At 40.9% G+C, this 72,089-nt stretch overlaps 1 protein-coding gene and 1 long non-coding RNA gene across 5 annotated transcripts in view; both read right to left on the reverse strand.

Annotated features, from left to right (window-relative positions):
• Nucleotides 1–14,648: 14,648 nt before the first annotated feature.
• LOC117530497 (microfibril-associated glycoprotein 4-like) lies at nt 14,649–38,333 on the reverse strand. The gene is made up of 7 exons (XM_034193413.1): nt 38,198–38,333; nt 38,032–38,103; nt 31,824–31,976; nt 31,700–31,738; nt 24,120–24,216; nt 19,197–19,364; nt 14,649–15,320 (listed from the first exon to the last, which is right to left on the reverse strand). Exons 2-7 carry the CDS (start codon nt 38,035–38,037, stop codon nt 15,067–15,069), a joined length of 717 nt encoding a protein of 238 aa, XP_034049304.1. The 5' UTR covers nt 38,038–38,103; nt 38,198–38,333; the 3' UTR covers nt 14,649–15,066.
• An 18,470-nt stretch (nt 38,334–56,803) lies between these two features.
• The window catches only part of LOC117530507, a 112,387-nt gene continuing 97,101 nt past the window's right edge, over nt 56,804–72,089 (reverse strand). For 3 of the 4 annotated variants that reach the window (XR_004566386.1, XR_004566387.1, XR_004566384.1), the window contains 2 exons: nt 61,116–61,350; nt 59,827–59,987 (listed from right to left, as the gene is read on the reverse strand). This is a non-coding gene — a long non-coding RNA (uncharacterized LOC117530507). Of the gene's footprint in view, nt 58,762–59,826; nt 59,988–61,115; nt 61,351–72,089 lie in introns of those variants that run through there. The other variant, XR_004566385.1, reaches the window with a different exon arrangement.

A 72,089-nucleotide genomic window follows, 5' to 3' on the forward strand; every position in this document is an offset into this window, starting at 1 on the left:
CATTTTTCTTTATACATGCATTCTGAATCCCTTACTAATCCAAGGTTTATCAATGTTTTGCTTATTTCCAACTTTTGACACAAAAGGGCAATGTTTATCGTATAACTTGGAAATAATAGAAATGAATGATTCGTAAGACTGATCTACATCCTCAGTATAAATGTCACTCAAGTTTTTATGTATTAAATCCATTATAAGATTTTCCATAGTTTTCTTTATTTTCCTTGTGAAGTTTGTAATGTTAATATGGTCAATTTTATCAACTAATAAATTGAAAGCACCAAAAACAGGCAAATGATCACTGATATCACAGAGCAGTCCACCCATTAAATTTCCCACAGTAACATTTGTCAATATATTGTCAGTAAGTGTCTATGTATTTGATGTAAATAAATTGATAAAGGGATTAAAGTTCTCTGTCACTGTGACAGATTTCATTCAGTCGGGAGGAAAAGAGGCGTTTCCAGCAGTGTCAGAACGCAGACAGAGTGCCTCGTCCACACCTGTCAGATCGCATCCAGAGCGTATGTAGATGACACAGACTGCTGTCAGATGGTCATAAAAGGCACTGCAGACTGCCTGATCTCCAAATGTCTGGATGGCAAACAGACCTGAGCGCTGTGTTCCTCCCTTTGCACAGGACCTGGACAGGACATCAAAGAACAACCAACGTATGGACCGGACTCACGCCATATGTGTCCATTAGTGTGGTCACCCACAGTCCCATTCAGTCACCGCTTTGGTCTTCCTCTTTTTCCCAGGCTCACTGATCTCATGTGCGTGTCTGTGCGTAAAAGTGCTGACATGAGCTCAGTGTGTGTGTGTATATGTGTGTTTTCATAATAAGCCACTACATGCGCGCATGTGCTCAGCTGGCACTGGACAGTTTTACTGCCAGCTAGACTACGTGTGATCAAGCAATAATTTGTTTATTACAGTGGTGAGATCTGTTCAGCTCTGAGCCTCTGACTTGAGGTGTGACAGCGTGTGCACCTGCCAGCCAGCCGCTGTGGTGTCGCAGATCTGATGGGCACAATATTTCACATTATTTATGTCGCCCATGGGGAGGAATATTATCTGTACTGTAAGGTCTATTATGGATATATCAGCCTGTCCAGATTTGCAGCGCTGTGTGCTGTGCCACACATTGACCCGCAGTGGACACAGTGCTTTTGGTCGGTTCACGCTGTGTTCATATCGCCCGTACATAGATGGCTGCATGCCGCATACATATCAAAAATCAGTGGTTCCTTTGCACTCCGGGGGGGCAGTGGTGGACATTGTAAGTGGATAAGTGGCATGTGCAGGTCATGCTGGCAGGCTTTGCCATGCCCGATCCATCTCGAGGTTCCCTCATATGTGCTCAAATCGTTTCGGATCCTGTTTATGTCGCCTTCAAAATCGGCGTCGGACATTTCAAAGTGTCACGGAATTTGCCTCGTTTCTGCTTAAAACGGCCTTGTTCTTGCTTAAAACTGACTTTAGAATGATTTAACTACACCGGTGTCGTAGACCGAACGGTCCACCCGTAAAAATCGGTCCGCCTTTTGCATCTGCGCACGCGTCATTTCAGACCGCAGCAGCACGTCTGAAACGGAGTCTCTTCACCCAAAACAATCAAATGGATTAATGGAATTATTAACCATCAGATGATAAAGGTCAAATCTCTTAAATAATTCTAAAGTCAGGTTTAAGCAGAAACGAGGCGAAATTGCACGATGCATTGAAATGTCTGATGCACAGTGAACGCATCAGCTAACAGCTCATTTATCCGTGGCGCTCTGGTCACTTCTGCCGCATTTTATGATGAAATAATGCTGAATTTATGTAGAAATGATTGTTGTACAAAAGCTTCAGATATCTGTTGCTGAGATAGATGATGACTGGAGTGCAGTTTGAAGCACAAATGAGGTGTTAATCCCCGTGGGACCGATTTTAGGGGGACTGTGAGGTCGGCGACACTGGCTATGTGTGATGGGGTATAAAGGTTTAACTATTGATCAAACACGCCCACACACAAATGAACACATTAAAATTACATATAAATGATATTTAAATGAAATAACGTAAATAAAATACTTTTTTTTTCCCATGAAGTAACAGACTTCTGTTTATGTACATAAAAAGGAAAATAATAATAAAGTGATGCAATTTATTATGATCACTCAAATAATGTGGTATATGCTTCAATCTGACTGGAGTATTTTTGAATGTTGACCCCTGTGTAATCCTTGGTTGACCTCTACCTGGCTCCAGCTGCCACCCTGGGACAGCTCCATGTGTTACTGAACCACATGGCAAAATGTCACATCGGCGAAAAATTAAATTAATGGTGATGATTTTGTCTGCTGTCATCTCCAGACAACACAGTCATTCAGTTTTAACAAATTTGCTGCTTTCTGTGTTTTGACAAACTCCAGATAAGCTCTTTTTTCCACCTGTGTGGAAGCTGTAACATTATTATTTTAACTCACCAATTTTCAGCTGTAGAGCAAAATGTCAGACAATCTTCACTGGTGTTTGCCCATCTTGTTTTCTTGATGTCACATTGTGCCAATATGAAGACAAACTTGATGATTATATATTGTTGGCTGTGATATGGGCTGAATTCCTTTATTAATGTGACAATACAAAATTTAACACCTCAGTGCAGAATGGATCACTAAGGTCCACATATGTGACCAAAAGGAAACCGCAGTAAAAGCAGCAGCCACTCTCCAATGTGAGAAGACAGTGCATGTGCACGTCCATTAGTCATGAACGCAGACTGTAAAAACAGTCTCTGCTGGAGACTCAGCTTTGTGCACGCTCATAACTGTAATTAGCGCAGTAACTGTGAAAATCTAAGAAATACAGTAGTGTTCAGAATAATAGTAGTGCTATGTGACTAAAAAGATTAATCCAGGCTTTGAGTATATTTCTTATTGTTACATGGGAAACAAGGTACCAGTAGATTCAGTAGATTCTCAGAAATCCAACAAGACCAAGCATTCATGATATGCACACTCTTAAGGCTATGAAATTGGGCTATTAGTAAAAAAAAAAAAAAGTAGAAAAGGGGGTGTTCACAATAATAATAGCATCTGCTGTTGAAGCTACAAACTCAAAACTATTATGTTCAAACTGCTTTTTTAGCAATCCTGTGAATCACTAAACTAGTATTTAGTTTTATAACCACAGTTTTTCATCTTCACATCTGCAAGGCATTCATTTTGTTGGTTTGGAACCAAGATTTTGCTCATTTACTAGTGTGCTTGGGGTCATTGTCTTGTTGAAACACCCATTTCAAGGGCATGTCCTCTTCAGTATTTTGACATATCCAAACTGATCCACGATACCTGGTATGCGATATATAGGCCCAACACCATAGTAGGAGAAACATGCCCATATCATGATGCTTGCACCACCATGCTTCACTGTCTTCACTGTGAACTGTGGCTTGAATTCAGAGTTTGGGGGTCGTCTCACAAACTGTCTGCGGCCCTTGGACCCAAAAAGAACAATTTTACTCTCATCAGTCCACAAAATATTCCTCCATTTCTCTTTAGGCCAGTTGATGTGTTCTTTGGCAAATTGTAACCTCTTCTGCACGTCTTTTATTTAACAGAGGGACTTTGCAGGGGATTCTTGCAAATAAATTAGCTTCACACAGGCGTCTTCTAACTGTCACAGCACTTACAGGTAACTCCAGACTGTCTTTGATCATCCTGGAGCTGATCAGTGGGTGAGCCTTTGCCATTCTGGTTATTCTTCTATCCATTTTGATGGTTGTTTTCCATTTTCTTCCACGCGTCTCTGTTTTTTTGTCCATTTTAAAGCATTGGAGATCATTGTAGATGAACAGCCTATAATTTTTTGCACCTGCGTATAGGTTTTGCCCTCTCCAATCAACTTTTTAATCAAACTACGCTGTTCTTCTGAACAATGTCTTGAATGTCCCATTTTCCTCAGGCTTTCAAAGAGAAAAGCATGTTCAACAGGTGCTGGCTTCATCCTTAAATAGGGGACACCTGATTCACACCTGTTTGTTCCACAAAATTGATGAACTCACTGACTGAATGCCACACTACTATTATTGTGAACACCCCTTTTCTACTTTTTTTTTTACTAATAGCCCAATTTCATAGCCTTAAGAGTGTGCATATCATGAATGCTTGGTCTTGTTGGATTTGTGAGAATCTATTGAATCTACTGGTACCTTGTTTCCTTTGTAACAATAAGAAATATACTCAAAACCTGGATTAATCTTTTTAGTCACATAGCACTACTATTATTCTGAACACTACTGTATAAAGAGAAATCTTGATCCAGAATACAGATTCAGATCCAGATCACCAGCTTCTCCTGTCGGTAGACACGCCCCCTGTCAGTTCAGCACACACAGCAACGTGTCACTCTCTCTACGTGCTATGTGACCTGTTTTTTTTTTTTTTTTAGTTATTTGTTATATAATTGTGTATGTAGGCAGTGTAGTACTTAGTAATGTACTTGTCCTGGCTGTGGTCTATGTGTTTTTAATGTGACACATTGTGTGCACTGAGATGTCATTTGTGTGTCTGTTCAGCAGCTGGGAGGTGCCTCCCCGTGCTGTGTGCGCTCAGACATGACTGTTCGGCTCCACATATGATCATGTCTGTACATATATATATATGCATTTTATGCAAGTGTGCTCCCCCCCCCCTCCCCAAACCACGTGTGTGTGTGGGGGGGGGGAACGACGAAACACACATACACCACATGTGTTTTTGGGTTTTTGGGGGGGTGGTACATGTGCACTTGTGTGAGACACATGCACCACATGTGTGTTGCTTTTTGCAACGCCACACTCATGGGAGCATTTAGACAAATTTCACATTAAACTCAGAACTCATCATCTGCTCATTGTTTTCATGCTGACAGTGCGAATGGCCACACATTGTCTAAGTGTCAACCGAGCGGTGTTGGATGTTCGTGTGTGTCACCTGGAATTTGGGCGACACCTGCCGCGAGAGGAATGGAATGGGCTCTCACAGGGCACTCTCTGTCTTTCAGCCACTGTTGTGCGCGAATTGTTGTAATGACATGTACAAGTCATTAGAGACAGCTCTGATTTTTCACAAATGGCATGCAATTACTCCTTTGTACGCTAGTCGGTTTAAATCGTATAATGTGTGAAGGGACCTGTTAAGGCTCGTGATGGATTGACACAGGAAACAGGTGGAGATCAATGCAGAGTCTGAGACATGGCTGGTTGTGATGAATAAAAGGCTTTATCTTGTAACTAGGCAGTAGATTCGATACACGGGTAATCACATAATGAGGCAGAGCACACAAATCCGTGCTCAGCCACTCATGCACTATATACTAGTACTCAAAATTCACTTTTCTCCACTTTGTCCTAACTAATTTTTAGTTGTTGGGGTAAATAAATAATAATGCATAGATATAAAAATAAATTAAGTAATTAAACCTGCACTGACTGAGATTTTTGGTGTACCTCACTCATTACCAAGGCAATGGATAGTGGCATCTAAAGGTGAGTGGTGAATGCTTAACTTTATGGAAGGCCAGTGTTTACCAATCTCTATAAAAAGTGCCAAAACTTGAATGTTACAGCCACATGAGCCACAAAAACATCCAATATGTCCCACCAGATGGATTCCACGATATGGACAATAGATTGTCTAGTGGAGAAACAGAGAGTTTACACCTGTGATATCAAAATACCAAATTAAAAGATACACACAACATATTTAGTACAGTTACATACAATTATGAGAGCATTTGCAAATATGTCATTTTATTTAATTTTCAACTCGTGATATTGTGGCACACATTAATACCTTTTACTTACAGTCCAGAGCTCTCAAGTCTCACTCATTCGGAGTGAGACTCACACTTTAAAATGGTCCTGTCAGGTCTCATGCACTTGGCGTGAGACCCAATATGTTGTCATGCTCTCATGCTAATGCATGACATTCCACTGCTATGATCTGCAAGACAAGATGTGGTGGAAAATAACTCCTTGAGCGTATCTCAACTAGAGAGCTCTGAGTACTTAAAAAAAAAAAAGCTATGCTAACACATAGCTAACACTACCCTTTTTTTTTTTTTTTTTTTTTTTTTTTAAACAAACTCTACAGTTAGCTATTTATGTATTAAATATATCTACAGTATTATATGGATAATACAATTAACACACACATTACCTGCATCTTGTTCTCCCCACAACACTGAAGGAGCCTCCGTTTATTTTAATCCACCGTTTACCTTCCACAATTAGATAATGTTGGCTATTCGCCCTGTTGACATTTCAAATCCCGCAAAACCTCGGAGAGGTTGCCGCGCTGCGAGATCTCAGTAACATTGAGAACTGCATTGAGACGCTCTGATCACGCTGCACTTTAACGGCACACAGACAACACCATTAACATTGCAACATAAAACTATTTTTATATTGTGCCTAAAACTCTTGTGAATATACGAGGTCTGTCAATAAAGTATAGGTCCTTTTTATTTTTTTTCAAAAACTATATGGATTTCATTCATACGTTTTTACGTCAGACATGCTTGAACCCTCGTGCGCATGCGTGAGTTTTTCCACGCCTGTCGGTGACGTCATTCGCCTGTGAGCACTCCTTGTGGGAGGAGTCGTCCAGCCCCTCGTCGGAATTCCTTTGTCTGAGAAGTTGCTGAGAGACTGGCGCTTTGTTTGATCAAAATTTTTTCTAAACCTGTGAGACACATCGAAGTGGACACGGTTCGAAAAATTAAGATGGTTTTCGGTGAAAATTTTAACAGCTGATGAGAGATTTTGAGGTGATACTGTCGCTTTAAGGACTTCCCACGGTGCGAGACGTCGTGCAGCGCTCTCAGGCGCCGTCGTCAGCCTGTTCAAGCTGAAAACCTCCACATTTCAGGCTCTATTGATCCAGGACGTCATGAGAGAACAGAGAAGTTTCAGAAGAAGTCGGTTTCAGCATTTTATCCAGATATTCCACTGTTAAAGGAGATTTTTTTTAATGAAAGACGTGCGGGCGGATTGCAGCGTCGGCTCGCAGCCGCCGCGACGCTCCGCCACAGGAAAAACACCTCCGTTGGAAGCCTTAAGGACAAGTTGGAACATGTTCAGCTGTTAAAAAATTTCTCATATACTCACTCAGCTGAAAGCCATGAAAAGCCGCCTGGATTTTACAAATGGTTATCAACACGGAGGTGTTTTTCCTGTGCCGCCGCACCGCGCCAGCTGCGTCCCGACGCGCGGACCCATCCGCACGTCTTTCATTAAAAAAATCTCCTTTAACAGTGGAATATCTGGATAAAATGCTGAAACCGACTTCTTCTGAAACGTCTCTGTTCTCTCACGATGTCCTGGATCAATAGAGCCTGAAATGTGGAGGTTTTCAGCTTGAAACAGGCTGACGACGGCGCCTGGGAGTGCTGCACGACGTCCCGCTCCGTGGGAAGTCCTTAAAGCGACAGTATCACCTCAAAATCTCTCATCAGCCGTTAAAATTTTCACCGAAAACCAGCTTAATTTTTTGAACCGTGTCCACTTCGATGTGTCTCACAGGTTTAGAAAAAATTTTGATCAAACAAAGTGCCAGTCTCTCAGCAACTTCTCAGACAAAGGAATTCCGACGAGGGGCTGGACGACTCCTCCCACAAGGAGTGCTCACAGGCGAATGACGTCACCGACAGGCGTGGAAAAACTCACGCATGCACATGAGGGTTCAAGTATGTCTGACGTAAAAACATATGAATGAAATCCATATAGTTTTTGAAAAAAATAAAAAGGACCTATACTTTATTGACAGCCCTCGTATTCTCTGGGTTTTTAGACGTTATTGCTTTTATTTTATGTAAACATGCGAGAATCACAGGCTGTCTCTCCGTTATTTTCAATGGGAGCTGCTGTGAGCTACGCTCGCTTCCTGATCACGTCGTTCTGGTGGAAAGTGAAGTTTTCTCTTTAATGTCTTGATTATTGTTCTTTACAACACTGTTTGTCCTCTTTGTTCAAGACATATATATGTCTGAAATTTGGTTTGCGTTTATTAAATTCCACGCAGATTAAACATAACAGACACGGATTATTTGTTATAATTGTTTAGCAAGTTTTCAGGGTATCATGCATGCAGTCTCTTATTAACGTGACGAAAAGCATAAAAAAATTACATTTTTGTAGTATAATATTAATTTCCAACTGTCGTGTTGATTCTCTATACGTTGGTTGTTTGACTGCAGCAACTGTCTGGCATGCAAAGGATTATGGTATACTTCAACAGGGCGAATGAACACAACTGTCCAGTAGATGGCAGTAGAGACCTTGAAAACTTGGCAAAACAAAATTCCAGATAATCCATGTCTGCTACATTTAAGATGCATGGAATTTAATAAACACAGACACAATAACAATGTCTATAAACCCAGAGAATATATTCACGAGAGTTTTAGGCACTAGAGTTTAATGCTGTTGTCTGTAGAGCCTGATCAGAGTGTTTCAAATGCATTTCTCATGTCGTGAATGTACTGAGATTACCCTATCCTACCCATAATGCACTGCTGGGCACAGCATATATCCATACTAAACCTTTAAAAATTAGCGCATTACTTTGTAAACTAAAACATATATGTGATATTTTCACTTTATAAAACTTCAGACATGACATTAATTTAAATAACTTGTCCAAAATTAGTTTGGTTAAAAGTTGAACCATAAGTTAAAAATGTATGCCTCTGGATGACTTGGGTGATTATTGCCCTCGTTTCAGTATGGGGTTAAGAAAATTTAATTTTATTTAATTTTTTGGGGGGGTAGTTCTCCATCTGCAGAGGGTAGAGCATTTTTTCTTAAAGCAGCTCTTCTCTGTTTTGCAGAGAGTAGAACTACACATCATCTATGAAACATTTAACAGGTAGGTGCTCAACTGATTTTAAGTTTTATAAATATTTGTAGCTGTTCAGCTTTATTTACCACGTTATTGGTCTAAAAAGTATTGGACAAAAATTTATTGCAAGATAATTAGACCAATAATGGTTTTTAAAGTTATCTAAAAAGATAATCTGACAATGAAAACATTATCTTTGATAATTATCGGATTATCGGAACTGTGCCCACCACTGCATTCAGTCACAGATTGTCCAAACTATACCTTTTTGGAATCTTTATGATCAGGCAAATAATGTGGTGTAGTTTTCAATATGATTGGAACATCTTTTAATTTTGACCCCTGTGTAATTCTTCAGTTGACCCCTACCTGGCTGCCTATTGAAAATTCAATTGGCAAATCAGTTTCATGTCTATAGGGATTATTTGTGCTGAATTTGATGCTTGTATCACCATTTGCAGAACTCCGCTCTAAATATTCTCTTATCTGCTGCACTGTATATGAGATATAAGATGCTGCTCCTCAGTGTTTCTCAATTGCCCTCAAAAGTATTGTTTCTTGCCCACAGCAAGACAAGCGTCACAGTGAGTGGCTTTAATCAGCACAAGTGACTCAAGATTTACATTTTTAAATTACTTTGAGAGGGGTTAATGAAGAATTTGCAGACCTGCCGCTTCTGATTAGCAACAAAGCAAAGAACCAGTGAAGCAGTGGATTGCAACACTGCTTCAAGCTTCAGCGCCTCTGCAGTCAGTGTAGAGAAATGACCATTTTCACAATAAGCACCCTCAAAAACAGCAGTCGCTCCACCGCAATGTGAACTGAAGGATCAATAAGGGAATTGTTAAGCAAAAAAAAAAAAAAAAAAAGGCTGTTGATGTTGGTGGATCAAATCATTTCTCACACATTGTTAGCTAGTTGCTAATGCAATTTGCACACGCCACTGCATTAATCCGGTTCATGAGCGGGTGTGTCTATTGGTGAATTTCACATCACAAATGGCAGAAAAAGTAAACACACACCAAAGCTCCATCGCGCCCGTTGATCCACATAATTAAATTTTGCCTTCCTCAAATGTGTATCACAATTTCTTCTTCTTCTTTCAGTTTGGTGTCAGTGACCAGACTAATGACCAATGGAGCAAAACGTGATTGGCTGAACATTGGATGATTGAGACTGGGATCCCTGCTTTTCTGTTTTTTGAGGTTGAATTTGTTTTAGGTTGAATTTTTTTTTAGGTTGAAGTTTTTGAGGCTGAATATTTTGATGCTAAATAAATTCAACCTTAAGAAATTCAACTTCAAACTAATTTTGATGCCTAAAAACATTAAACTTAAAAATTCATATTCAAACTCTGATGGCACAGATTTACTTCCATAAAGACTCCATTAAATTTGGGGGTGATCAAGATCTGAATCCGGATTCTGGATCAAGATTTCACTTTATATATGCTTTGAGGGATTACGTCAAAACTACTTCACGGATTCTCTCCAAATTTACACCACAGATAGATATTAGGGCATGGAGGATTCCACTGAATTTTGGAGGTGATCCGGATCTGGATTCAGATTATGGATCAAGATTTCACTTTATAGAGGCTTTGAACAATTACTTCAAAACTACTTCACAAATTCTCACCAAATTTGCACCACAGATAGATATTCGGACTTGGAAGACTCCAGTGAATTTTGGAGATGATCTGGATCCAGATCTGGATTCTGGATCAAGGTTTCCCTTGTCATGATTCTGCCCATTCTGTTGTAGTTTATTTATAGTCTATTATTTTGTTCTCTCCTTTTTAGGTTTGTCATTTTATTTCCTAGTTTGCCTCTTTGTTCTGTTCGTGTTAATAATTGTTGGGTTTTGGGTCTTATCTGTCTTTTGGTATTTTAGGTTTTTCACCATTGGTTTTTCTGTCACTAATTTCTCTGGCTTCAGTGTACTTTGTTTTTTTTCCTCACTGCACTCTCCTGCACCTGCCTTTGTGTCTTTCGTTCATGCCCCCTTCCAGAACTTTCCCCACACTTGTCTCACATTCACACCCTGATTACCCTACCTAGTATTTAAGCCCTCATGTTCTCTCTGTTCCTGGCCAGTTTGTTGAATTTTCATTCACATACCAGCCTTCCACAGTTTTGATCAATTGTCTGCCCGAGTTTCGACCTTGCCTTGTTTTTGACCTCATTTTTGTCCCAGCCTCTACCCTGTCTCATCGAGTTTGAGAATTGTACTTGTTTGTTGTTCCACGCCTCTGACTACTACTGCCTGTTATGTCTGCTTGGCTGATTGACCACCTGTGTACCGAACCTTTGCTCGTTTGCCAGATAAAAACCTTTTTATAACTCGTAAGCCTGCATTGTGTATTTTGCATTAGTGTCCTGTCCTATTTGTGCCACGCCTCAGCCCATGCTTGACAATGTAGGCTTTGAAGGATTTCTTCAAAGCTACTTCATGGATTGTCACCAAATTTGCATGACAGAGAGATATTAGTGCATGGGAGAGTTCATTAAATTTTGGAGGTGATCCGGTGTACCAGATTATCTTCCCCGCTGAAGTTGTCCTAGGATATCTTACCCCCCACCGTGGATATCTTACCCCCCAATATCTTTCCAAAACAGTTTTGTAAGATATGTTTGTCAGTATGTATGTTTGTTTTTTTGTTTTGTCGGTAATCATTGCATTTTTCACCTTTAATTCACTGTGCAGCACACAGTTTACATCACAGACTCTTGCAACTTCACAGATAGCAGGCCTAGCAAGGTACCTTTCATTACATTAAAGGATCAAGGTCAAAGATAAATGTCACAGGAAGGTCAAATACTAAATTCAATACAACAACTTTCTTGCTCACACATAGCAGCCCTATAGTAAGGTACTTTTCAGTACACAAAAGAATCAAGATCAAGGTCAAAGTTCAAGGTCATAGGCCAAACACTAAATTCAACTAAACAACTTTCCTGGTTGCAATTTTGCCTCCAAATTTGGCATGCACATAGTGATAGGCCTTGTTTATAAGCCATGACCTGGGATAAGTGATTGACCTTGACCTTCAGTGTTTCACTTGAGGTCAAATGTCACCTAAATTCAGTCAAACTTCAGCTTATCGCCCTAGTGGATAAAAATGATTAATATCTTTGTTAATTCTTTCTTCTGCTGAGCTCCTCGTCCAGTGAGATTCAGACTGTTTCAAATAATCATATTTGTGAATTTCATGATACATTTCTATTATTCTGTTGATTCCTATTATATTTATGACCTACTTTGTACAACCCCAATTCCAATGAAGTTGGGACATTGTGTAAAATGTAAATAAAAACAGAATACAATGATTTGCAAATCCTCTTCAAACTATATTCAGTTGAACACACCACAAAGACAAGATATTTAATGTTCAAACTGATAAACTTTATTGTTTTTTTTTTTGCAAATATTTGCTAATTTTGAAATGGATGCCTGCAACACGTTTCAAAAAAGCTGGGACAGTTGTGTTTACCACTGTGTTACATCACCTTTCCTTCTAACAACACTCAATAAGCGTTTGGGAACTGAGGACACTAATTGTTGAAGCTTTGTAGGTAGAATTCTTTCCCATTCTTGTTTGATGTATGACTTCAATTGGTCAACAGTCCAGGGTCTCCATTGTCGTATTTTGCGCCACGCATTTTCAATGGGCGACAGGTCTGGACTGCAGGCAGGCCATTCTAGTACCCGCACTCTTTTACTACGAAGCCACGCTGTTGTAACATGCGCAGAATATGCTTGGCATTGTCTTGCTGAAATAAGCAGGGACGTCCCTGAAAAAGTCGTTGTTTGGATGGCAGCATATGTTGCTACAAAACTTGGATGTACCTTTCAGCATTGATGGTGCCATCACAGATGTGTAAGTTGCCCATGTCATGGGCACTAACACACCCTCATACCATCACAGATGCTGGCTTTTGAACTTTGCCCTGGTAACAATCTCGATGGTCTTTTTCCTCTTTTGTCCAGAGGGCACGACGTCCATGATTTCCAAAAACAATTTAAAATGTGGACTCATCAGAGCACAGCACACTTTTCCACTTTGTGTCTGTCCATTTCAAATGAACTCGGGCCCAGAGAAGGCGGTGCCGTTTCTGGATGTTGTTGATGTTTAGCTTTTGCTTTGTATGGTAGAGTTTTAACTTGCACTTGTAGATGTAGAGACGAACTGTGTTAACTGACAATGGTTTTCTGAATTGTTCCTGAGCCCACGCAGTAAGATCCTTTACACAATGATATTGGTTTTTAATGCAGTGCTGCCAGAGGGATCAAAGGTCACGGGCATTTAATGTTGGGTTTTGGCCTTGCCACTTACGTGTAGAAAGTTCTCCAGATTCTCTGAATCTTCTGATTATATTATGGACTGTAGATGATGGAATCCCTAAATTGCTTGCAACTGAATGTTGAGAAACATTGTTCTTAAACTGTTGGAGTATTTTTTTTATGCAGTTGTTCACAAAGTGGTGCTCCTTGTCCCATCTTTGCTTGTGAATGGCTGAGCCTTTTGGGATGCTCCTTTTATACCCAATCATGACACTCACCTATTTCTAATTAACCTGTTCACCTGTGGAATGTTCCAAACAGGTGTTCTTTGAGCATTGTTGCCCCTGTCCCAGCTTTTTTGAAACTTGTTGCAGGCATATATTTCAAAATGAGCAAATATTTGCACAAAAACAATAAAGTTTAGCAGTTTGAACATTAAATATCTTGTCTTTGTGGTGTATTCATTTGAATATAGGTTGAAGAGGATTTGCAAATCATTGTATTTTTTTTTTTTTTTACATTTCACACAATGTCCCAACTTCATTGAATTGGGGGTGTACAAAAGAGATTTGAGAAAGGTGGCAGATATTATAGGCCCCTCATTTTCATTGTTTCTTAAACATGTTTCTTTTGGTACTATTGTGTCTGTGTGTATGTGTTTGTATGTGTGCGCGCTATATTTATTTATTAATTTATTAGTATGTATTAATGATTTAACTGTATGTTTTAGTGTACAGCGCTTTGGGTCAGCTTTGGTTATAGTAAAGTGCTTTATAAATAAAGACGGTATGGTGCTGTGTCTTCCATACATACACTGTGGATATTTTATGTAAAATTAAATTGGAGTATTTCCCATCACATCACATATTTCAGGTTGTCAGTCAGGTCCAGAAGATATACTGTTATGATCCGGATTCTGGATCAAGATTTCCCTTTATATAGGCTTTGAGGGATTACTTCAAAACTACTTCACGGATTGTCACCAAATTTGCACCACAGATAGATATTAGGGCATGGAAGATTCCACTGAATTTTGGAGGTGATCTGGATCCAGATTGACGGACATCAGAAATCTCTGATTGCTCGTTAAATCACATTTTGGGGGACTGTGCAGTGGTTCTCCTAAGGGTTTACTTCGATGTGGACTTTAGCAGTTATGAAGCGCATATTTTCTCAGTAATCGTGCATTAAGTGGACCGAACAACAAGCTGTATTATTCCAGGTGTTTGTAATAAAATACAACAAAACAGCCCTCTTTTTAGTGGACAGTTATTGAACAAAAAAAACCTGTGGGTATGTTGACGGATTTATTAAACAACTGCATTACTGAACTAAAAGAATTAAAAGCAGACGCACTTTGTCTTCAAGTGACGCGCAGCTTTGAGAAGTTGAACTGATTTTATTTTTATACACACACACGCACACACACCTAATCTGACATTAGCTACGTTTTGTCTGTGAGGACTAAATGACAGAAGAGACAACTTCATTTTGTGCTCAAAATCTCATTTATTGCTTCAGCAGAGAAAGAATCAGGTCAGTTTATAACTTCCACCAAAAAAACACAACCAACAAAACAGTGACATCTAGTGGTTGAATGGGCTTACTTCAGCAGATAAAGCAGGATTTGTTCCACCCCCTGTTTGCAGGATATCTCAAAAACACCTTATCAGGGCTTCAGGACCATTTTCTGAATTGTCAGTGGGGGGCGCCGTTTCCTCTAAAGTAGGGATATTGGACTCAGCAGGACAGAGTTAAACCTCTGCACTCTGTCTTCAAGGTCCATGGTTCTCAACCTGAGGGAGGGGACCCCTGCAACGCCCCTTTTACAATCAAAAACAACAACAACAGATATAAGTGATTTGATTTTTTTTTTCCAGAAAGATTTGGATTAATGGGGGGTGGAGCAGGTCTAAGAAACAGGACGGATCTGCATCTGGATGGATTTTAGGGAATAGTAATAACCCTTCCAGTGCTGCCACACCACTCCAACTGCAAACACTGATGTATCGCTACCCCAGCGGTAAACCCCGTTAGGGTTAGCATAGTGACAGCTACCGTGCCAGAATCCTCCATAGAACACTTGAGCACAATTGTTTGGCCAGGTGTCTTGGTCTTTGTCAAATGTCGTGAATTTCTTTCCATTATGATAATCCAGGGAATCTCCTGCAGAAACACAACAACAACCACAGTGTGTAATCGCAGTACTACTACTACTACTACTACAGTAACGCTGTAAACGATAAACAGTAAATAGACGGGATTTCTGCTGCAATTTTCCATCTGATGTGTTCTACAATGACACACACACACACAGGCCGTTATCAGCAGAACTTTCCTGCTGATCAAAAGGGGAGGAGCTTCCTCTGACAGGAGGAGGGACCAGAATGAGCCACCCTGACAAAGAAAGAATTCAGTATATTTCGTTGTATTTGTTGTTCATTTCTTATTTTTTCAAAACCAGACCAAAGGCCTGAAACAAGGAAGAAGTGCAACATTTGTGCAATTAGTGTTTGTGTGGAAACAAACAAATTGAGGCCAAAAAAAAAATAAAAAAAATTGTTGTTTCAAAAATCCAATTTCTGTCCAATTTTTTCCAAAATCAAACTCCTGGATGTGTATTCAGTGTTTTGTAAGTTTACAATCAATGTGCCAGCTGTATAATTCCTAGTTCAATCTTACACTGTGTTCACACTATTGCCTCACAGCAAGAAGGTCATGGGATCGCTTCCCAATTGGCCCTTTCTCTGTGGAGTTTGCGCCGTGTGCGTTAACTATTGTTGAACAATTACTACTTGTACAAAAACAGTTGCTTCTAACGTTAACACCACGAGTACACAACCCCAACTACCTGCTACTTCTAGTACAACATGTGCCATTAACCTGAGGTACTAACTGTATACTGCTCACTTGACGTAGTAGCTGTGTATAGCTAACTTGAGGTGCTAACCTGGTAACATGAGGTACTGGTTGTGTACTGCAGAGATGAGGTACTTGTGAGTACTGCTAAATTTGACTGTATACTGCAAACATAAAGTACCAGCTCTGTGCTTCTCCCCTGAGATACGAGCTGTATACTGCTACCTGAGGTTCAAACTGGAGAGTTTTTTTTTTTTTTTAATCTTTGTTAAGCCAAAAGAAACGAGGCATCAGGCCAAAACATGTAACTGTCATGGGCAATGAACCAGGTATATCTGGCGCCCTCTTTTGGCTGCCCTGGATGTGTTTAGTAATTCTGCCCTTCAGCATGTTTGGAAAAAAAAAATACTACTCTATCATTCTGGGAGGGGGATTGGTCCATGCCATCAGTCTTAAAGCCATCATTATTAACTATCAATACTTCATTAATTTACTACCAAATGTCAATATAATACTAGTATTAATATGTTACATAACTAGACAATTAGGTAACAGCTCAAAAACAGTTTTAATGATACCTATGGTGGGCACAGAATGAACAAAGATAATGTTTTTATTGTCAGATTATCTTCTCAGATAACTTCGAAAACCATCATCAGACCAATTATCTTGCAATACGTTTTGGTCCAATAGTTTCTGCAGCAGCTTCTTTCTTTTGACCCCATACTGACATGCTGGCAATAGCACCCAAGTCATCCAGAGGCATACAGGTTTAACTTATGGTTAAAATTTTAACCAAACTAATTTCGGACAAGTTATTTAAATTGACGTCACGTGTGAAGTTTTATAAAGTGAAAATATCAGATAAATGTTTTAGTTTTAAAGTAATGCACTAATTTTGAAGGTTTTAGTGTGGACATGCTGTGTCCAGGTGCATTATGAGTATTCACGACAGAAGAAACGTATTTGAGATCCTCTGATCAGGCTCCACAGGGAGCCTAAAAGTCTCATGAATATATTCTCTGGGTTTCTAGACATTGATATTGTGTTTGTTTTATGTAAAAATGCCAGAAGTCGTCCAGGTTGCTTCTGTTGTTTATTCAGGTCATGTGATATAACCAGCGTCAAAATGCATAGAACACTGCCATCTACTGGCGACCGGTTATATCACAGTGTTGTCGACTGCAGGATTTTAAAATTATCTGTAGGTTTCCAAAACCTGAGAGACCACACAGGTGGAGATAAAAAAAAAAATAATAATAATAATAATCATAGATCGGACAGGTTTAGTTGTACAGTCTGTGGTGTCAGCCACACAGTAAAATCAACACACACAAACTGATTTCACACATGAACATTCCCAGGTCAGACACCTCGCTTTCTGATTGGCTGCATGTCACATTTAGCTCCTCACGTCCTGCTTAACACACCACACACGGCAGAAATATCTGATAGGCTTATATTTAGCCTCATCACGATTGTTGGACGTCCTTAAGATTGTTGGAAGGGGAAGATCGGGTCCGATATCGGCCTAATTATCTTGCCATGTGAACCAGGCTTGATGTTATGACGCCTCACGGAGCGTCTGATTGATGCGTTATGACACCGCACTGAACATGTTTTCACTATTATTTGATTTCTTTGTGCGACTGACATCGTTATTCAAGCATTCAAACGTCGATTCCTATCGCCACACAACTCCAACCACACACAAGAAAGTTTTTTGATAGTTCTTGTTGAAAGAAACCTTGTCTCCCTAACCAGATAGAGTTGTGATGTCATCATGCGTGCGCTTAGGCGCTGTCTAGCGGGATCTTGAAAATGTCTTTCTCTTTTTTAAACAAATGATAAAAATGGCAAATTTTACAAAAGGACATTTAGTTGTAAACACCAACACATATTACATTGATTCACTTGTGTTGGTTTTTACATAGAATGAATGAATCAACCAATCAGTATGAGCAGAGGCTTAGTTTACCCATAATCCCTTTGGAGTGTTAATGTTCAAATCTTCAGAATTAGTGCATTATTTTAAAATTAACAGATATCTGTTATATGTCACTTTGTACATTTTAAGAGTTTACATTCTATCCGGAATAATTTTATTTATAAAGCAAAACCATAATTCAAACCTGCTTTCCATTTCAAGACCTCTGCCTCATTGCTGGACCACTGTATCCTGTTAGTGTAAATGGTGCTTTTCTACAGCAGGAGGCAGAGCGCACAAAGACAGAAGTGCTGGCTCATTGGCTGTTTGGGTTTGTGATTGCTTTTGATTTTATTAGAAGCTTTGGCGGTCTTTAAACTCAGCGTATGGGAGGAAAAATTGAAAGTTATTGATTATCTGTAGCTTTTATTAAGTTTTTAGGCAGTTTATCGGTTTAGTGTTTAAAAAGATAACTTTTAAGTTAGCCGATTACTAGTTATTGAAGGTAACTTTTTGGTTAGCTGTGCCCACCACTGAATAACACTAACCCAAATCGATATCAGGTCAGATTGAATCGAATCAAAATAATCAATTCTGACTCCTTAGAATTGTAAACGAATCTTGAAATTTGAATTGATACCCAGCTCTACCTCAAACCTGAGGTGCTCTTGAGTACTGCTAACGAGAGGTTTTACTTACATATTGTTAATTTTAGGTGCTAGCGTGTAGTGCTTCCCTGAGGTGCTAGCTATGTACCGCTAAAATGAGATACTATCTGTGTACTGGCAATTCTGAGGTGCAGTGCCGACCTGAGGTACCACTGGTAAACTACTAACCTAATTTGCTAGTGTTTACTGCAAACCTGCGCTGGTAGCCGAGTTGTCAACCTGAGATGGAAGTGTGTACTGCTAATCTGAGGTGCAAGCAAGCACTTCTAATTTGATATGCTACCAAGTAATGCTAATTTGAGGTACCAGCAAGTTTTTCAATCTTGAGATGCTGTGCAGTGCTAATTTGAGGTGCTGGTGTGACAGAGGCCAGCAGGAATCACTGTGCATGTGGTACCCATTAGGCCTCACTCCCCTGGCATCCAAAGGATACCCTGGCCACACAGGCCAGAGCCCGAGTTTTAGCCGACTGGTCAGAGTGTCTGCCTCCCATGCTAGAGATCATGAGGTCGCGTCCTGAGTGGAAGGAGTCAATCACAACACAGATGAGGGTACATGCCACTACACTAGCGTGCACTGCTAACTCACCCGCCCCTCCGTTAATGAATCCTGACACATGCAGTGTGTAGCCGTCACATTCTGCATCCACTGAGAATGAGCTGTAACGAGCGTAGGTTTTATTTCCAGAAAAATCCTCCATCAGGACCAGAAGCTCGGACTGTCGCAGGTATGTCAGGTGGTGGATGCTCTCGAGACCTGAAGATACACAAACGAAAAGATACACGAACGCATGTTTACAATATGTGTAATTTTATAATTTAATGTAAATGCAGGAAAATAATTCTGTTAGATGTCTGCAAGGGGAGATAAGTGGACTTTTATTTATCTGTTGGTTCCACTTTGTTACATCAAATATTTTAATCACAACCATTAGCCTTGTTTACTTATTAATGTAGGTTAGAAATATAGAAAAGTCAGAATTTGAGTCGCTGATAAACTATTGTAGCAGAGACTCGCTGGTACCCGCCTCCTCTGCTAGAGCAGAAAGGAGGTCGGTAACTCGTGGTGGTGTCTCCGACCGAACGGTTCCTCCTAAAAATTGGTCCGCCCTGCCTTTACTGCGCATGCGTCATTTATGAGCATCAGCAGCGATTCACCGATTATCACCTCGTTTCTGCTTAAAACTGTACTCGGCATCATCTATCTCAGCGACAGCTATCTGAAGCTTTTGTACAACAATCATTTCTGCATTAATTCAGCCTTATTTCATAATAAAAGCTAATCATAGCACTGGCTGGTTCCCGCCTCCTCTTTTACTACTGTGCTCATTTTAATGCATGTTTATTTTTTGCCACATAAAATTCTATTCATAGTTTGTAGCCCAAGTGTTGTGTTTCTTCACTGACATGCAAAATTAAAGCAGAACAGCAATAAATAAATGTCCCCACTTTACTTTGATCTTGTGTGTCTGCCTCCTTTTCCACCCTAGAGGAGGAGGAGGCGGAGACCAGCCAATAGCAGGGAACCACGTCACCTGACCACACCCACTTATTTTAATGAAGGGTTATGGGAGGCTGGAGCCTATCCCAGCAGTCACAGGGCGTGATTTTATTTATAGCGATTTTATTTATTTATTTGCTGAAAATGCCGGGTTGTTGTGCATTTAGTGGCACAAATAGACACAACAAGGGCTTCAAGATGTACAGATTCCCTTCAGAACAGAAAAGAAGAAAAATTTGGGAAAATAAAGTCAACTGTGTGGGATCGAAGCCGACATTATCAAAGCTTTGAGAGGTAAATTTATTCTTCAGTCCCATGTACAGTAAAACTCACCTAAACCGTCATCGTATAAACCGCATATTTGCAGTCACCGGACAAAAAAAGTCCCAAAGTTTTTGTGGGTGATTCTTAGACTACGGGCACTTATGTCCTTTGATCATATTGTATGAAAAACAGAAAAAAGGGGAAATTTCACACTTTTATAGTTATCTTTACAATGAAAGTGTGTTAAGAAATTTGTTCTAGTAGTCTATGATGACTTTTTCACCTTTTTTCAGCATCTTTATGTGCAAATATTGCCATTTTGTGCTTATCCCACACCCAGACTTTTGATCTTCAATGATAAAAATGAATGGTAAAAATACGTTTTTTTCTAATGTTTGAAAATATCTCTGAATAAAATATCAGTAAAATAATCAAAACATAATTGGGGTATTCAATGTCATACAACTGTTGTGATTTTTTTAAACAAAATGTAGTTGTCCCACACTATTGCTGTAATTTCCACCACAGCACTGTAATGTCCCTTTAAACAGTTTGTATGAAAGATTGTTTGGGTAGTTTCTATGGAGATAAACAGTGACATCCGAACACATGTATATAGCGCCAAATCACAACAAACAGTTGCCCCAAGGTGCTTTATATTGTAAGGCAATGGTGTGGTGGAAATTACATTTACAAGGCCAATAGTGCCCGTAGTTAAAGAATCACCCTTGTATTGTTTTCCATGTGTGACCGCAGGACCTTTGTGGCCGGGACGGTGGTGGGATCCAACCCGGACGGCTCACACTAAAGACCATTCCTCTACCAGGCCAGCCAAAGGGGAATTCCCCCCGTTAGCCAAACTAGCGGGAACATCTTTTCAATCAGGACCCGGGACCTTCATCCCGCTACATATCTCCCCACCATTTTTGACTTCGTCCCGAAGTCACAGGTGCATTTAAGCATGTTCTGTGACTACTCACATCCTGTTTGTGACGTCAGATTGTGACCGCAGGACCTTTGTGGCTGGGACACAGTGGGATCGAACCCGGACGGCTCGCACTGAAGACCATTCCTCTACCAGGTCAGCCTAAGGGGAATTCCCCCCGTTAGCCAAGCTAGTCTTTTCAATCAGGACCCGGGACTTTCATCCCGCTACACATGTAATAAACACCGTATATAATGGATTTTGTACAATTGGTTTTTCGCTCACATCAGATAAAATGTCTCCTCTGATTGCAATGTATTTCCATTAAACCCCTCTCATGTGGAATCAGAGTCATTTCTGTGATTAAGAGCCCAACTGTTTATTTTTTTCACACCGTGCTGACTCGGACCCGCAGCCTGATGTGCACCTGTTAAATCAGACACAGCAAAAGGCTGTGATTTGACACTTAGCTGCTTTCACTGCCATCATATTTATAATAGTTTTTTGTTGTTGTTTGTTTGTTTGTGTGTTTGCAGCATGCACACTGATTACTTTTTGATAATAGATCAAATACATCTGGCAGAAAAAAAAACAATTTCAGAGAACATTTTGACCTGGTCATTAAATGAGGCGCAGGTCAGGTTTCCCCTTAGATGTTTGCCGCCTCCTGACTGTAACTAATCCATTACATACATATGCCTCACATCTGTAAAAGTGCCGTCCGATCGCAATGTATTTCCATTAAAAACCCAGAGCAGTGTGGACGTGCAGAGATACAAATTAAAGTTAAGCTCTGACACTCGCCGATTTGAGGAAAGTGGGACCGGAGTAATTTCTGTGATTAAAAGCTTGACCATTTATTTTTTCACACCGTACTCAGACTGCGACCTGAAGCCTGATGTGCACCTGTTAAATCAGACACAAACGGCTGTGATTCGACACTTTCTGCTTTCAATCCTTCGTTTCCCATCATATTATAACAGTTTTTACAGTGTACACTGATTAAAAATGGATCCGAAAATTCTGCAACTTTACAGAACAAAATCGGACAAAGAGGAAATTGTACAGCCTACCTTTGATTTGGAGGTGATGACTGTAGAAAGAAAAGCTTGTTGAGAGTCAAATTAGTCCAGAATAAAGTATAATCCAGAGATGGAGAACTTTAAAACTGTCACACACGTCATTGCATGACATGGAGTTACAGCTGTGCAGCTGCACGAATAAGGCTTTAAATTAATTAAATAAATAATCATAAATTGTAAATTTGATTTTTAAAAATGTTGAAAACATTAAAGGTTCATTCAGTATTTCAGTGCAGTTGGAACCAAAATGGCGCCATGTTTTGAGTTGACGACACTCTCTCTAATTAAGGCACTCTAGAAGACACCAGTCTGTTGCAGGGCCACATATAGACACACAGTCTCACACACACATACCAATGGACAATTTAAAGTTTCCAGTTCAGTATTTTCTCGATATAACACAATGCACATTAAAGTCAATCTATCGTAAATGTTTTTCACTTTAACAGCTCAGCCACAAATTAAGAAAGAAACACCTTCAATCAAGCTACTTCTTAATGTTTGTATTCATTTTTAAACCTCAAGTAAGTCTCTTCAGCTGCTCCCTCGTTTTCAGTCGGGGTCGCCACAGCAGATCCAGTCTGCATGTTGATTTGGCACAAGTTTTACGCCGGATGCCTTTCCTGACGCAACTCCACATCATATGGAGGAATGTGGCAGGGTGGGATTTGAACTGGGAACCTTCTGCACTGAAACCAAGTCAAGTCAGTGCCTCAATTCCACTTAGTGCAGAATTGCATTAGTAAAACTCGGACATTCAGTGTCAAGTTCCGGTCACATTACCTACAAGCGACAAAGACAACACAACTTGCTCTTCATTTTCAATTAGAATGAGTGTTTTGCAGCAGGCAGAGACAATAGTCACTCTGCTGCCAGCTACGTAAGGGCCAAAATGGGCTCAAACAAAATAATCAAACATGGTGGAAAATGCTCTAAAAGAGCTACGTGTCTGTTTGTCATATGCTTTGAAAAAGTTTGTGAGAAACACTTCTAAATCTAAAAGTGCTGCATTTGTAACCAGATTAACACCCCTGAAGACAAGATATCTTATGGAGATGTAGTGTGCAAGCTTCAGGAACACCCGTCACGCGACAAAGCCAAGTGCACGTCACCGTCAATTGTAGCTAATGTGGCCGTAGGGTCATAGTGGCTGAATGAAGTTGTAGATGTCAAAAAATGCATTTATTAACACATGAAAAAATGTCTTAAATTTTCTTTAGATGTGGAGCTTTTGTCTAAGGCGGCCAGGGGGGAGGTTGGGGGCTTTCCATTCCACTCTCTGGCACGGCACCTGTACGGTCTCTGTAAATGAGAGGAATATCACACTCATCATCCATCAGAAACAGACTTGGTGCGTATTTGAAGCAATTTGAAATATGTTTTTAAAACTCTCACTGTAGTAGCACTAGATGCTGTCTATTATTGCTCACTGTGGCAACGTGAGACTGACACACACTGTTTATGAATAAAATGGCTTGTTGTGTATTTAAAGCAGAGTGTTCGTTTTTAAAATGTGCACTGTGGTTCTGCAGTGAAGCAGCAGCCGTGACCCTCTGTCCATTCCAGAATCACTGCACTTATAAAGTGAAGCAGATGCAATGCACAAACACTTATTCTGTGACTCTGGTTGAGTTTATCCGATATGATCAATCAAAAATACCTTGATTAAATACATTCTGATTAGCTAAGATCAGTCTGGGACAGCCCTAGTTTGGAGTTGATGATGTTTTCATGTCTCACCAAGCCAGTACTCTCCAGCGGCGCTGCCGAAGCCCATCTTATAGCGATCCCAGGGCTGGTAGAAGTTCACCATGCCGTCCACTCTCTTCTGGAACACCTGAAGCCGTAATTATTAAACACCAAAAATTGACACAGAGAGGAGCGTTCAAGGTGTCAGACAAAAGTGCAAGATGTTGAGAAAAATCAAACATGGTGATAAAGTCAAGGATGAACACATGAACATTTCCAAGACACTGATTATGTCTTGGGCTTTATTTACATCAGTTATGAAGAAATACAAACAGTAAAACTAAGAGGCTGTCCAAGAAACTCGAGACAAGTGAGGAAAGCCACCAAGACACCCAGACAATCCTGAAGACTTTATAGGCTTCTTTGGCTGCGACTGGAGAAATTGTGCAAAGTGCAAGTTTTGAACTTTGTATCACCAGTTATACAGCTTCATGATGAAGTGACATAGAGGAGGATTTTTTTTTTTAAAGAAAACTTGAAAGTTCAGCTACAATTTTCCAGAAGGTACATCAGAGATGCAAGTTGAGATTTGATCTGTTTTGCTGAAAGAAAATTCTTCTCTGCTCCACTATGAAACTCGTAGCTTAAAGCAGATAACCCGTAAGTTGGAGAGGAAATGGCGTCTCACTAATTTAGAAGATCTTCACTTAGCCTGGAAAAAGAGTCTGTTGCTCTGTAAAAAAAGCCCTCCGTAAAGCTAGGACATCTTTCTACTCATCACTAATTGAAGAAAATAAGAACAACCCCAGGTTTCTTTTCAGCACTGTAGCCAGGCTGACAAAGAGTCAGAGCTCTATTGAGCTGAGTATTCCATTAACTTTAACTAGTAATGACTTCATGACTTTCTTTGCTAACAAAATTTTAACTATTAGAGAAAAAATTACTCATAACCATCCCAAAGACGTATCGTTATCTTTGGCTGCTTTCAGAGATGCCGGTATTTGGTTAGACTCTTTCTCTCCGATTGTTCTGTCTGAGTTATTTTCATTAGTTACTTCATCCAAACCATCAACATGTTTATTAGACCCCATTCCTACCAGGCTGCTCAAGGAAGCCCTACCATTATTTAATGCTTCGATCTTAAATATGATCAATCTATCTTTGTTAGTTGGCTATGTACCACAGGCTTTTAAGGTGGCAGTAATTAAACCATTACTTAAAAAGCCATCACTTGACCCAGCTATCTTAGCTAATTATAGGCCAATCTCCAACCTTCCTTTTCTCTCAAAAATTCTTGAAAGGGTAGTTGTAAAACAGCTAACTGATCATCTGCAGAGGAATGGTCTATTTGAAGAGTTTCAGTCAGGTTTTAGAATTCATCATAGTACAGAAACAGCATTAGTGAAGGTTACAAATGATCTTCTTATGGCCTCGGACAGTGGACTCATCTCTGTGCTTGTTCTGTTAGACCTCAGTGCTGCTTTTGATACTGTTGACCATAAAATTTTATTACAGAGATTAGAGCATGCCATAGGTATTAAAGGCACTGCGCTGCGGTGGTTTGAATCATATTTGTCTAATAGATTACAATTTGTTCATGTAAATTGGGAATCTTCTTCACAGACTAAAGTTAATTATGGAGTTCCACAAGGTTCTGTGCTAGGACCAATTTTATTCACTTTATACATGCTTCCCTTAGGCAGTATTATTAGACGGTATTGCTTAAATTTTCATTGTTACGCAGATGATACCCAGCTTTATCTATCCATGAAGCCAGAGGACACACACCAATTAGCTAAACTGCAGGATTGTCTTACAGACATAAAGACATGGATGACCTCTAATTTCCTGCTTTTAAACTCAGATAAAACTGAAGTTATTGTACTTGGCCCCACAAATCTTAGAAACATGGTGTCTAACCAGATCCTTACTCTGGATGGCATTACCCTGACCTCTAGTAATACTGTGAGAAATCTTGGAGTCATTTTTGATCAGGATATGTCATTCAAAGCGCATATTAAACAAATATGTAGGACTGCTTTTTTGCATTTACGCAATATCTCTAAAATCAGAAAGGTCTTGTCTCAGAGTGATGCTGAAAAACTAATTCATGCATTTATTTCCTCTAGGCTGGACTATTGTAATTCATTATTATCAGGTTGTCCTAAAAGTTCCCTAAAAAGCCTTCAGTTAATTCAAAATGCTGCAGCTAGACTACTGACGGGGACTAGAAGGAGAGAGCATATCTCACCCATATTGGCCTCTCTTCATTGGCTTCCTGTTAATTCTAGAATAGAATTTAAAATTCTTCTTCTTACTTATAAGGTTTTGAATAATCAGGTCCCATCTTATCTTAGGGACCTCGTAGTACCATATCACCCCAATAGAGCGCTTCGCTCTCAGACTGCAGGCTTACTTGTAGTTCCTAGGGTTTGTAAGAGTAGAATGGGAGGCAGAGCCTTCAGCTTTCAGGCTCCTCTCCTGTGGAACCAGCTCCCAATTCAGATCAGGGAGACAGACACCCTCTCTACTTTTAAGATTAGGCTTAAAACTTTCCTTTTTGCTAAAGCTTATAGTTAGGGCTGGATCAGGTGACCCTGAACCATCCCTTAGTTATGCTGCTATAGACGTAGACTGCTGGGGGGTTCCCATGATGCACTGTTTCTTTCTCTTTTTGCTCTGTATGCACCACTCTGCATTTAATCATTAGTGATCGATCTCTGCTCCCCTCCACAGCATGTCTTTTTCCTGGTTCTCTCCCTCAGCCCCAACCAGTCCCAGCAGAAGACTGCCCCTCCCTGAGCCTGGTTCTGCTGGAGGTTTCTTCCTGTTAAAAGGGAGTTTTTCCTTCCCACTGTAGCCAAGTGCTTGCTCACAGGGGGTCGTTTTGACCGTTGTGGTTTTACATAATTATTGTATGGCCTTGCCTTACAATATAAAGCGCCTTGGGGCAACTGTTTCTTGTGATTTGGCGCTATATAAAAAAATTGATTGATTGATTGATGAAGCTGAGTTGTGATGCAAAATGAAAAGACTGAATATTTTCATGATGGAGTATTTTACTTTTCAAATTTGTTCATGGTGACTCAGTGGTTAGCACTGTTGCTTCACAGCAAGAAGGTTGTGGGTTCACTTCCCACCTAGTCCTTTCCATGTGGAGTTTGCATGTTTGCCCCGTGTTTGCGTGGTTTCCCTCCAGGTGTCCCGGCTTCCTCCCACTTCCAAAGAAGTGAAGGTTTGGTGAACTGGTGAGACTGAATTGACCGTAGGTGTGAATGTGTTTGTCTGTCTATATATGGCCCTGCGACAGACTGCCGTCCTGTCCAGGGTGTGCCCTGCCTCATGCACTATGACTGCTGGGAATGAATTTGGTTCTTTAGATAGTGATCATTACATCTATCTTGTTATAGCCAAGTGGCCTCTGTGTGTGTGTATCATGGATGAATGCCGCCAAAATGGAACATTGATCGAACTAAGATTTTTGGAAAAATTAGGGATATTAGCTAACAACAGTGAATAATGGACGTTGCTAATTACGAGGTCTGTTAGAAAACTATCCGACCTTTTTATTTTTTGCAAAAACCATATGGATTTGAATCACGTGTGATTGCATCAGCCAAGCTTGAACCTTCGTACGCATGCGTGAGTTTTCTCACGCCTGTCGGTTGCGTCATTCGCCTGTGAGCAGGCTTTGTGTGAGCAGTGGTCCACCCCCCCGTTGGATTTTTATTGCGAATAAAATGTCTGAACGATTTGGAGCTTTGCTGCATCAAATTTTTCCAGAAACTGTGAGAGACCTCCAGGTGGACACCATTCGGAAAATTCAGTTGGCTTTCAGGGATAATTTTATGGGGATTACACAGATTAAGGAGTGCTCCAGCCGGTTTAAAGACTGCCCACAGTGTCTGAGAGCGCGGCACACTCCGAGCACCGATCGACAGGCTGAAACCCCGCTGAAACAACCAGATCATTTCCAAAGTGAAGGCTTTGTTGATCCGGGACGTCGTCTGACTTCCACAGAAATGGCAGAAGACGTGGACATCAGCACTTTTTCGGCACATTCCATTGTTACAGGAGTTTTTGTCATGGAAAGAGAAGCGGAGGGATGCGCCACGGAGCTGCTCATGGCGCGGGACAAAAGCACCTCCGTGTTGGTCTCACAGGACGGCTTTCAGATGGCTTTCGGTGGCTTTTCAGTCGTGTGACTATCCGAGAAATTGTGGATAAGCTGGACATGCCAGAACATGTCCTGTGAGGCTTCATCATGGCGTTGCTTTGTGCCATGCGGCTCCGTCCCAACGCGCAAATTTCTCCGCACGTCTGTCTCAATGTGCCGAAAAAGTGCTGATGTCCACGTCTTCTGCAATTTCTGTTTAATAGTCTTACGATGTCCCGGATCATCACAGCATTCAGTTTGGAAATGAACGGCACATTCCACTGTTACAGGAGTTTTTGTCATGGAAAGAGGAGCGGAGAAATTCGTGCGTCGGGACGGAGCCGCATGGCGCAAAGCAACGCCGTGATGAAGCCTCACAGGACATGTTCTGGCATGTCCGGCTCATCCACAATTTCTCGGATAGTCACACGACTGAAAAGCCACCGAAAGCCATCTGAAAGCCGTCCTGTGAGACCAACATGGAGGTGCTTTTGTCCTGGGCCATGAGTAGCTCCGTGGCGCATCCCTCCGCTTCTCTTTCCATGACAAAAACTCCTGTAACAGTGGAATGTGCCGAAAAAGTGCTGATGTCCACGTCTTCTGCCATTTCTGTGGAAGTCAGACGACATCCCGGATCAACAAAGCCTTCACTTTGGAATTGATCTGGTTGTTTCAGCGGGGTTTCAGCCTGTCGATCGGCGCTCGGAGTGCGCCGCGCTCTCAGCCGCTGTGAGCGGTCTTTAAACCAGCTGGAGCACTCCTTAATCTGTGTAATCCCCATAAAATCGTCCCTGAAAGCCATCTGAATTTTCCGAATGGTGTCCACCTTGAGGTCTCTCACAGTTTCTGGAAAAATTTGATGCAGCAAAGCTCCAAATCCTTCAGACATTTTATTCGCAATAAAAATCCGACGAGAGGGGTGGACCACTGCTCACACAAAGCCTGCTCACATGCGAATGACGCAACCAACAGGCGTGAAAAAACTCACGCATGCGCACGAAGGTTCAAGCTTGGCTGATGCAATCACACGTGATTCAAATCCATATGGTTTTTGCAAAAAATAAAAAGGTCGGATAGTTTTCTAACAGACCTCGTACATTGTGGGCTCACATGCCATTCCAGCAGGGGGCAATGTATCATCTATATATTGAAAGCCAAGGTGCCTCTGTGTATGTCCTCCTGACTACCAAGACAAAAAATACAGTGGGTGGGAGATATTCAGATTTACAAATGTCCTCCACAGAGGACAAATTTGACCTACTGGTAGTCAGGAGAATAGACGTGCGTGTGTGTAACTTTGATCATGGAGAAACTGGGGAGAGCTAACGTTTGCCATTTGGTTTGCTGATGTATTTTGGGTCAAGGATGAATGACCCAAAACAGAACATTGATAGAACTAATATTTTTTGGAGAAATTAGGGATATTAGCGGACAACACTGAACAATGGACAGTCTGGACTCACGCCATTCCAGCAGGGGGCGGCAAATCGTCTATATATTAAAAACGCTGTCCTGTCTGTGTACGTGCCTGCATGATTTTTATTCAGGAAGTTCAGTGTAAGTACATTAAAAAACACATGGATGACACAAGAAAGTGAAAACACTTATTTCTATTGTGGTCCCTTTAAAAATCAAATGACAAAATAGAGGTAATAATAATAGTGTGTATATATGATAACAATAGTGTGAATATGATAACAAGAACCTAAACAATTCATAAATACATTAAGACAGTAAATTGACACTTTAAAAAGATGTAATTAACAAGAAATAAAAGGACTGAGTTCTTCTAAAAACTGTTGAGGTCTAAGGCTTTAAAAACATTCTGGACTCACATGCCATTCCAACTCAGAAATTTTGTATAATTTATTACCACCCTTGAAAAATGTCAACTACCTATTTTATAAACACTACCCAATCTAGAGGCCGTGGATCCCCATGGGCAACACGTGAGTAAATTTGCATTTTTCAAGTCTTGTGTACAATAAACAAGCAAATCACTGGAATAATGAAAATAATTACAAATCTAATAGAAATAATATGAAGATGAAAAAATTGAAATCTGCTGTTGTTCTTAGTAGATTCATGTGTCCACTGATGATGTCCTGCTTTTATGCTGTTTTGTATTATCTGTTTGTCGACAATGTCATGTAATTTGTGCAGTTAATCACATGACATTATAGGATTCACCTATTACCTTTTTTAAAAATACATTCCTTTCTGGTGTTCATGACACACTGGTGACAGCTTAATCCACAAAAAATAAAATATCTATGAGAATGAACACAGTCTCAACACAGACACCAGGGGGCATAGTAGAGACCACAGAAACTAAAATGTTTCTATGTGGACTCTGAGATGAGAACAAGCTGAACCTCAGAACATTTATAATCCTGAGTGAAAGATGCTCACTATTATATGTCATGATCTGCCCCATGTCTGGGTTTTCATCTTGGTTTTGTGTGTGTCCATGTCCCCAGTCTCGATCCCCTGTCTTTGATTTCATTTTAGGATTACTTTAGTCACTGGTTTAATTTTGCATTTCTGCCACTGTAGTCATTGCTTGTAATTTCTGTTTTCCACATCTTAGTTGTGTTCTAGTTTCAGCCCCAGCCTTTAATTCTCTTGTTGATTGATCGCTATTAAGTTCTCACCTATGCTTTCCTGGCTTTGTTTATTTGCTCCTTCCATGTGTAGTGTGTGTGTGTTTTTTGTTTGTTTTTTTTTGCATAATGTTTGGGACTCAACTTCCACTTTATTTCTATCTACTTCATGTTTACTTTACTGCACTCTCTTGCACCTGTTTGCTTCATCTTTGTCTCTTTCTTCTATGCCTTTGTTTCTGTCTGCTTAGTGTTTATTTTACTGCACTATCTTGCTCCTGCTTCCCTCAGCTTTGTCTCCTTCTTGAAACACACCTGTTTTCACTTTCTTTAATCACACCCTGTTATTTAAGCCTTGCATGTTTCTCTGTTGCTAGTTTGTTTGACCATGTCTGTGTTCCAGCCTTGTTTTGCTCCTGACCTTCTGTTCAACCATGTAAGACCTTGCTTTGTGTTAGACCCTGTTTTTTGCCTCAGCCCTTGGACTCACTGCGCTTTGTGAACTGTGCTTGTTTTTTTTACTCTGATTCTGCCTCAGTCTTGACAACATTGCTACTCTGTGCCACTGAACCCAGCTTACTTTGACCACGCCTCAGCCTTATGTCTACCTATTACCTCTGCCACGCTGACTGATTACCCGTGTACCGAATCTGTGCCAGTTTTTTCGGCTAAAGACTTTAATTAGTCCACCTCTAGTTACTGTGAGTCTGCATTCTGTGTCCTGCATTCTGTTCGTTCCTTGGCATGAATTCCAACATATGTTTTTAAAAGTGTATAAATTGTTTGAGAAGCTTTTATTGTGACAAACTAACAGGAAGTGTTCAAAAGCACTCTGTGGGACTTAATGATTGGACATAAACTGTAATACTCACTGTCCAACGTCCCCCCTGTGATGTCATGTCACAGTACACCTACATGAGGACACATTATGAAAGGAATTAGAAGTCAGCAAACATCTGAAAGTCAAAAAGTCCCCCAGAAAAGATGAAAGTCTACCTCCACACAAGATGTGGCTCCGATGGGATAGATGGTGTACACTCCACTGGGCTGGGTTGTGTTCTGGCGATGAATGTCACTGCAGTCCTGTGGTAGGAAGGGCTTCTCTTCGAAGGTCAACACCGGAGCCAACAACAGGAGGGTGATGTAGATCTGAAAGCAGATGTGATGATGAAGACTCTTCAATCTGACTTCAGTCCACTAAAACTTTGTTTACAGGTTTAAAAAACCAGCAACTCAACTTCACACGACAGCAACTTTGGGATTAAGAAAGGGGTTCAAAAAAGCTCTGTGATTTTCCTTTCTGACAGGGAATCAAACCAAGAACCCTCTGGTCATTGTCATCATATAGAGCAGGGCCGGTCCACTTAAATTATCAGCACCAATCAGGCAGCAAAACATAACAAGAGGAGCACTCAAAGATAATCAGAAATAAAACACCAAACAATAAAATGCAAGAAGAGGAAGTTCCTCAGTTGTCTGTTCATATGTATATGTCACGGACATGAACGAGTGAAGTTCTTCAGCATCTCACCATGAAAAGTCAGTAAGGTATATCTTCTATTATATGAGCGAAGTGGCACGAAGCTCACTCATGGTACAGGGCATCCTAAACAGGAAGTGCCAATTTTCAAATCCACAGAAACTTTTGTATTTCTTCATAATTGATGTAAATAAAGTCCAAGACATATTCAGTGACTTGGAAATGTTCATGTTTCCATCCCCCAACTTGTCAGAAGAAAACTGGCAATAAAACTGATTATTATTTGCTCCAATCATATAGAAAATTACACCACATTATTTGCCTGATCATAAAGATTCCAAAAGGTATAGTTTGGACAATCTGTGAGTGAATGTTATGGAGTTATGAGGTAAAAGCAGCAAGAATGGTGGCAAAGGTCAGTTTCAGTTTGTACAGGGGTCAAAAGTTAAAGTTGCTCCAATTCTGGTAAAAAAAAAAAAAAAAAATGCAAATTATTGGTTGAGTTAATCGGGTTTTGAAAAGTAACAGTGTGTATCACGTGCCATGCTTAGTTCATGTTACGGGGTAACATGTGACATGTCATAGAATCCAATGGACAATGACCTTGTTTGACCTCTACTTTAGAGACCGAGCATTCAGCACTGTCAAAACGATTCCATTTATTAATCCTATTAACTCAACCAATAATTTGCATCACTTTTTAGTCTTTACCTTTTGACCCCTGTACAAACTGAAATTGACCTTTGTCATCATTCTTGCCGTTTTTACCCCAAAACTCAATAACATTCAGTCATACATAGCCCAACCTATACCTTTTAGGAATCTTTATAATTAGACAAGTAACATGATGTAGTTTTTAATTTGATTCGAGCATTTTTAAATTTTGACCCCTGTGTAATTCTTCAATTGACCTCTACCTGGCCGCCTATTGAAAATTCAAGTGGCCAGTTGTTGTGTTTTTTTAAACTGTAATATCTAAGCTGTATTTGTGCTGAATCTGATGCTTGTATCACCATTTGAAGGATTGTTTATGTGCTGCACTAATAAGCCCACAGAATCAGCTGCTGTCTGTTAGCTTAAACAAGTGTATATAAGGCAACCCGAATTAAAGGAGAAATGCTGCTTTGAACAACTTGGACCTCATTTCTGGCATAAAATACAGTCGTTTACTCACCAATATAGGTTTGGTGTCAGAAGTCCATAGTTCAAATGACATGTTCAGTTCAAATCTGAGGCAAACATTTTTCTTCTTCTACTAAGGTGGATTAGAACTTTTTGTGCCACACAGCACCAACTACTGGACAGGAGGAACCTAGCAGTCAATGTGACTCTCAGATTTGAAAATGCAGCTCTTTAAACCAGACATGTGGTGCCGTGACATGTCAATCATTTGTATCCAATCAGATTTCAGGGGAGTCCAGTGAAACCCTGGCCTCCACTCTAGCTCCACCCATGCCAGGAAATGTTCAACATTTGACATTTCCTGTTTCACTGTGACTGAAAATGTGGCACTTCCTGTTTGAGTGTGAGCTTGCCACTGAGTTCCCGTGAGATTCCATGGGATCTCGTCTGTCAATCCAGGAAGTGTTTGACATTTGAACATTTCCTGTTTTACTGTGAAATAAAAATTTGGCACTTCCTGTTTAGCACTCCCTGTACCGTGAGCAAGCCTCACAACGCTTCGCTCGTATTATTGATAAAGTGCTCGTGCATGGCAGATTCTGGACCAGTCATTGTCATTCTATCATGTGATAAACTGACAGATCGTTTAGGGCCCCTTCACACATAGTACGGATAAGTACAACTCAGAGTCACTCACAGCGGAACAGCTCATATGAGCAAACTACGAAACATCGAGTCGAAGGGCAAGCCTGCACGATGCTGCTGTGACAGTTCATGCACGTGGGAACACAGTGCGAGCAGCTGCACGATGTGTAACCACATCGCACAGCTGCTGTGAGGAAAAAAAATCCATGCCACCCACTGGATTCGAACTTGCACTTTCCAAAAGCTCTGATTGCCACTCAGACTTTACCACTGAGCTACCCTCACTGTCCTGTGAAAGGTGTGAGGAAAATGCCTGATATCAAGAAGGACGTGGACGTATTTAAAAAAAATAAAACCACACACCATATAAAACACTGCATTTTATTGAACCCCTCTTATCAAGCAGGCAATACAAGTAGGATCCGTCTGTTCCTCTGTAGTTGACTCATGGTCACATACATACAGTCATGAAATGACATGAATAAGAAGCAGGGCACTCTTATGTCCACATCTGCTGGTGGCATGTCTAGCCGGCCCCGCACGTGTCCTGCCCGAGACGCGTGCTTTGTGGATGGTGTGCCACAGGACAGACACCACATCATTGGAACAGAGCTCACGTGGGTGGTGTGACATTAAGATTGCCCGCTGCGCGTTATGAACTGACGGTCCGGAACACCTGGTGTAGCCTGTCAATGAGCGCGGCGGGTGCGCGCTTGCTGCAGCCCATTGCAACAGCAAAATTTTTTTTTTTATGTATGTCCATGTGATGACAACAAGCAGTCACACACGCATCACAGTGGACAGTTGTTCGTTCATGTCTGTCCAAACACAGTACGTGTTCCCCAGCCGTGGCATCCAGAACCACAGATCTCCACAGCCATTCCTGTGGACGGCCACACCTGATGTCAGTTCAGCAATGTTTAACGCTTTAAGTGGTTACTGGGATGATCAGCTGTAATTACATGTGTTCCCACATGAGGGCGAATACTGTGTTAAAAATATAGCAGAAGAAGAAGAAACAGCCAGATGTGTAATGCTAGCAGCTGCAGGTTTGGTGATTAAAACGGCCGCCGTTTTTCTCTTTTCTGCAAATATATGTACTTATGTCTCCATATACATTTCTACACACTTTACTTTTTCTTGTTCCCCCCTTTTTAATATTATTATATTTAAGTAAATACCGGAGGAGTGGGATACAATTAGTTATACCTAACAGCTAACGTTAGCTTATCTAGCCGGCCTTAGCAACGTTCATCGTAGCTTACAAAATAGTTGGTTCTTTTGTGTTTGATAACAATCTTCTCGTGTGATGTCTTAGCCTTCTTATGTCTTATTACTTATTATATTATATATACCTTTTTCTTGAGCTACTTGGGTGGATAGGGAGAGTTCCCATGGTATAAAAAAGCTTTTTAACCTACCATCCCTGGTTCTCAAGACCAGGCACCTAAGTGGCTCTACTCTGCTTTTTTCTACTCTCCTATTTTACGCTTACTTTTTAGATATTTAGATATACCTTTGTATACTGGCATAGTTCCACCTTAGAATTGGAATATAATACATAAGATATAACTTACTGAATTTTCATACACCAATGTGTCACTGTGTCTGTTTGCAAAGCCACACTCATGGAGCATTTTGGCAAATTTCACATCCAGTTCGACAGTGATTGTCTGCTGACTGTTGTCGTGTTAACTGTGTGAATGGCCACACATTTTTTAAGTGCCATGTGAGCAGTGTTAGATGTTTGTGCGTGTCACCTGGAATTTGGTCGACACCTGCTGCGAGAGGGTTTGAAGGGCTCTCACAGAGCACACTCTGTCTTTCAGCCGCTGGTGTGCACAAATAGTTGTAGCAACAGGTGTACAAGGTGTTAGAGGTAGCTACAATTTTACATGTATTGCATACGATTCCTGCTTCACACGCAATTTGGCCAAATTCAAACTGTGTGAAGGGGCCCTTAATAAAGTGTATTTGATAAATGTTTAAAAGCAATTGGCCATAGAGACGTTACAGTTCAGCAGACTTACAGCTCTGGGGGGAAAAACATCCTGAGTCTTGTGGTTCGAGCCCTAAGAAATCGGTACTGGTTCCCACTTGACGAGGGGTCAGACAGACTAGTGCAGGAGTCTGTCGGGTCATCACAATGAATGCAGCGTTTTTGAGCAATGCCTTTGATGGCAGGGAGCTGGATACCAGTGGTGTGACCAGTGGCTTTTATGACCCGCTGCAGGTCCAACCACTCAGCAACAGTAATGATAGTGTGCAAATAAACTGTGCACAGTAAATGTGCAAATGGGAGGCAGGGTAAATATTCTGACATGTCAGTCCAAGAGAAGAAAAAACAAGAAATTCTGGACACATTGTAAGCAGGAGATGAGGAGAAATATATGCAGTAGTTTGAGTGAGTTGTTATTTAAAGGACAAACTCATTAGTTGTGACTTTAACTGTATTTTTTTTTCTGTTTCTCAGCATTCAGAAAACATGGTAATTAACGTGACAAATCAATATGCAGCCATGTTTGAGCTGTTGAACTGTCATGTTATGAAGCATTGTTTCCATGATATTAAAAAAAAAAATCATCCTAGGTTTTTTTTTCTTGTAAATGTATAACTTTGTGATGTCAAAGACTATCAGTTTTTTTTCTTGCAAATTCATGATGTTTTCTCACAAAATCACGAGATTAAACAATATTAAAATTTCATGTGGGTGTTTTCTCCTTGAAATATTCCCAGATATACCCCCCCACCACACACACACACACACACACACACACACACCAATATTTTTTTTTATTTTTGCAATCAGTATCTTATTTATTGCAAAGTAAGCTCACATATACAAGAAATTGGACATGGTATTATTGATGCATAAACAATCAGAAAAGAAAAATTCTTCTGTAAGAAGTAAAAGAGCCAAATAGGCAAAAACTATATTCACTGTTAAATAAATATAATGAAATGTGACTATGCAAAAACAGGTGATTGAAGTGCAGATGTACAGTACATTTCAGTGCAGGGATGACCACTCTGTACTTTATGGTAGTGGGGGTGGGGGAGTTTGCAGGGTAAGTGGGGGTCTCCGACAGTGTTTATTAGTCCAGCTGTGGATGGAAAGAAGCTGTTTTTGTGTCTTGAGGTTTTGGTCCTGATGGACCTCAGCCTCCTGCCAGAGGGCAGCATGACAAAAAGTTTGTGACCTGGGCGGGATTACGCTATCGGTTCATCCCACTGTGCCATTTCTGCTTACCAAAAGTAGCCCACTAGACAGCTGGCATTCCAAGCCAGCGAGCCAGGCTTCATACCCATTTAAAGTTTGAGGACAGGTTAAGATAGCTTTGGCCACAAGGCCTTTAGTCATTCGCTTTACCACATAAAACTGCAAGCATAGAGCGACAGCTCTCCTGAGGGAAACTTCGGAGGGAACCAGTTATGAGGTTAGTGGTGTCCAAAGACATTCCAGAAAGGACCAAGAGGGTGCAGGTTTTCTTTCCAACCACTGACTCCACTAGGTGGTTTCACTCATGAAGTCATTCATCTGCTCAAAGTAGTAATCAGTGAAATCACCGGGTGGAGTCAGTGGTTGGAAAGAAAACCTGCACCGTCTTGGCCCTTTCTGGAATGTCTCTGGACACAACTGTACGAGATGGTTCGATTAGTCTTTCACCCCTATACCCAGGTCGGATGACCGATTTGCACGTCAGGACCACTGTGGGCCTCCACCGGAGTTTCCTCTGGCTTCATCCTGCCCAAGCATAGTTCACTATCGTTTGGGTCTCATCGTACTTCAAGTACTTTTAATGCCGTAATACTCTGTCACATTTTTCAGTGTTGACCTAAAATAAAACTAAATTACAATTTAATTGGAAAAAAGCTTTGTACGCATCAATATTTATTTATTTTTTATTTCAGATCATTTCTTGCAAACCTGAAATCAGTCTGAATTTTCAGACCTACCTTCATCGTCCACTTTGTGCTGAACTGAGCTGATGAAATTCCTGAAGGGATCAGATCTGGATCGTCTGAAGCCTGGAAATTAAAAAATATATATATATAAAAAAATTAAAGCAGTTCTCTGTAACGAGTTCATCACAGTAGTGATTGACAGCTGTCAGGTTCTTACCTGTCTGATTTCACAGACGTCTTTCACACTGCATCTTGTGGTTGCACCAGTTATAGCTGTAAACGCTGTGATGTCACAGCAGTCTGACCAATCACAAAGCAGGCTGTCATATGCAGGTGATTCATGCAAACATCCTTCAAGGAAATAAACACACACATATAAATAGTTTTTGTTGAATCGTTGAAATAAAGACAATTTATGAATGTGACCTTTAACCCCCAAAGAAAGTCTATCACTAACATCCAAACAGGTTATTTTCCTAGATATTGTTTTCCTTTGGTGGTGGCAGCTCAGAGGTGAAAGGTCAAAGTTCAAACATGTCTGACAGTGCCACAGGTTTTGGTTCTGGTTCCATGTGTGTAACAGTCAATCTGTCAAAACTCCACTGTGATTCCAGGCTTCTGTAATCTCACTGTGTTCACTGCAACTCAGAGCTCATGTGTGACCACCAAAAACGACCAATTTACTTCAGAAACAGATATGGTAACTTATTTTGGGTGGTCCGACAAATGTAATATTGGCTATGTTTGGCCCACCCCCTCCTCAACCAGAGTTTCATGCAGAATGCCCTGAGGTACTCCGGCAGGAGATTACTGTATATTTTTAGAAGTAACAACAACATAAGTAACTCTGACAGATGAAGCACTACTGACATCTTTAACTTACTGGAGGAACCATGTGGATCATATTCAGCACAGTCCAAGAACTACGTGGATCATGTTCAGTGTAGTCCAGGAACTACGTGGACCATGTTCAGTGTAGTCCAGGGTTGAGCACTGGTTAGAGTCTCACAACCATAGAGTAAGACAAGAAGCACCAGGACCCTAAAGATTTGGACCTTCTTGTGAAGATATCAGCATCACCAAACATTTCTGACCACATGATTCAAAAACTCCTCACAGAATTTCTGGCTCCCAAAAGCAGAGGACCCAGAGATGTGGATGTCACTGCTGAGATAAGTGAATATTACTACAATTTCAACACTTGCAGATACACTTCTGATGGTCAAATCCAGAAAGACACTGGGTCTACAGTTGTCCTGGATCAAAACTAAGATTTGGTTTATCAATCTGCACTCAGTGTTGATTCTATAAAGAGCCCATTGTTCTCAAAGTCAAACTCACTAAACTTTTCCTCACCAACAAAGACACCTACAGTATTGTTTCTCAAAACCAGACCCCAGAACAAAAAATGCAGTCAAACCAGGAAATGTTCATGAAAGATTAACTGTGACTTTAGAAGAACAAAAAACATTATTGACTTCGATCCAAACTTTTGTAAAAACACAAAGGCAAGTCATCAGCTGAATTGATGAATTGATTGCCTTTGACAAGCTGTTTTAACACTGAATCAGCCGGGCCAATGAGCAAACACACACACACACACACACTTCAACCACGAGTGCATACGTCTGTCAACAGTAGTTTCAAATTCCACAATTTTTTACCTTGGAAAAAAAAATTCATGGTCAAAATCCTGTTAGAAGAGTCTTTCATAACCTAAATAGTGCAGCAGATAACTGAAACAATCCTTCACTTGGTGATACAAGCATCAGATTTGGCATGAAGGTTCTTCATAAATCAGTGTTTGAGAAAAAAGTGCTGGCCATGTGAAAATCCAATATGACAGCCAGGTCGGGGTCAATGAAGAATGACACAAGGGTCAAAATTTTTAAAAGCTCCAATCATATTGAAAACTATACCAAATTATGTGTCTGATCACAAAGATTCCAAAAAGGTATGCGAGGTCTATTAGAAAAGTATCCGACCTTATTATTTTTTCAAAAACCATATGGATTTGAATCACGTGTGATTACATCAGACATGCTTGAACCCTCGTGGGCATGCGAGAGTTTTTTCACGCCTGTCGGTTACGTCATTCGCCTGTGGGCAGGCTTTGAGTGAGGAGTTGTCCACCCGCTCGTCGATTTTTTTCATTGTTTAGGAATGGCTCAGAGACTGTTGCTTTGTTTGATAAAAATTTTTTCAAAACTGTAAGGCACAACTGAGTGGACACCATTCAATAAATTCAGCTGGTTTTCGGTAAAAAATTTTAAAGGCTGATGAGAGATTTTGGTCTGGTAGTGTCGCTTTAAGGACGGTCCACGGCGCCTGACGGCGATCTGCGCTTCGAGGCGGCAGAGTCTCGCCGTTTCAAGTTGAAAACTTCCACATTTCAGGCTCTGTTGACGCAGTAAGTCGTCAGAGAACAGAGAACTTTCAGAAGAAGTCGGCATGAGGAGTTTATTCGGACATTCCATTGTTAACGGACATTTTGTAATGAAAGAACGTGCAGGCAGAGTCGCATGTTGGGCTGGACCCGACCGCGGGGGGTCGCGGCAGGAAAAACACCTCCGTTGGAAATCTTAACGGGCAAGTTGGAACATGCCCAAGCTGTTAAACAATTTCTCAGTTACTCACTTGTTGAAAGCCATTAAAAGCCGCCTGAATTCTACAAATGGTTTTCAACACTGAGGTGTTTTTCCTGTCGCGGCGCACACAGATTTGCCGAGTCGTCACAGAAACGACTCGGCGAATTTGCGCGTACGTCTTTCATTAAAAAAAATGTCCTTAAACAGTGGAATGTCCGCATAAATTCCTCATGCCGGCCTCTTCTGAATCTTCTCTGTTCTCTCACGATGTCCTGGGTGAATTAAGCCTTAAATTAGGATGTTTTAAGCTCGAAACAGGCCGACGACAGCGCCTGGAAGCGCTGCAGGACGTCCCGCTCCGTGGGAAGTCCTTACACCGACAGAAACACCCCATAATCTCTCATCAGCCGTTAAACTTTTCACAGAAAACCATCTTAATTTCTCGAATAGTGTCCACTCGCAGCGTGTGAAACAAAGGAATTCAGCCGAGAGGGCGGGACCACATCTCACTCAAGGCCTGCCCACAGGGAAATGACATCACCGACGCGTGAAAAAACTCACGCATGCGCACGAGGGTTCAAGTATGATTGGTGTAATCGCATGTCATTCAAATCCATATAGTTAAAAAAAAAAATAAAAGGGTCGGTTTATTATCTAAGAGACCTCGTATTTTGGACTATCTATGACTGAATGTTATGGAGTTATGGGGTAAAAACAGCAAGAATGGTAAGAAAGGTCAGTTTCAGCTTGCACAGGAGTCAAAAGTTAAAAGTTGCTCCAATTTTGGTAGAAAGTGGTGCAAAATAATGGTTAAACTAATAGGATTAATAAATGGAATAGTTTTGACTGTGTTGAATGCTTGATTTGCAGAGTAAATGTCAAACGTACATGACGTACATTGGATTCTATGGCGTATAAGTATGTTACCCTGTAACATGACAACTAAGCATGGCACATGGTGCACACTATTCCTTTTTAAACCCTTATTAACGCAACCAATAATTTGCATCACATTTTACAAAAATTGGAGCAGCTTTAACTTTTGACCCCTGTACAAACTGAAACTGACCTTTGTCACCATTTTTGCTGTTTTTACCTCATAACCAGGGGCGGTCCTGGAGGCGGGCCGACCGCGGCGGGGGCATTGCGGGGGGGGGGGGGGGGGGGGGGGGCGGCACGACCGTGCGGGAAAAAAAACAAAACAAAAAAAACAGGGTGGGGGGTTGTCCTGACGGGGGAGTGCGTGGTTACATTACGTTACGGCAGAGCGGCGCCCCCACCTTCCCGTCCCATGGCGGCTTTCCTCTCACTCATTCCCGCAGCTTCACAGTGCTATAAACAGTAGCGAAGCAAAGACTGCTGCGAAATGAGACGAGTCTTTGGATAAATGCTGGGCTTTGTCCCGCCCATCGGACACTCAGCGTGTCTGGGGGTCTATGGGGCAGTGGGCTGACCTCGGCCGGCCCGGACACTCAGCTTCTGCATGATGATTGGATGATCTGTCTGAGGCTGAATCCCTTTTTGATCGACAGCGAAATGAGCGAATCAGCGATCTTTTGGTGTAAACATCCGTGGGAGCATTTTCATTCTTTTCTGAGTTGAACCGGAGATTTTCCTAATCCTCTTAGCGGCATTTTCTTTGTTAAAAACGACTAGCGACAAATTGAGCTTCTATTTCTTGTTTTTTTTTTTGTAGCTGCTTGTATTTGGAGACTGACTTCTATCACTCTTTCTGACTTCTATCGCAGTTTCTGTCCCTACTGAGCAGCAGGTGCTGCTGTGCTCCTTCACCGTCACAAAGCACTCACAGGCGGACAAACTTCAGACTAACCTCGCACCAGTCCCAGCTAGCGAGCTAGCTAGGTAGCAAGCTGCACATAATGGCAGACAATTTGAATGTTGTGGACCGGATTTTGGCGAAGCCATTTGATAGTCTTCCTTACGAAGAAGCCATGGCTGCTGTCATGGCTTCAGCTCTCAATGGTTTGCAGGCCAAAGTTAAAGCAACAGCCCCCAGTGCAATGTTTGTGCATTGCTATGCACACAGACTTAATCTGGTTCTGTCTCAGGGGGCTAAATGCTTATCTGAGTGCAGAATATTTTTTGCATCACTCTCTGGGTTTGCCACATTTTTCTCAAAATCCACAAAGAGGATGTCGTTTCTTGAGTCTGCAGGCTGCTCAAGGTTGCCCAGAAATGCTCCTACTCAATGAAATTTCACATCACGGATAGTGAGCACTGGGGCAAACAATTATGATGCCCTCCTGCAAACATTTGAGATGATCATTGCGGATAAGTCCATGGATGATGACACATTAGACTGTGCCAATTTCTTTGTGTTTGTTATTACAGTAGTCATTAAAACTGGAAATTTGTTCTTGAAAATAGCTGTTGTGAGTTAATTTGTGGGATTGTGGGTGTTCTGGACGAAGTTAGTGTTTTCATGGGTGGTGGGGCGGAGGTGGTGGCCACGTTAGTGTGCTGGCGCACGCAGGGGGTTTCGCCCGGGGAGTAAATCACTCTAGGACCGCCACTGCTCATAACCCCATAGCATTCAATCATAGATAGTCCAAACTATATCTTTTTGGAATATTTATGATCAGACAAATAATGTGTTATACTTTTCAATATGATTGGAGCATTTTTATATTTTGACCCCTGTGTAATTCTTCATTGACCCCTACCTGGCCGCCATATTGGATTTTCAAGTGGCCACTGGTTTCTCAAACACTGATTTATGAAGAACATTCATGCCAAATCTGACGCTTGTATCACCAAGTGAACAATTTTGGCCAAATGTCATACTTATCTGCTCCACTAAAACTATAATACATAATATAACGCAATGCTAAAATACCCTCAGCCATATGAGCATTGTCGTCTTTAGAATTTGCAGCTGTTTAACTGGTAAGACACTGGGTTTACAGTTGTCCTGGATCAAAACAAAGATTCAGGCTTTCAAACACTCAGATTCCTCACTCAATTTATCAATCTGCACTCAGTGTTGATTCTACAAAGAGTACATCGTACATGAAACATTAAATTTAACTTTAGAAGAGCAAAGAATATTCTTGACTTTGATCCAAACCACAGAGGGAAGTCATCAGCTGGTATACGGTATAAAAATGAATTTACTCTATTTTGGAATAAGACTGTAACATAACAAAATGTGCAAAAAGAAGTGCTGCGAACTTTCCAGATGCACTTTAAGCAAATGTTTTGGCAATTTCAACATTTTCACCACATGTAGATACACTTCTGATGGCTGAGTCCAGCAAGACACTGAAAGCCTGGATCGTAGTTTTGATCCAAGACAACCCAAATGTGGGAACCACAATAGATGTGAATATGTGAACAGATGCGTGAACAGAGGGCACCCCTCATTTTCATTTGTTATTTAGTTAACCCCTCACCCTCATTTCTCATTTGTTTTTATTGTGATGATGTAATATTTACTGTCACTTATTGTTTGTTTGGTGCACTTTGGCAGCAGCATTTTGATGTATTTTCGGGTAGACACGACAGTTGCCATACGTTAATGAGACAAGCATCTTAAGGGCAGCTTAGAGCGCTGCAGAGGGGGGTCCTGTGGAGAGAAGCGAGGAACACAGCAGCAAGTGTTCCGAAGAAATAAAGTTTTGTTGTTTTAAAAACCCACACACGCTTGAAAAGTCCCGTTTGTTTGGTGTGCAACAAAATTCGAGGCACCGCTGAGATGATTAACGTCAGGCCCTGTGTGACTTCAGTGTGGACGGGCACTGCTTTTGATTGACAGTGGGAACACGCAGTGTTGGGAGCGCGGCTACATCACACACGATGGATCTGAAGGAGTTAGCAGAGACTGTATTTCAGAGACTTTGGCTTCTGCAACTGGCTCAACTGAAGGAAGTGTGTGTTGAAGCTATGATCCAACCTGAAAATTGTCAGGATCTGCCCTGGCCCAGGGTTCATGTCTGGGTTTTCCCCTTATTTTGGTCTTGGCTTCCGCTGAGGGTTTTTCTTTTCATACATTGTCAATTAAGTCTTGGTTTGGTTCTGTTCATTTCTTTACTTTGTGTAATGGTTTTGTTACTGGTTTAATTCTCTGTTTATCATTTATTTGTGGTTTAGTAATTCATTGCATTACCTGTATTCTGTTATTTCCTATTCAGTCCATAGTTTGTTTTGTCATGTTTATTGTATTCACTTTCCTGCATCAGGTCCTCTCTAGTATTAGTTATTATCATTAGTTTTCTGGTTTTCCACTCTTTGACTCGCCACCTTAGTTCTTAGTTTTGTCCCTTTGTTTTATTCGTGTTTATTATGGTTTGTCAAGCATGTCACGTTTTGCACCGTTGGGTTTTCTGTCACTTAATTGTCTTACCCCAGTTCACTTTGCTTTTGTCTTACTGCACTCTCTTGCACTTACCTTTGTCCTCCCTGGTCACGCCCCCTTCAAGCACCTTCTGCACACCTGTTCATTTCACACCGATTCTTCCACTAGTATTTAAGCCCTCACAATCTCACAGTCCCTCACCAGACTGTTGTATGTTTGCATCTTGTATCTTTCATTTTGTATCTTTCCAGCATCACGCCATCATCCAGTTTAGTCTTGTAGTATTTCTGACCCTGCTTGTGTTATCGACCTCCACCTCATCTAATCGCTGAACTCTGCTCGTTTTTTGACTTTGCCTCAGCCCTGTGAACTCCTTGACACCGTGTATTTGGAACTTTGTCTTTGGACTTTGCCTCAGCTTGCTACCTGCCTGTACCTCCACTACGTTGACTGATATCCTGTGTATCGAACCTGTTGCCTGCTTGCCAGATAAAGCCATTTTTCTTAATCCTACACCTGTGTCTATGAGTCTGCATATGCCTCCTACAACCTTCAGGGCCAAGCAACCACAAACCATGACAGAACAATCTGGCCAGTACTCGGACGCAGCGGACTCAGATCCTTAGCTGAACATGACAAGAATTAAAGAGATCTTTGCTCGCTTAAGCCTTATCTCAATGATCAGAGAGTGACAGATGAAGTACTCATCGACAGGATGAATGAAGCAGCTAGTGTCGAGTCGGAGAGACAGTCCAAGCAGAGAAAGAACACAAGTAGCAGAGTACCAAAAGTAAATGAGCTACAGACAGAAATGCAGATCAGCCAGCAGGATCAGGGGCCACCTGAAGCCAGGGGTGGTGTTCAGGAGCAGTCAGCTGAAGTGGTTAAACCTAAGAGTTATAAACCACTAGCTCAAAAAATTCAGAGCTTTAAGAAGTAGTCAGGCTGCTAAGAGAAGAAATGGCAGAGATTAGGAAACTAATCCAGCAGGGTCCGCCTGCCAGTTAAAAATGAGTGTCAAGACAGGATGTAAAGCATGTCAGGAGCAGGGTATAGATGAACAGTGTGAGCACTGTTTCAAGTGTGGACAAACAGGGCATTTCTCAAGGGGCTGTAGAAGGCAGAGAAAGGTGGCAGGGAAGTCTGATGGCATTAAGGCCACAATTCAGACAGTTGAATCCCCAAAATCACTCACTCCAAGCCAAGCTGAACCAGATGACAAGGTGCATGAGGCCCTTTGTCCGTAAGAATTAAGCAGCTGGAGGCAGCGTTGGAGAGAAGTGGGAAGGCTGAACAGATTGTGGGTGCTACATATGCCAGCCACCTCTCTCTGCATCGCCAAGCCCAGTTGAGAGCTCTCATTGGGAAGAAATACATAGTGGATTGCTTCTTTAAGGGAGTAGCAACACAGGCACTATGGGACACAGGCTCACAGGTCACCATTATCAATGAAAACTGAAGGAAATCTTACCTCCCACAGATTTGGTTGAGAAGCACAAGTGAATTCCTGGAGGAGAATTAGACCATCATTGCTGAGGCAGCAAACCAGACACCCATACTGTTTGCAGGCTGGGTTGAAATGAGATTCAAGCTATGATCAAGTAAAGACTCACAACCAGAGATACTTGTGCCAGTTCTTGTCTCTAAGGAGCCAGGAGTAGCAGAACCACCAATCACTGGCTGCATTGTGATTGAGCAGCTGGTGATGAATGGGATGGAACAGAACCCAGAAATTACAAACACTGTGGTAAAGGATGATTTCTCTATTGACTGTAAAAAGGCAAACGTACTGATCCATATACAACCTCAATTCCAATGAAGTTGGGATGTTGTGTAAAATGTAAATAAAAACAAAATTCAATGATTTGCAAATCCTCTTCAACCTATATTTATTTGAATACACCACAAAGACAAGATATTTAATGTTCAAACTGATATTGGTTTTGTGCAAATATTTGCTCATTTTGAAATGGATGCCTGCAACATGTTTCAAAAAAGTTGGGACAGTGGTATGTTTACCACTGTGTTACATCACCTTTCCTTCTAACAACACTCAATAAGCGTTTTTGGCGTAATTGGTTTCAAAATTCATCCCTAAATTCCAGTCAGATTTATTTAAAGTTTTAAGCTTTATCTCTATGTCTTCCAGCGTCTCATGAGTGAGTAAGAAAATTGTTTCCATGAATGAACTTATTTTCAATCACTGTCCAGAAAATGCCAGTAAAATGTTCATTTCTTATATAAATTGTAAAATTTGTAAATATTTTCTGTTGTGGCTTATTTTGTGGTCAGAAGGAAACTCTTGGTCAACCGTATCCTGAGAATTCAGACTTCAGATCAGAGATTGATTAAATTAAGTCAAGACGGATTAGTTCATTTGAGACTGATGAATTAATGTTTAAATTGTAGTACCTATGCTATAGAAAATAATAACAAGTGGTGCCCCGAGATAATTATTAAACCCTAAATTACTTATTTTGGTGGCCAGTTACATTGGACCTAGTCCAGTCTGATTCAGTTTCAACAGTTTAATTACTCATTCACTATAAATTGCTACATATTAATGGTTCCCCATGTGTGAGCCGATCGCATTTTATTCCATAAATAAATGCTACATTTTTGGTGCTCCCGTGTGCAGGCATAAAGATTTAAATAAATACATTACATTTATAATGGAGCCCCGTGTGAGCGCGATTCAGTATAAATTATTCCATACATAAACGTTACAAAGTGTTCGTGAAAACAACAATAAAACAGCTAGTGCTCCTGAAACCACAGTCAACACAGCCTCTTCTCCTGAACAGCACAATGAGACAAACAGGCAGGTGGACACATGCAAATGTGAACTATGGGATCCCCCAGTGTCAGTTGATCACCTGACTCGCCATCAGCAACAAAAGATGAAACAAATGCTACAAGAGGACTGTGCTGCATTTTCAAAGGACGAGAATGATGTAGGATGTATTCCATCTCTGCATTTAAAAATCAGATTGAGTGACATGACTCCAGTACGATGCACTTACACCTCAGTGCCCAAACTACTCCACAGTGAGGTGAAGGAATATTTGGAGGACCTACTGGATAGAGGATGGATTCAAAAATCACGGTCTCCATATCATCACCAATAGTCTGTGTGTACAAGAAGGATGGGAGTTTACGTTTGTGAATAGACTATCGAGAATTGAATCGGAAGTCTATCCCTGATCATCACCCCATCCCTCAAGTGCAGGATGTGCTGAACAGTCTGAGGGGCAGTGCTTGGTTCTCTGTACTGGACCAGGGCAAAGCGTATCATCTGGGCTTTCTGGAGGAGAGCTGCAGACCACTCACAGCTTTTATAACACCGTGAGGTTTGTACGAGTGGGTGCAGATCCCCTTCGGCCTATCCTCAGCTCCAGCAGAGTTCCAGTGCAGCATGGAGGAGTGTCTTACGGGTTTGAGGGATGAAATCAAATCAAATCAATTTTATTTATATAGCGCCAAATCACAACAAACAGTTGCCCCAAGGCACTTTATATTGCAAGGCAAAGCCATACAATAATTACGGAAAAACCACAACGGTCAAAACGACCCCCTGTGAGCAAGCACTTGGCGACAGTGGGAAGGAAAAACTCCCTTTTAACAGGAAGAAACCTCCAGCAGAACCAGGCTCAGGGAGGGGCAGTCTTCTGCTGGGACTGGTTGGGGCTGAGGGAGAGAATCAGGAAAAAGACATGCTAGTTCCCTTCCAGCAGATCTCGAGCAGCCGGGAAAGCAGGCCGACTGGGTGACTGTGAGGAGGAAGCGTAGCCCTAAACAGAAGCCCCGTGTACACCGCCAACCCGTTCACATTTCTAACCATTTTTCCCCACTCGGCGACACACCCGCCGAGGATCAAACTCTGGTTATTGGCGACTCTGTTTTGAGAAATGTGAAGTTAGCGACACCAGCAACCATAGTCAATTGTCTTCCGGGGGCCAGAGCAGGCGACATTGAAGGAAATTTGAAACTGCTGGCTAAGGCTAAGCGTAAATTTGGTAAGATTGTAATTCACGTCGGCAGTAATGACACCCGGTTACGCCAATCAGAGGTCACTAAAATTAACATTGAATCGGTGTGTAACTTTGCAAAAACAATGTCGGACTCTATAGTTTTCTCTGGGCCCCTCCCCAATCGGACCGGGAGTGACATGTTTAGCCGCATGTTCTCCCTGAATTGCTGGCTGTCTGAGTGGTGTCCAAAAAATGAGATGGGCTTCATAGATAATTGGCAAAGCTTCTGGGGAAAACCTGGTCTTGTTAGGAGAGACGGCATCCATCCCACTTTGGATGGAGCAGCTCTCATTTCTAGAAATCTGGCCAATTTTCTTAAATCCTCCAAACCGTGACTATCCAGGGTTGGGACCAGGAAGCAGAGTTGTAATCTTACACAACTCTCTGCAGCTTCTCTCCCCCTGCTATCCCCTCATTACCCCATCCCCGTAGAGACGGTGCCTGCTCCCAGACCACCAGTAACCAGCAAAAATCTATTTAAGCATAAAAATTCAAAAAGAAAAAATAATACAGCACCTTCAACTGCACCACAGACTAAAACAGTTAAATGTGGTCTATTAAACATTAGGTCTCTCTTCTAAGTCCCTGTTAGTAAATGATATAATAATTGATCAACATATTGATTTATTCTGCCTTACAGAAACCTGGTTACAGCAGGATGAATATGTTAGTTTAAATGAGTCAACACCCCCGAGTCACACTAACTGCCAGAACGCTCGTAGCACAGGCCGAGGCGGAGGATTAGCAGCAATCTTCCATTCCAGCTTATTAATTAATCCAAAACCCAGACAGAGCTTTAATTCATTTGAAAGCTTGACTCTTAGTCTTGTCCATCCAAATTGGAAGTCCCAAAAAACAGTTTTATTTGTTATTATCTATCGTCCACCTGGTCGTTACTGTGAGTTTCTCTGTGAATTTTCAGACCTTTTGTCTGACTTAGTGCTTAGCTCAGATAATTATAGTGGGCGATTTTAACATCCACACAGATGCTGAGAATGACAGCCTCAACACTGCATTTAATCTATTATTAGACTCAATTGGCTTTGCTCAAAATTTAAATGAGTCCACCCACCACTTTAATCATATCTTAGATCTTGTTCTGACTTATGGTATGGAAATTGAAGACTTAACAGTATTCCCTGAAAACTCCCTTCTGTCTGATCATTTCTTAATAACATTTACATTTACTCTGATGGACTACCCAGCAGTGGGGAATAAGTTTCATTACACTAGAAGTCTTTCAGAAAGCGCTGTAACTAGGTTTAAGGATATGATTCCTTCTTTGTTCTCTAATGCCATATACCAACACAGTGCAGAGTAGCTACCTAAACTCTGTGAGTGAGATAGAGTATCTCGTCAATAGTTTTACATCCTCATTGAAGACAACTTTGGATGCTGTAGCTCCTCTGAAAAAGAGAGCCTTAAATCAGAAGTGCCTGACTCCGTGGTATAACTCACAAACTCGCAGCTTAAAGCAGATAACCCGTAAGTTGGAGAGGAAATGGCGTCTCACTAATTTAGAAGATCTTCACTTAGCCTGGAAAAAGAGTCTGTTGCTCTATAAAAAAAAAAAGCCCTCCGTAAAGCTAGGACATCTTACTACTCATCACTAATTGAAGAAAATTAGAACAACCCCAGGTTTCTTTTCAGCACTGTAGCCAGGCTGACAAAGAGTCAGAGCTCTATTGAGCCGAGTATTCCTTTAACTTTAACTAGTAATGACTTCATGACTTTCTTTGCTAATAAAATTCTAACTATTAGAGAAAAAATTACTCATAACCATCCCAAAGACATATCGTTATCTTTGGCTGCTTTCAGTGATGCCGGTATTTGGTTAGACTCTTTCTCTCCGATTGTTCTGAGTTATTTTCATTAGTTACTTCCTCCAAACCATCAACATGTCTATTAGACCCCATTCCTACCAGGCTGCTCAAGGAAGCCCTACCATTAATTAATGCTTCGATCTTAAATATGATCAATCTATCTTTATTAGTTGGCTATGTACCACAGGCTTTTATGGTGGCAGTAATTAAACCATTACGTAAAAAGCCATCACGTGACCCAGCTATCTTAGCTAATTATAGGCCAATCTCCAACCTTCCTTTTCTCTCAAAAATTCTTGAAAGGGTAGTTGTAAAACAGCTAACTGATCATCTGCAGAGGAATGGTCTATTTGAAGAATTTCAGTCAGGTTTTAGAATCCATCATAGTACAGAAACAGCATTAGTGAAGGTTACAAATGATCTTCTTATGGCCTCAGACAGTGGACTCATCTCTGTGCTTGTTCTGTTAGACCTCAGTGCTGCTTTTGATACTGTTGACCATAAAATTTTATTACAGAGATTAGAGCATGCCATAGGTATTAAAGGCACTGCGCTGCGGTGGTTTGAATCATATTTATCTAATAGATTACAATTTGTTCATGTAAATGGGGAATCTTCTTCACAGACTAAGGTTAATTATGGAGTTCCACAAGGTTCTGTGCTAGGACCAATTTTATTCACTTTATACATGCTTCCCTTAGGCAGTATTATTAGACGGCATTGCTTAAATTTTCATTGTTATGCAGATGATACCCAGCTTTATCTATCCATGAAGCCAGAGGACACACACCAATTAGCTAAACTGCAGGATTGTCTTACAGACATAAAGACATGGATGACCTCTAATTTCCTGCTTTTAAACTCAGATAAAACTGAAGTTATTGTACTTAGCCCCACAAATCTTAGAAACATGGTGTCTAACCAGATCCTTACTCTGGATGGCATTACCCTGACCTCTAGTAATGCTGTGAGAAATCTTGGAGTCATTTTTGATCAGGATATGTCATTCAATGCGCATATTAAACAAATATGTAGGACTGCTTTTTTGCATTTGCGCAATATCTCTAAAATTAGAAAGGTCTTGTCTCAGAGTGATGCTGAAAAACTAATTCATGCATTTATTTCCTCTAGGCTGGACTATTGTAATTCATTATTATCAGGTTGTCCTAAAAGTTCCCTGAAAAGCCTTCAAATTAAAATTCTTCTTCTTACCATATCACCCCAATAGAGCGCTTCGCTCTCAGACTGCAGGCTTAGTTGTAGTTCCTAGGGTTTTTAAGAGTAGAATGGGAGGCAGAGCCTTCAGCTTTCAGGCTCCTCTCCTCTGGAACCAGCTCCCAATTCAGATCAGGGAGACAGACACCCTCTCTACTTTTAAGATTAGGCTTAAAACTTTCCTTTTTGCTAAAGCTTATAGTTAGGGCTGGACCAGGTGACCCTGAACCATCCCTTAGTTATGCTGCTATAGACTTAGACTGCTGGGGGGTTCCCATGATGCACTGAGTGTTTCTTTCTCTTTTTGCTCTGTATGCACCACTCTGCATTTAATCATTAGTGATTGATCTCTGCTGTCTTCCACAGCGGCGCTATATAAATAAAATTGATTTGATCTGATTTGTGGAGGGGAGCAGAGATCTATCACCCCAGCAGTCTACGTCTATAGCAGCATAACTAAGGGATGGTTCAGGGTCATCTGATCCAGCCCTAACTATAAGCTTTAGCAAAAAGGAAAGTTTTAAGCCTAATCTTAAAAGTAGAGAGGGTGTCTGTCTCCCTGATCCGAATTGGGAGCTGGTTCCAGAGGAGAGGAGCCTGAAAGCTGAAGGCTCTGCCTCCCATTCTACTCTTAAAAACCCTAGGAACTACAAGTAAGCCTGCAGTCTGAGAGCGAAGCGCTCTATTAGGGTGATATGGTACTATGAGGTCCCTAAGATGGGACCTGATTATTCAAAACCTTATAAGTAAGAAGAAGAATTTTAAATTCTATTCTAGAATTAACAGGAAGCCAATGAAGAGAAGCCAATATGGGTGAAATATGCTCTCTCCTTCTAGTCCCTGTCAGTACTCTAGCTGCTGCATTTTGAATTAACTGAAGGCTTTTCAGGGAACTTTTAGGACAACCTGATAATGAATTACAATAGTCCAGCCTAGAGGAAATAAATGCATGAATTAGTTTTTCAGCATCACTCTGAGACAAGACCTTTCTAATTTTAGAGATATTGCGCAAATGCAAAAAAGCAGTCCTACATATTTGTTTAATATGCGCATTGAATGACATATCCTGATCAAAAATGACTCCAAGATTTCTCACAGTATTACTAGAGGTCAGGGTAATGCCATCCAGAGTAAGGATCTGGTTAGACACCATGTTTCTAAGATTTGTGGGGCCAAGTACAATAACTTCAGTTTTATCTGAGTTTAAAAGTAGGAAATTAGAGGTCATCCATGTCTTTATGTCTGTAAGACAATCCTGCAATTTAGCTAATTGGTGTGTGTCCTCTGGCTTCATGGATAGATGATGAAACATGTCAACCATATTTGGATGACAATCTTATCCACAGTAAGTCTTTTGAAGACCATCTGCATGATATGAGACAGGTGTTACGTCGCTATCAAGCACACGGTGTAAAGCTGACACCAAAAATGTGTGAAGTGTTCAAAGACAAGGTAAAATTTTATGGGAAGATTGTGTCCAAAAACAGTCATTGCATGGATCCTGCTGAGATCGCACCAGTACAAACACTCAAAGATCGCAAACCCGAGACAGTGGGAGACCTAAGGAAGATGCTAGGATTCATGTCATGCTACCGTCCATACATTCCAAATTTTTAACACATTGCAAAGCCTCTGTATGCTCTGTTATCTACTGAGAAAACACCAAGTCCAAGGGTCTGTTATTTCTACCTGGTTCTTTTATGTAAGATTCTGCCCCTTACCAAAAACCAAACCATTGTATTTCTCATCTTGAGTTTATTCAAGGTCACGTTAGAAACCAGGCCTGGGACCCTCACAGACAGTGTCCATCTTGTGAAAGGCCCCTAAAATGAGTCATACAACACTTTTTATACCTTGTGGGTGTTAACATGGGTGTGGTTTAGTCTCACATTTCTAATGTTACTGGCTCTCACCAACAGGGGAAGATCTCCCTGTGTCTGAAACTTGGACACATGATAAAGTAAAACTTAACATATTTCTCAGAACTTCCAAACAAATAACACAAATACTTGATAGCTAACATAAAACAAAGAATTAGCACAGATATTATCTAACAGGTCCAATGTAAATAAGGGCAAGGGGAAACACAGGAAATCAGACCAGTTATTCTCCAACCAGCTGATCAGGTGGACAGAACAACAGCAGCAAATGGTCTGCCAGCCTACATCTACTAAACCACCAGTCCTAGGTTATCCTGACTTTGACAAGCCATTTGTGTTGCACTGTGATGCCTCGCAGGAGGGTCTTGGTGCAGTACTGTACGAGAAACAGCAAGGCCAGTTGATTGTCATTGGTTATGGGTCAAGAACGCTAACTGCTCCAGAAGTAGGAGTTCTTGCCAATGAAGTGGGCAATCTGTGAGAGGTTTCGTGAGTATCTGTATTATGCACCTGCATTCACAATCTACACGGACAATAACCCTTTAACCTATGTTTGACCACAGCCAAGCTAAATGCAACGACACAGAGGTGGATTGCTGAGGTAGCAGACTTCAACTTTTCTATCAAGTATCGGCCTGGAAAAGTCAGTGGAGATGCAGATAGCCTCTCATGGATGCCGCTTGACATGGAACAGTACATGCACACATACTTACAGGAAATGGATCCAGAGGTAATCACAGCTGTCACACAGACACTCCAACTTCAATCTCAGGAACATGAGCCCTGGATGTGTCCAGTCACTAACGCTGCAGCTTGTCCTGATGTAGAACAAGAATGAGTGACATCCCCAGTGCCACAAATCTCCACAGACAACTTAAAGAAAGCATAAAATGATGATCCAGTCATTGGCAAAGTCTGTGAATATGTCATGTCAGGACAGTGGCCCCAAAGAAGAGGAAAAGATCGTCGTGATGAAATGTCTCTCCTAGCAACAGAGAAAAACAAGCTGTATGTCGACAAAGAGGGTGTCCTGTATGGAAAAACAGTGGTTCGGGATCAGTTTGTTAATGAGGAGAGTTCCAGAATTCAGACCACTGACACATTGAATTGTACTGGGACACATGTGACACATGCAGTATTATATGTGGGTCTGCATATAGAGTTAAGGGGTCGAATTAGGGTTAAACCTTTCAGTCTGAGACATTTAGCCCACTAAAGGAGCGGGGTAGCACCTCAGATATCGCCTGGCCAATGATGTCTGTTGCAGGCACATGACATAAAGAGGGAGATGTATGTTAAGTCAAAAATTGTTGGTACACAAGACGTATCTCAAAGACTGACTCCCAAACACTTTGCACCTTTAATTCACAGGTTTAAGACATGAACTGTCAGGGAAATCCGTAATGTCGGAATGACATTTATTTTGGAGGGGAGAGTGTGGGAACCACAGTCGATGTGAATATATGAACAGATGCGTGAACAGAGGGCACCCCTCATTTTCATTTGTTATTTTGTTAACCCTCTGGGGTCCGAGGTATGTTTTGGAGAGTTCACTCAGCTGGCATAAATGTTTTATTACTGCTGTTAACAGCTCTCCCTGCATCCCACAATCAAGTTTTATGTCTATTTTTTCAGGACAACCTGTACTTTCAGAATATACAATGGGGAAAATAAGTATTTGACCCCCTTTGCAGGTTTTCTCACCTACAAAGAATGGAGAGGTCTGTAATTTCTATCGTAGGTACACATCAACTGTGAGAGACAGAATCTAAAAAAAATCCAGTAAATCACATTGTATGATTTTTAAATAATTAATTTGCATTTTATTGCATAAAATAAGAATTTGACCCCCGAGAAAAACAGAGCTTAACAACTGGTACAGAAACATTTGTCTGCCATTACAAAGGTCAGACGTTTCCTGTAGTTCTTGACCAAGTTTTCACACACTGCAACAGGGATTTTGCTCCACTCCTCCAGATCTTCTCCAGATCTTTCAGGTTTGGAGTTTCTGCTCCCTCCAAAGATTTTCTATTGAGTTCAGGTCTGGAGACTGGCCAGGCCACTCCAGGACCTTGAAATGCTTCTTACGGAGCCCCTCCTTAGTTGCCATGGCTGTGTGTTTGGGGTCATTGTCATGCTGGAAGACCAAGCCATGACCCATCTTCAATACTTGTCAGGTTTGTTCTCAGCTAGACATACAAGAAAAGAGCCAGACAGAGAGCCGACATGTCTTTAGTGGGCTTTGCAAAGGAGAGACACACAGAGCCTGACAGCCTCGTGCAGTTCTCTGATGTCCCCTCATTGCATGGCCCTTTTATTGAGTAAAGAAAACAAAAAATAAGAGGAGTGAGTTGAGTCCATCGTCACAACATGTTTGTGCAGATACATTTGTAATCAACTGAATCATTCATGTGTCGTGTAGATACGTTTGCAAACAACTGAATCATCCTGATTTTTAGGTACAGAGTGACAACTGAATCATTGTGTCATTAGTGCAAACAACTGAATCATTCCTGATTTTTAGGTACAGAGTGAGTGGTTTTTGCTGAAGCTTGCTAAAAACTATAAACAGGTTGCAGCTGTGAATATCTGAAAGAAAACAGTTTGCAGATTTTTAACATACAGAAAGAACAATTTGCAAATGAGCAGATGTTAATAGATGATAATAAATGATAAATCAAATTTGACAGTATAATTTATCTAACATATCCCTCCTGTTTTATCATTTATTACATCACAACCACATCCAATACATTAATCACAACCACTTGTTAATAACATTTTCAGTTGTAACATCACAGATGAATGCGGAGATGAATATAGTAACCAAAAACAGGAAGACAAAATGACAGTGAACAAATGATAAAGAATTTAAAATGTTATGTGGTGTCTTTGATTGTTTCCAAGGTGGTGCCAGAACCTCAGGAATATCGACCTCGTAATCGGGTGGTTGATAAGCTGGGCATCTGCATATAGCATATTAGCGGACATCATACTCTGGTTCCTGCTCAATATCATCGGTCGACAATAGTTGGAAGTGCGTAGTTTCTCGATGGAGGACTCGCTGTACAACATTACATTGGACAAAGGCATTGGAGACTAATTTTACAATCATGGAACAGAGGCAAGGCACTATGCAGCAAAATAAGAGTGCAAAAACTGCAATAATGATCAACAGAGGGGTCAAAGCTCGTAGTAGAAGTTGCCACCAACTTCCTGATGTAAGCCATGACCAGAAACTCCAGCTAGGTGATGACATTGTTGCTTGTACAGAGTCATGGACCTCTGTCATCTCTTGTAGGGCTCGGGTGATGGCACCTCCGTCAGCTGTGTTGTCCGGGATAAAGGTGCAGCACGCTGTGCCCACCAAAGCACACACTCCACCGGAGGGTGCGGTCAGCTGATCAAGAACCATACGGTTTTGTAGTACCATCAGTCGCAGGGCCCTAATTTCCTCGGTGGTTGCATTGGCCATCTCAAGTGTGGAGCTCATGAACTGCAGAAACTTCCAGCGGGTGAACTCAACTTCTAGAGCTACGAGGTTGACCCCAACATGTGGAAGCATGCCAAATAGTGACCTCCATCCCTGATTGAATATTCTTTTATCACTACGAATATGGCTGGTATCAGACAGTTCTCATTTAGCGCAAACATTATGCGGTTCACGGAACTTGATGGTGGCTTTGGACCATTGATCTTTAGGAATATGTACTACTGGTTCATGTAAATTAATCATTCCACATCTTCCACCCCAATTGGGAGGAAGGTGAGCGTAAACGTTGGTCCCGCATAGCCAATAATAATCAGTGAGGGCTCTAGTGCCCTTCTGGGTTGGCACTATGGCTGCACAGTAACAGCGCTTAATGTAAGGGGCCTGGGTGGTGTTACACCAGAAACGGTCTATGTTCCTGACGAGGTGGGCCTTGTTCCACTGGGTCTTATCCTGTTTACAGGTTTTGTTTCTGTCGCATTCATTTTTTGCTGTTTGATTTACATAATCGCAGAAGGTGTAGGTTAAATTGCAGGAGTGAGGTGGAAGCCACCCAAGTAGGTTTGAGCCATTCCCAATTACACAATAATCAAAGCTATGATAAGGCGTTAAATCAGTTATCAGTAGGGGGTCCCGCACCTGGGGCCATGATAACATAGGAGGTAAACCGGAACCGGTACAGTTCTTTCCCTCCAAGGGAGATGCAGTGGTTTTGTTCAGAGGTACAGAATAATTTCCTGGGTAGGTTGACAGGCCTATCAAACAATCAGTATTAGTTTGAGACGTTGGAGTAGCATGAAGTCCATTATGTGTGGTGGAAACAGGCATATGTGTACAGACATAACAGTTGGTACGGTTCACTAGATGTGAAGTGTAATTTACGTAGCGCCACCACATGTCGGTGTGGTAAGGATGTTGTGGTTCATCAGGGTGGTCGATGTATCGTATTTCCCTCCGGGTGAGAGGTTGAACGGGAGCTGAGTCATCAGGAGAGGTTTCAGACGGAGGATGTCGTTCCCACATCTGCCAGAAGAGGTGTCCCAGTAGACAGGAACATGCTGATATCACAACACACCAGACTGTCTGCCAGACTCACCCACAACCACGGCGCTTGGCACGTGGGTTGGGTGTACTCTGCGGATCAGTCATTGGTGCTAGGCCGCAGCGCCACCTATAGACCACTCTAAGTGAGTAAGGATCTCCCTGCTTCACTGACGTTGAGACGAGACACCTCTATACGGTGAATCCCCTTTGTAGCCAGACTTCCCCTTACTCGTTTGTGGTAACAGGCACACACTGCAGCTTACAGTGACTTAGATGTATCCATGATGGTCTTTCAGTGATCTTCACGGCTGTTGGTGTGGTCAGCAACACTTGGAATGGGCCTTCCCACCGTGGGCTGGACCACTTTTTCATTTTTATGGCCTTGATAAAAAGAACTGTTTAAATAAGAATTAGTTTGGAAAATCACAAACAGTAAAAATCCAAAATTAGACAATTGTCATAAATTAGAATCCAAATGAATTTGAATGAATTTGATTTTAGAGATGTTATCTCAATTTATTAAAGTGAAGGAGTTAATCACTAACACTTTTTTTTTTTCAATTGGAATCAGGATCGTACCAGCTTAATCAGTTTAAAAGTGGTTAAAAATCATTAAACGACTCAATAAGTTTCACTGATCACTGTCAAGTATTCACAAAAGGAAGCTTGTCAACTATTTACAAATTCGGCTCAATGCCTTTGAAGCCGAAAAGGATGCGATGCGGTCCTCCACCTGTAGGTGGGATCACTTGTTCAATAGGCTTGGAGTCTCAAGGAGGCGAGGGGGTTCCCCCCGCTCACTTCCTGTCCTGTCCGCAGTTCCAAGCGGGCTTTTTTTTTTTTTAATCGACACTTTGAAAATAAATAAATTTGGAAAACTATCTTCTGGCTGCTTTGGTCTGGTCTACGACTGTTTGAGCAATGCAACCTTCTACAATGCTCTTCAACAGGGTGACTTTCTGAAGTTTTCCGAATGAGTTAGCAGAGTTAGCGTAGCGTGGCCTAGCTTAGCCCATGTGCTGTCGTGCTAACTGTTAAATTTTATCGTGTTATAAATTTATTAATTTATAATTCATTTCTTATTTTAAAGGTAAGTTAGCTTGCGTGTTACCGGCTAATAGTTGGTGGCTGCTTTTTAGTGCGCCAATATGAGGCTGTAGCTTGTCATAAATCACGTTCGTTTTCTAGCTTGGTTGAAGCATATACTTAGGGTTGCCAACCGTCCCTTGAAAAACGGAATCGTCCCTTATTTGGAAATAAAAGTGTGTATTCCGTATTGACCTGAAACGGGACGCAATTTGTTCCGTATTTCTGTGAGAATCAAAAAGTCTGTAAAATGTCAATGGAATTGACTGGCGCTTTATATGGAAACTTACGGTAAATTTGATCCCAGCCTCTCTCCTGCTCTTCACCAATGAGCTGACAGACACGAATTGACGATACAGAATCACTCTTATCTCATTGGTCGAGGGACATCTGCTCGCAAGAAGATACCGACGTCATGAGCCGACGACGGTCGCTGGACGACAATAACAAAGCAGCATGGCTGATATCTATACAGACACCGACACTGGAGATATGTCTACAGACAGCAACGTCTGTAACGTCGTTACTCCTCCTCCTAAAAAAACAAACAAAAAAGAATGCAAAAATACAGGGAGAATGAGAAAAGGAAAATGGCTGGGTGGGAAAGGTGCGCTATAACAGTATTGTTTACTTTTCAGACTTTATTTTTTGCACTTTTTATTACACTAAATGTGTAAATGTGCACTGTTACATTGTTTTGGATGATGCAAATTTCTATTGTTTTTTTTTTTTGTTAATTTATACAATTTTAAGTTAAGCAATAGCACTACAGAGATTTATTTTTAAAGAAGACAGAATGCTCATATTGAAATTGTGAGTGAAAATTTATTTTACACTAAAAATAAATTGCTAAATAATAATTTGTTTTCCACGTGTTCATATCAGAACAAATGCATGTATGCATCTACCTAAATTCAGGGTCAAGTCAACAGTCAAATGGTTAAAAATCGTTTCACACAGACGCTGGGAAGGGTGAAGGCAACGGTCAGTCGGCCCTGGCGGTGAGGTGCCCCTTATTTATTTTTCAGAGAGTTGGCAACCCTACATATACTTGAGGAGCCACAAGAATTCACTTTTGTGTTTTCAAAAATAAAAGTTTGACGCGTCCGTCCACAAAACATTTAAATAAATTTGCTCAGAGCGCATAGACGTTCTTTGAACTTTAAACAACACATTTAAATGTGGGTAAAAATAAAGCATTTAACTGGAAAAGACGCAATTAAATTATTAGGTAAAATAACAGCTTTTTACTGGATAGTCACAGTTAGTGTTATTTGTGGCTTTGTTTCAGAGAAAGTTTTAAGAAAACGTCTCATTGTCTTGTGGTCTCACAAATAAAGTGTGTTTGTCTTTCAAGTCCTGATAAGTGTATAAGTTATAATCAGTACTGGTTGTCCTTGTGCAAGTGTGCAATCAGTTATGCAGATATGTGTGGCAGCAGCTGACGTGCTTCAGCAATGTGGTCAGGCAATTTCGCAGCAGCATATTTTAAAAAAACAATTATTAGACATTTAGCTTTTTAGGTTTAGTAAGGTCTGTAACACTATCATATGTCAGGAAACTTCCTACTTTTCAAAGTTTTACAACAAACAGTCAATATTTCTGAAGGATTTTTTGTGTTTCTCAGAATACACATCACATAAAAAAATAATTTTTCACTCACTTTAACAATAACTGCTCAGGATGGAGTGCATGCTGTAAATCAGTCAATTGCTTTACAGCCTTTTGAAGTAGGCATGAAGCCTGTGTCATGTCCATCTGGTCCAACGAGTAGCTAGTCATCTGTAGTCAGTCTGACCACTTTCATTCTTCCTGAAGTTGGGAGGATGCCAATCTTTAGACTTTGTAACAAGTCACGTCCCAGATTCACTGGACATGTTGGAGAAAAGCCTAAACACCTAAACAGAAAAAAACAAGGTTACAATGGGCTAAGGAAAAGCAATCGTGGACTGTGGATGACTGGATGAAAGTCATGTTCAGTGATCAATCTCGAATCTGCATTGGGCAAGGTGATGATGCTGGAACTTTTGTTGGTGCCGTTCCAATGAGATTTATAATGATGACTGCCTGAAGAGAACATGTAAATTTCCACAGTCATTGATGATATGGGGCTGCATGTCAGGTAAAGGCACTGGTGAGATTGCTATCATTACATCATCAATAAATGCACAAGTTTCCGTTGATATTTTGGACACTTTTCTTATCCCATCAACTGAAAGGATGTTTGGGGATGATGAAATCATTTTTCAAGATGATAATGCATCTTGCCATAGAGCGAAAACTGTGAAAACATTCCTTGCAAAAAGACACATAGGGTCAATGTCATGGCCTGCAAATAGTCCGGATCTTAATCCAATTGAAAATCTTTGGTGGAAGTTGAAGAAAATGGTCCATGACAAGGCTCCAACCTGCAAAGCTGATCTGGCAACAGCAATCAGAGAAAGTTGGAGCCAGATTGATGAAGAGTACTGTTTGTCACTCATTAAGTCCATGCCTCAGAGACTGCAAGCTGTTAAAAAAGCCAGAGGTGGTGCAACAAAATACTAGTGATGTGTTGGAGTGTTCTTTTGTTTTTAATGATTCCATAATTTTTTCCTCAGAATTGAGTGATTCCATATTTTTTTCCCTCTGCTTGGTCTAAAAAAGTAACCGTTACTGACTGCCACAATTATTTTTCCTGATTTCTTATAGTGTTTCTTAAAGCCAGAAAGTTGCCATTTGAAATGACTTTAGTTTTGTGACATGACTGTGATCTGCTTTTTTTTCTACAAAATTAAACAACTGAATGAACATCCTCCGAGGCCGGTGATTCCATAATTTTTGCCAGGGGTTGTAGTATTTAGTTGTATAACCACAGTTTTTCATGATTTCTTCACATCTGCGAGGCATTAATTTTGTTGGTTTGGAACCAAGATTTTGCTCATTTACTAGTGTGCTTGGGGTCATTGTCTTGTTGAAACACCCATTTCAAGGGCATGTCCTCTTCAGCATAAGGCAACATGACCTCTTCAAGTATTTTGACATATCCAAACTGATCCATGATACCTGGTATGCGATATATAGGCCCAACACCATAGTAGGAGAAACATGCCCATATCATGATGCTTGCACCACCATGCTTCACTGTCTTCACTGTGAACTGTGGCTTGAATTCAGAGTTTGGGGGTCGTCTCACAAACTGTCTGCGGCCCTTGGACCCAAAAAGAACAATTTTACTCTCGTCAGTCCACAATATATTCCTCCATTTCTCTTTAGGCCAGTTCATGTTTTCTTTGGCAAATTGTAACCTCTTCTGCATGTCTTTTATTTCACAGAGGGACTTTGCGGGGGATTCTTGCAAATAAATTAGCTCCACACAGGTGTCTTCTAACTGTCACAGCACTTACAGGTAACTCCAGACTGTCTTTGAACATCCTGGAGCTGATCAATGGGTGAGCCTTTGGGATTCTTGTTATTCTTCTATCCATTTTGATGGTTGTTTTCCGTTTTCGTTTCCATGTCTCTGTTTTGTTTTTTTGTCCATTTTAAAGCATTGGAGATCATTGTAGATGAACAGCCTATAATATTTTGCACCTGTGTATAAGTTTTCCCCTCTCCAATCAACTTTTTAATCAAACTACGCTGTTCTTCTGAACAATGTCTTGAACGTCCCATTTTCCTCAGGCTTTCAAAGAGAAAAGCATGTTCAACAGGTGCTGGCTTCATCCTTAAATAGGGGACACCTGATGCACACTTGTTTGTTCCACAAAATTGATGAACTCACTGACTGAATGCCACACTACTATTATTGTGAACACCCCCTTTTCTACTTTTTTTTTTTTTTTTTTTTTTTTTTTTACTAATAGCCCAATTTCATAGTCTTAAGAGTGTGCATATCATGAATGCTTGGTCTTGTTGGATTTGTGAGAATCTACTGAATCTACTGGTACCTTGTTTCCCATGTAACAATAAGAAATATACTCAAAACCTGGATTAATCTTTTTAGTCACATAGCACTACTATTATTCTGAACACTACTGTATTTCTTTTGTTCAATGGCATTTGTGATTTCTTCAATTGCTTGTATTATTGCTAATGATGTTGTACTGTTTGATCGAATACCATATTGGTTATCCGAGAGTAATTTGTGCTTTTCAATGAATATATCCAATCTATTATTAAAGAGTTTTTCCAGTATTTTGGAAAATTGTGGCAGTAAAGACACAGGTCTGTAGTTGTTGAAATGATGCTTGTTCCCGGTTTTGTACAGTGGAATGACTTTGGCTATTTTCATCTTGTTTGGGAATGAACCAGTTTGAAATTATAAATTACAGATGTATGTTAAAGGTTTTGAGATCCCTTCAATGACCTCCTTTACTGTTGTCATATCAATGTCATTATAATCAGTTGATATTTTGTTTTAAAATTTTTTTTTAACAATATCTAATATTTCATTCTCCTCCACTGTTTTGAGAAACGTTGAATTATAATTTCATTCTATCAATACATCCATGTTTTTCCCAACTTTCCCAGGATCAGAGATTTTTCCTGCAAGATGAGGTCCCACATTTACAAAAAAATTATTTAGATTGTCAGCCACATCATTTTTATTACAAATTACTTTACCCTCATCAATAAAATACTCAGGATATTGTAACTGTTTAGAACTACTTCCAATAATGCTGTTTAGTATACCCCACATTCCCTTTCTATTGTGTTTATTATTTAATAATATCCTATAATAATCTTTTTTGCTAGACCTTATGATATCTCTTAACTTGTTTCTATGTCGTTTATATTTATTTTCTGCCTCTTTAGTTCTCAGTCTTGTGAATTCTCTGTATAGCGCATTTTTCTTCTAGCAGGCGTTTTGTAAATCTTTTGTGATCCATGGACAGTTGCCATACTTCAGTTTTCTTGTGTATTCTTTAATTGGACAGCATTTATCATATAATTGCTTAAATACCTTCAGAAATATTTCATATGCATTGTCCACATTGTTTCGGGGTACAGACAAAACCCCTTTAGGACAAAACACCCCTGACAAAAGCCTCCTAGGACAAAACCCCCCTAGTAAAAGTGAATTCTAGGACAAAACCCCACTGGTTCATATGAAGTTTTACTCAGCAGAGTTTTGGCATGTGTGTTCCTCATAATAGAGGTGAAACATGTTGATGGGGGTTTTTAATTGTCAAATGCCAAACAGTTATATGGAGTGGGTGTGAAACTACTCAGCAAAGTTCTTACAAATGGATATCTACCTCCAGTGCACATGAGGAGGATCCCACCTCTATTTCCTCCTCATCTTTGGAATGTGCATCAAGTCACAGTGGATGGAGAGGCTCACACAAACAACCTGTGTGAAGCGTGGAATCATGGATATAAAGAGCTTGTTGGCCACGACCATCCAGCCATCTGGAAAGCGATTGACTGCATTACGAAGGACCAGGCTCTTGCAACAGCAGCACTGTTATGAGACTCCATTGGGGAGCCTCCCAGGAAATGGGTTAAAAGGGCAACAAAGGAGAGGCAGGAGTGGTTGCACAATCTGTGTATGAACTTTGTGAGCAACAGGAAAACAATGGAGGAATTTATTTCTGGAGTAGGACATTCTATGAGGTGGAAGTGAAATAATCTTTTTTATGAAATATTGTATGAGGTGCTGTTATATTTTAATAAAGCTACATAAAAATAATACTGCTGTCAATTTGTTTTTTCTCCACTAAGAGTATCTTGCCTTATATATCTTTGAGGGGGTTTTGTCCTAGGGAGGTTTTGTCCTAGGGGGGAAATATGAAAAGTAAAAGTAAAATGGAAAATAATTTTCCACACACATTTATTCAAAACACACAGCAAACTATAATAAACAACTGTTTTGACACTTTATAAAGGTAATTTGAGGTCTTGTGTGAAAGACTGTCCAACAAAAAGGTTCAAACAATAAACACAAATGCACATTTTGAACAATGTATACAAAATGGTGAAGTTGACTGTGTGTTTGTTCTCTCCTGCACCGAAAAGCTTTCAGACTTTGAGGCCCATTTACACTCTGAGGAGCGTTCCCTCCCCCTAGATCCATTGATATGGTAAACAGTGCTTTACGCCGGAATGAGAGAGCTTAGCACAGGCTTATCCAATAATGTTCACAGGCAAACTAGTGGAGCAATCCTGATACTCACACAATCTTTGTTTGAGCATGTGAGATTGTATAAGAGGCCCTCTGTCTGCTCACTTTCACTGATCACTGTGCGTAATGGCGCAGGGTGCATTGGAGCCAGCAGCCAGGGGGCTATTCAAACGGGCCAACTCGTAACACATCACTCCTAAAAACAATCTTTGGTTTATCACGTGAGGTAAATCTGCCCTACGATTGCATTTTGGAAAACCATGTGATGGTGAACCAATTTCAATTGGACACTCACATTGCGCACGTCATCACACAGCTTCTATGAGGAGTACAAAGATGGTGGACAGCTGGCTCGAAAGTTCTCGGAGTTAACTTTTCAGCAAAAAAAGTAAGATTCTATCTCATATCACTAAAAAGTTGTTTATAATTTTGTAAAACTTGGTCTCAGCCGTCGTATACAACAGTGTCAACCGCAGAGGGTTAACGCCTCACCCTCATTTCACATTTATTTTTCTTGTGATGATGTAATATTTGCTGTCACTTATTGTCTGTTTGGTGCACTTTGGCAGCAGCGTTTTGATGTATTTTCAGGTGGGCATGACAGTTGCCATAAGTTAATGAGATAAGCAGCTTAGAGCACTGCAGAGGGGGGTCCTGCGGAGAGAAGCGAGGAACACAACAGCAAGTGTCACGAAGAAATAAAGTTTTGTTGTTTTAAAAACCCACAAACACATGAAAGTCCTGTGTATTTGGTCCAAGTGTGCAACACAAACCCAAACACTGTGATTCCTCACTCAGTTTGTCAGTGTACACTCAGTGTTGATTCTACAAAGAGCCCATTGTTCTGAAAGTCAGTAAATATTTCCTACAACCAGACCAACACCCAGAACAAAATACAATGTCAAACCAGAAATGTTCATGAAACATTTAGTTTAATTTTAGAAGAACAAAAGACATTCTTGACTTTGATCCAAACCACAGAGGGAAGTCATCAGCCGAATTAATGACGATGGCTTTGACAAGATGTTTTTAAGATTGAAACAGCCGGGTCGATGAGCAGCTATTTAATTATCAGTAAAGGAAATACCCTATCCATGAAATACAGATCAGATGCGGATGAAACTAATGCCCCGTTTACACTGTAAAAAATGTATTTGTCATATAATTGCTTAAATACCTTCAGAAATATTTCATATGCATTGTCCACATTGTTTCGGGGTACAGACAAAACCCCCTTAGGACAAAACCCCCCTGACAAAAGCCTCCTAGGACACACACACCCCCCCCCCCCCAGTAAAAGTGCATTCTAGGACAAAACGCCACTGGTTCATATGAAGTTTTACTCAGCAGAGTTTTGGCATGTGTGTTCCTTGTAATAGAGGTGAAACATGTTGATGGGGGTTCTTAATTGTCAAATGCCAAACAGTTATATGGAGTGGGTGTGAAACTACTCACCAAAGAGATAAGTGTCAGGTGCAAAAAACAGTTATATGGAGTAGGCATGAAACTACTCAGCAAAGTTCTACCAGATGGATATCTACCTCCAGTGCGCATGAGGAGGATCCCACCTCTATTTCCTCCTCATCTTTGGAATGTGCATCAAGTCACAGTGGATGGAGAGGGCCGCACAAACAACCTGTGTGAAGCGTGGAATCATGGATATAAAGAGCTTGTTGGCCACGACCATCCAGCCATCTGGAAAGCGATTGACTGCATTACGAAGGACCAGGCTCTTGCAACAGCAGCACTGTTATGAGACTCCATTGGGGAGCCTCCCAGGAAACGGGTTAAAAGGGCAACAAAGGAGAGGCAGGAGCGATTGCACAATCTGTGTATGAACTTTGTGAGAAACAGGAAAACAATGGAGGAATTCATTTCTGGAGTAGGACATTCTATGAGGTGGAAGTGAACTCATTTTTTTTATGAAATATTGTATGAGGTGCTGTTATATTTTAATAAAGCTACATAAAAATAATACTATTGTCAATTTGTTTTTTCTCCACTAAGAGTATCTTGCCTTATATATCTTTGAGGAGGTTTTGTCCTAGGGAGGTTTTGTCCTAGGGGGTTTTGTCCTGGGGGGGGCAGTTGTCCTACACCCCATTGTTTTCTTGGTATACTGCTTCCCAGTTTTCAGTCAATCAATCAATCAATTTTATTTATATAGCGCCAAATCACAACAAACAGTTGCCCCAAGGCACTTTATATTGTAAGGCAAGGCCATACAATAATTACGTAAAAACCCCAACGGTCAAAACAACCCCCTGTGAGCAAGCACTTGGAGACAGTGGAAAGGAAAAACTCCCTTTTAACAGGAAGAAACCTCCAGCAGAACTAGGCTCAGGGAGGGGCAGTCTTCTGCTGGGACTGGTTGGGGCTGAGGGAGAGAACCAGGAAAAAGACATGCTGTGGAGGGGAGCAGAGATCAATCACTAATGATTAAATGCAGAGTGGTGCATACAGAGCAAAAAGAGAAAGAAACACTCAGTGCATCATGGGAACCCCCCAGCAGTCTAAGTCTATAGCAGCATAACTAAGGGATGGTTCAGGGTCACCTGATCCAGCCCTAACTATAAGCTTTAGCAAAAAGGAACGTTTAAGCCTAATCTTAAAAATAGAGAGGGTGTCTGTCTCCCTGATCTGAATTGGGAGCTGGTTCCACAGGAGAGGAGCCTGAAAGCTGAAGGCTCTGCCTCCCATTCTACTCTTACAAACCCTAGGAACTACAAGTAAGCCTGCAGTCTGAGAGCGAAGCGCTCTATTGGCGTGATATGGTACTATGAGGTCCCTAAGACAAGATGGGACCTGATTATTCAAAACCTTATAAGTAAGAAGAAGAATTTTAAATTCTATTCTAGAATTAACAGGAAGCCAATGAAGAGAGGCCAATATGGGTGAGATATGCTCTCTCCTTCTAGTCCCCGTTAGTACTCTAGCTGCAGCATTTTGAATTAACTGAAGGCTTTTCAGGGAACTTTTAGGACAACCTGATTAATAATGAATTACAATAGTCCAGCCTAGAGGAAATAAATGCATGAATTAGTTTTTCAGCATCACTCTGAGACAAGACCTTTCTAATTTTAGAGATATTGCGTAAATGCAAAAAAAGCAGTCCTACATATTTGTTTAATATGGGCTTTGAATGACATATCCTGATCAAAAATGACTCCAAGATTTCTCACAGTATTACTAGAGGTCAGGGTAATGCCATCCAGAGTAAGGATCTGGTTAGACACCATGTTTCTAAGATTTGTGGGGCCAAGTACAATAACTTCAGTTTTATCCGAGTTTAAAAAGCAGGAAATTAGAGGTCATCCATGTCTTTATGTCTGTAAGACAATCCTGCAGTTTAGCTAATTGGTGTGTGTCCTCTGGCTTCATGGATAGATAAGCTGGGTATCATCTGCGTAACAATGAAAATTTAAGCAATGCCGTCTAATAATACTGCCTAAGGGAAGCATGTATAAAGTGAATAAAATTGGTCCTAGCACAGAACCTTGTGGAACTCCATAATTAACCTTAGTCTGTGAAAGAAGATTCCCCATTTACATGAACAATTGTAATCTATTAGATAAATATGATTCAAAACCACCGCAGCGCAGTGCCTTTAATACCTATGGCATGCTCTAATCTCTGTATAAATTTTATGGTCAACAGTATCAAAAGCAGCACTGAGGTCTAACAGAACAAGCACAGAGATGAGTCCACTGTCTGAGGCCATAAGAAGATCATTTGTAACCTTCACTAATGCTGTTTCTGTACTATGATGAATTCTAAAACCTGACTGAAACTCTTCAAATAGACCATTCCTCTGCAGATGATCAGTTAGCTGTTTTACAACTACCCTTTCAAGAATTTTTGAGAGAAAAGGAAGGTTGGAGATTGGCCTATAATTAGCTAAGATAGCTGGGTCAAGTGATGGCTTTTTAAGTAATGGTTTAATTACTGCCACCTTAAAAGTCTGTGGTACATAGCCAACTAATAAAGATAGATTGATCATATTTAAGATCGAAGCATTAAATAATGGTAGGGCTTCCTTGAGCAGCCTGGTAGGAATGGGGTCTAATAGACATGTTGATGGTTTGGATGAAGTAACTAATGAAAATAACTCAGAACAATCGGAGAGAAAGAGTCTAACCAAATACCGGCATCACTGAAAGCAGCCAAAGATAATACGTCTTTGGGATGGTTATGAGTAATTTTTTCTCTAATAGTTAAAATTTTATTAGCAAAGAAAGTCATGAAGTCATTACTAGTTAAAGTTAAAGGAATACTCGGCTCAATAGAGCTCTGACTCTGTCAGCCTGGCTACAGTTCTTATTTTCTTCAATTAGTGATGAGTAGTAAGATGTCCTAGCTTTACGGAGGGCTTTTTTATAGAGCAACAGACTCTTTTTCCAGGCTAAGTGAAGATCTTCTAAATTAGTGAGACGCCATTTCCTCTCCAACGTACGGTTATCTGCTTTAAGCTGCGAGTTTGTGAGTTATACCACAGAGTCAGGCACTTCTGATTAAAGCTCTCTTTTTCAGAGGAGCTACAGCATCCAAAGTTGTCTTCAATGAGGATGTAAAACTATTGACAAGATACTCTATATCACTTACAGAGTTTAGGTAGCTACTCTGCACTGTGTTGGTATATGGCATTAGAGAACATAAAGAAGGAATCATATCCTTAAACCTAGTTACAGCGCTTTCTGAAAGACTTCTACTGTAATGAAACTTATTCCCCACTGCTGGGTAGTCCATTAAAGTAAATGTAAATGTTATTAAGAAATGATCAGACAGAAGGGGGTTTTCAGGGAATACTGTTAAGTCTTCAATTTCCATACCATAAGTCAGAACAAGATCTAAGGTATGATTAAAGTGGTGGGTGGACTCATTTACATTTTGAGCAAAGCCAATCGAGTCTAATATAGATTAAATGCAGTGTTGAGGCTGTCATTCTCAGCATCTGTGTGGATGTTAAAATCGCCCACTATAATTATCTTATCTGAGCTAAGCACTAAGTCAGACAAAAGGTCCGAAAATTCACAGAGAAACTCACAGTAACGACCAGGTGGACGATAGATAACAACAAATAAAACTGGTTTTGGGGACTTCCAATTTGGATGGACAAGACTAAGAGTCAAGCTTTCAAATGAATTAAAGCTCTGTCTGGGTTTTTGATTAATTAATAAGCTGGAGTGGAAGATTGCTGCAAATCCTCCCCCTCGGCCCGTGCTACGAGCATTCTGCAGTTAGTGTGACTCGGGGTGTTGACTCATTTAAACTAACATATTCATCCTGCTGTAACCAGGTTTCTGTAAGGCAGAATAAATCAATATGTTGATCATTATTATATCATTTACTAACAGGGACTTAGAAGAGAGATACCTAATGTTTAATAGACCACATTAACTGTTTTAGTCTGTGGTGCAGTGAAGGTGCTATATTATTTTTTCTTTTTAATTTTTATGCTTAAATAGATTTTTGATGTTATTGGTGGTCTGGGATCAGGCACCGTCTCTACGGGGATGGTGTAATGAGGGGATGGCAGGGGGAGAGAAGCTGCAGAGAGGTGTGTAAGACTACAATTCTGCTTCCTGGTCCCACCCTGGATAGTCACGGTTTGGAGGATTTAAGAAAATTGGCCAGATTTCTAGAAATGAGAGCTGCTACCTCCAAAGTGGGATGGATGCTGTCTCTCCTAACAAGACCAGGTTTCCCCAGAAGCTTTGGCCAATTAGCTATGAAGCCCACCTCATTTTTGGACACCACTCAGACAGCCAGGAATTCAAGGAGAACATGCGGCTAAACATGTCACTCCCAGTCCGATGGGGAGGGGCCCAGAGAAAACTACAGAATCCGACATTGTTTTTGCAAAGTTACACACCGATTCAATGTTAATTTAGTGACCTCCGATTGACGTAACCGGGTGTCATTAGTGCCGACGTGAATTACAATCTTACCAAATTTACACTTAGCCTTAGCCAGCAGTTCAAATTTCCTTCAATGTCGCCTCTCTGGCCCCCGGAAGACAATTGACTAGGTTGCTGGTGTCGCTAACTTCAACATTTCTCAAAACAGAGTCGCCAATAACCAGAGTTGATCCTCGGCGGGTGTGTCTCGAGTGGGGAAAAACGGTTAGAAATGTGAACGGGTTGGCGGTGTACACGGGCTTCTGTTTAGAACTACGCTTCCTCCTCACAGTCACCCAGTCGGCCTGCTTTCCCGGCGGCTCGGGATCTGCCAGAGGGAAACTAATGGCGGCTAAGCTACCTTGGTCCGCTACCAACTACAGGGGCCTGGCTAGCTGTAGAATTTCCACGGTGCAGAGCCGAGTCTCCAATTCGTCCAGCCTGGCCTCCAAATCTACGAAATAAGCTACACTTATTACAAGTATCATTACTGCTAAAGGAGGCCGAGGAATAACTAAAACATTTCACACCCAGAGCAGAAAAGTTGCGGGAGAGACAGGAGAACCCGCCATGCTAAACCGGCTAGAGCTAGTAGCTGCGCTAAGCTAGCGGATTCCTAAAAACACACAAAGTG

This window comes from Thalassophryne amazonica, chromosome 18, assembly GCF_902500255.1.
Source record: "Thalassophryne amazonica chromosome 18, fThaAma1.1, whole genome shotgun sequence".
Taxonomy (NCBI): Eukaryota; Metazoa; Chordata; class Actinopteri; order Batrachoidiformes; family Batrachoididae; genus Thalassophryne; species Thalassophryne amazonica.

Bases quoted from the DNA above. Each gene is read 5' to 3' on its own strand.
- LOC117530497 (XM_034193413.1), bottom strand. The intron at 31,739-31,823 runs GTAGACTTTCAT...GTCCTCATGTAG, and splicing joins GAGCCACATCTTGTGTGGAG to GTGTACTGTGACATGACATC. The intron at 15,321-19,196 runs GTGAGTTAGCAG...GTGTTTCTGCAG, and splicing joins ATTCATTAACGGAGGGGCGG to GAGATTCCCTGGATTATCAT.